This window comes from Pistacia vera, unplaced genomic scaffold (genome assembly GCF_008641045.1).
Source record: "Pistacia vera cultivar Batoury unplaced genomic scaffold, PisVer_v2 Contig249, whole genome shotgun sequence".
Taxonomy (NCBI): domain Eukaryota; kingdom Viridiplantae; phylum Streptophyta; class Magnoliopsida; order Sapindales; family Anacardiaceae; genus Pistacia; species Pistacia vera.
This window is the reverse complement of record NW_022196056.1, coordinates 695,267-767,355: the sequence shown is the minus strand read 5'-3', so window position 1 is coordinate 767,355 and position 72,089 is coordinate 695,267. Positions and strand designations below refer to the sequence as shown.

Below are 72,089 nucleotides of genomic sequence, written 5' to 3'. Positions count from 1 at the left end.
ACTAAAACTCATCATGGACCTACCATGTCAAGTAAGGTCCTATTCCTCCTTTCTGACACTCCATTGTGTTGGGGTGTATAAGGAGGGGTGAGTTGTGATACTATCCCACATTCCTTCAGGTACTCAGAAACCCCGAGCTTAAGTATTCACCTCCTCGATCCGACCAAGAGCTTTAATATTTTTGCCCAACATATTCTGTACTTCATTCCTGAATTCCTTGAATTTATCAAAGGCTTCAGATTTATGTCTCATAAGGTAGACATAACCATATCTACTGAAATCTCAGTAAATGTGATGAAGTATGAATATCCACCCTGGCTTCAACTGTTAGTGACCACATACATCACTAGGATGATGCCTAACAGTTCAGTAGCCCTTTCACTTTGTCCTGTGAAAGGAGACTTGGTCATCTTGCCTAAAAGGCATGACTCGCATACCTCAAATGACTGGAAGTCAAAAGGGGCCAAAACTCCATCCCTTTGAAGTTTTGCAATGCGAGTCTTATTAACATGACACAATCACAATGCCAGAGATATGTTTGGTTTTGATGGCTAGTTTAGCTTTCTTGGTTTCAATATTGAGAATATCTTTATTTGTTTAATCAAGAACATATAATCCATTATATACCTTGCAATTCCAATAGAATCCATTCAAACTAAAGGACAACAATCCATTAGATATCTCAAAATGATACCCCATATTATCCAACGGATACTGAAATAATATTTCTAGAAATAGAAGGTACGTGATAACAGTTATGTAGTTCCAACAATAAGCCCGTAGGCAAAGATAAACAATAAGTCCCTAACGCTAATGCAGCCACATGTGCTCCATTTCCAACTCGTGGTCCACTCTCCCTTGGCGAGCACTCTACTCTGCCTTAGTCCCTGCACATCAGTATAATGTGAGTACCACATCCTGTGTCCATGACCCAAGATGTTGAGGGAGAGAAGTTAATCTCAATCATGAAAGTACCTGAAGTCGTAGCCTCTGACTTCTTCTTGCTTGCGAGGAAAGCCTGCAGTGTTTCCTCCTGGCCAGGCTTGCCACAAAAGAAGCAGACTACCTTGCCCTTTCCTATGCCACTCTCAAGCCCAAGAGCAACCTTTCCTTTAGGCTTGGGCTTGGGTTTGGCTTGGCCTTACCCTTGCCGTTACCCTTTGCTTTACTGGCAGCAACCTAAAACAGGCTTGGACTTTTTCAAGTCCTGCTCTGCAGTCCTCAGCATGTTCAGAAGTTCTGACAGGTTTTCTCCATCGTCTTCAATTGAATTCATTATGACGGAGCATATGAGTCAGGCAAGGATTGCAGAATTAATCCATTTGTAATTCTACATCCAAGCCACATCCCAAAGTCTCAAGCCTCTCAATGTGCTCGATCATCTTGAGCACATGGGACCACTTGGGCACCCTCAGTCAGACGACTCCCAAACAGTGCTTTCGCACCTTGTACCTCTCATGTCGAGCATTTTGTTCATAAAGCTCCTGAGGTGTAGAATTATGGAAGAAGCATCCATATTCTCAGGCTGCTTTGCAGCATAGGTGTCATCGATGCTAACATCAAGCATTGTACGCTATCAGCATCATCAAGGAACTTTTGATAAGTTTCCTTAACTTCCTGAGTGGCATCAGGATCAGGCTCAGCCATGTATGGCTTTTCAAGGATATACAATTTCTTTTCTGACTAAGTATAATCCGAAATTACGATACCAGTCTGAGAAATTGGATCCATCCCACTGTTTTCTTTTTCGATTACGGTCGCAGGTTTCATGCTCATTTTCGGTGACTACAATTGCAGAAAGATAAAGTTATTATAAAGTTCATTGTTATTTAATAAGGTCTTTTATTAAACGATGCTCCCACTATTTTACTCAAGCATAGCCCCTCACTATTAACTCGGGAAAGCCCGTGGGCTTTCCTAGTGGACCGAGATCCCTCTTGCCCATTTCAAACCTTTGCTTTGGCGACAAGCCAAAATGGGTTGATTAGGTGGCCAACAAACTTAATCCACACCAATTGATAGCTCCCACATCAACCTCAAATGTGAAAAAGCCAACAAGCCATCACACAATTCAATGGCTCCAACCATTGTCCTCAAGTTGATTCTCAGTATCAGTAGAGTGGACACTACATCACCACGTACAACTAATATGTGTACTGCTCTACTATGCCTATGACGCGTTATCAACCTTCGCTTTGGCGAACAAGCAAAACCGTCATTTTAAGTCGACCCATCACCATTAAGAAAACTCCAATGAATTTTAACCTCCCACTGGCAGAAGTGTACCCTTCGCTTTGGCGAACAAGGTTTCGACGAATAGTGGTTTGATTAAAACCATGGTATGGAAGGCATTCGTGACTTAATATACTTAGTTGAGGGGTTTGTTATTTAATGTCTCATCAGATTATTATCTTTGTTAGAATGACATTGTTTGGCATGTTATTCAACATTCAACCTTAGCATGCATTCTAAACAAAATATTAAACGTGCCAGTACAATGGCCTAACTAAAAACCGATCTCCTCAGCCTAGAGGGATCGGTGGGTCACCTAGGGATCTTGGAACAATATCTTGAGTCTTCAAGTATGGTTGCCTCGTCCTTCGCTCCGCAGCCAGGTACATTACAAAACATCATTCTAAATTTACAATAAAATTAATATCAAACTAATTTTACATCAACAAATTTAGAAACCTCGATTTACTTCGAAGGGAATGGATGAGAAAAGAATGTACATTAAGAAGAAGAGAGAAGGCAGGACACGCAGGCCCTATTTAAAATATTACAGCCATACATACCCAAAATAATTTAAAACATTCACCCTTAGGTCTAAGGCTCTGTACCGCCACCATGCAATATACAAACAATACAAGCATACATTTCAAAACAATCAATTTTGAATTGGGTGGGTTAATTAATTAATTACCCTCTTAAATGTGCAGATGTACTTGGCTTTATAGGTTATTTAAAACTACAGATTGTCCCTTTGCAAAAAATACAGAATTGGAAAACTACAGCCTTCGCCGCGGCGAAGGTTTTATCTTCGCCGCGCGAGGACTTACAGTATACACTTCCTTGCTGCATACTTCGCCGCGGCGAAGGTTTAAATTGTCTAGCCGCCACAGACTTCGCCGCGGCGAAGGTTTATCTTCGCCGCGGCGAAACTGTCCAGAGGCTACTCGCCGCGGCGAAGCTAAAGCTTCGCCGCGGCGAAACCTGGAAATCCCCAATTCGTACAGTTCGCGTTTTTTGCAGTTTTTGTGTATAAACTAATCCAAATCAAATCAAACGCACATACGTTCAACCAGGATATTAACCAACCAATATAACATTCATCAACACATTTTAAACCAGTTAATCATTTGAATCAATCATTCAACAGTGGATTTATAGATTTTTCAGATTTTTCAAAAACTGGGTTTTTTATGGCAGATTCATCAAGGCAGCATGTTATCAACAAATACATGTATCAACCATTCAATACTGCAAATCTAGTACCCTAGGCTCTGATACCACTATTAGGAAACGACCCGTTGCGCAGCGGAAAACAAAAATTTTACAACCACGGATCGTTCCTTAGAACCCAAAATCAAGGCACAGATTTTACAGTTTATGCATAATAAGAATCTGCAGAAAAATATAAATCCAAAGGTTTAGATTCATACCCACGTTTGAGGCTCCACCAATGTTGTCTCTGAATGTGTTTGCTACCGATCCAAGTGTAGGATCGAACCGTAGAGGTCCACCGAAGACAATCAACAAGGACCAAGGAGGGATTTGCTAGATCCTCCTTGGCCTTAAGAAATCAAGAAGAAAATCAGTATTTGATTTTTCAATCAAAAGATGAAGTGGCGTGGGAGTGAGTGTAAAAGGGCTGTGTGTGTGTTGTTTTTTCAAAGGCAAAATCAATTAAAAAATCATAAAACAACAAACACTATTCCTTTATAGGCAACCAAGTTGCCCTATTCCCACTGGAATGGGCTTGGGCTCCAACCCAAACACCCCATGTTGCCAAACACTCCTTTTGATATTTTAATTTAATTCATCATTATCTAATTAAAATCAATTAATATTTAATTAACATTTAATCAATAATGATGATTTAATAAATAGTGCGAACACACATTTAACGTAATTTCACTTATTTAATTTTTTACACAATTAAATAAAAAAGGCTACGACCTCAGCAAATTTAATTGCACTATGAAATTACCAAAATACCCTTTCGCCTAAAAAGACGAAAACGCCCTTCTTTCTTCTTGGCTCTTAAATTATCTTCTATGTGTGTGACCCTAGGCTCCTCTCTACGGTAGTGTATAGTATCGTGATTACACCAATTAATCGTCTCACTAATACACAGACCAAGTTGGCCCCTAGCAAAGCATCATGGCCACCCGATAGATTCGGATTCAGCAAAGTAGCTACCTGTCAACGATATGGTTACTGTACAATACGATCCTTTCATCATACGTTATCTCGACGAGACGAAGGCATAGAAATAGTGTCAACCTCGGTTCATCTCGATATTATATATTCAGTTTCTGGACCAATGACTCGTATTATAATCTGGATAGAGCACAACTCAATCCCACTGTGGCCACAGTTTTAGTGTCATTGCCATATACTGAATTGCGCCGTGAGATAACTTCTCGTACCCGGAGTGAAATCCTTTATCAATCCCCTAGTCTTGATACACCTCCTGATATAGCCAATCACCACACGTATTGACAGCTCTGATAGAACTGCGTTGGCTAGTTGTCAAACTATACCAATCGGTGCACAAGGCACTCCGGTGATCTCAAGTCTAAGGATCACATGCACCACCATTCGTTAGAGATTTGTTCCATAGACACGGGGTTACCATCCATATGGAATCCTCTGGTGGGTCAGTCCAGTGAACTTGCTGCGGCGTATATCCGCCTACAACAAGCCATCATGTGTTGCACCAGGTTGTCACCAAACAACCTTGACAAGTGAGATCAGTCACTGCCTTTCGACAGGGTCGTTCACACTATGATAGCCTTACCGTATTATCTAGCCCTTACTTTGAATAATACTGGGGCTACGGACATTTCTAGAATGGCCACCATATGTGCTCAAGGGTTCTCTATCAAGATTTGAAACACTTGATACCCTCGTCACGGTTCTACTATCTAAGGACATATATCAATACATATTGCAATAATAATGATTTACGCGATATAGAATAAAATGCCTTTTATTATTGATTATGACATTTTACAAAGAGTCAATTCTACAATAATTGATTGGCTCTAGGGCATCTACTCTAACATTATACTCTTGAATGCACTGAATAGGCCGAAGAGGACTCGAATCCGAAGCATAGCCGCACCTCCTCTTCAAAAGCACCACCAACAACAACAACAACTAATATACTGTCCTCCATGAGTCGCAGAGTAATGAACTTCAACAATATTTGGCAACCCCCGAAATGTTTTCAACAGGTCACTTTGATATCTTAGGTATTGGAAAGCCAGAAAATGTTTTTCGGTATTATCAAGACTTGCCTTGGATGTTTTCGCTGTTCCTGTCTCAACCGTCTCATCCGAACAAACATTTAGTGCAAGTGGAAGGATTTTAAATGAAAGGAGGACTAAACTTGCTCAAAAAATGATTGAAGTCCTCACATGTCTTCGAGATTGGGAACGATTGCACCATCAAGATCAATACGAGGTTATCGACAATACTTTAGTAGAATCGTTTCAATTTTGTAATATAGATGATACAGATGAGGGAGGTCCTAGTGAACCACCCCCAAATTAGTTGTTTTGTAAAATGTAATTTGTAAATTAATTGTCAATTATGCACTCTTTTTTCTTTACCAAGTTTTTCCCCCATTGGGTTTTTCTTGTGAGGTTTTAACGAGGCAATAATTGTTGTAATTTCTTATTTATTTTTTGATAATGAATAATTTTTCTTATATTAAATTTTATTGTATCAAAATTGAATTAAATTTGAAATGTTAACAAACAAAATTGAATTGAATTATTGATATTTGAAAAGTTATTAAAACACATTATATTTAAATTATTATTTGAAAGTTAAATAAAAAACAAAAAACAAAAAAAAAAAAAAGGAAAATCGGCTAACCGGCCCAGCCCGCCACCTAACCCGGCAGGTTAGGGCTGGCTGGCCGGGCTGGGCCAACCATTTTGAAGAAAATGGCAGGCAAGAAAATGGCGGGCCTAACCCGGCCTGCCTTTGCTGGCGGGCGAGTTAGGCCCGACCCGCCAAACAAAGTAACCCGCTGCGAGCCGGGCCGGGTCAGGCCGGGCGGGTTACTTTTCCACCTCTACTGCCAGTCGAAGGGTCTTGAATAAGGCACATATTAGGGAAGAATTGCAATGTGCAATTATTATCGACACATAGTTTAGATACCGAAATGAGATTAAAGTTAAAGGTAGGGACTTGGAGGACATTTTTCAAGATTAATTTTTCTCCTAGGTGGATAGTACCACCATGTGTGGCTAAGGTATTATTAGCATTTGGCATGCGAACATATATTGGAAATTTAGGTTGTGTGTGTGTAGTGAAAAACATGTGGTAGTAGACAATGTGATCATTGGCACCAGAGTCAATTATCCAAACATCTTTTGAAAATGAATTATTAAGGACAAAAGATGTACCTGCGAAGTAGCAAAAGCATTCTTGGGTTGGGATTGATTCAGCATCTAGACTAGTTGGGTGATTCTTCGAGACTGATCATCAAAATCATCATGTCATTTCCCTGATTTGTTGTCACATTATTGGCTATTGAATTTCCAGATTTGTCCTTAGGGCGACGATGTAATTTCCAATAATTCTCACAGTTGTGATTACACCGCTTGCAATATTCACAGTATAGTGTGCTTTTACGTGATCTCGTTGATCCAGAGCCATTGGATGTGTTTTGAAACTGCCCATATTGAGAACCATTGAATGAGAATAACTGGTTGATCTGTTGTGAAATGTTGGATGTGTTAACTTGACTTGAGCCATTGATGGAATTATATAAATTTCCACTTTTCTCATTTCCAAATAACCCTAGCCTTCTCTCTCACCTTTCACATTCTCTACCTGATTTTCTTGACCAATCTGTTTGCTGCAAAGATTATGGAATCACCGAGGCGTGGTGGTTCCAATGTGGCCAATTGTTGATGCTCATCCTGAACGACAAGCTAGTAGGATGATGGAGCATCGGCGATGTCGATTTTCTAAGCATTTGTGTTCGAAATGGGATGAAACTCTCGTTTAGCCCTATCAAAAAATGGATAACCCTTGATTTTCTGAAATTGGAGTAAAGTTTCAAGTGGCCCATTTAATGGGTCCTCAACGGCGTCGAGTTTGTTCCATAGTGTTGATAATCGGTTGAAATAGCTTGTCACTGATTGATTGTGTTGCTTTACGTTGGCAAGATTCTTTAGAATAGTGAAGAGCTTGTCTAAATTGAGCTGGCCATACAACTCTTTGATGTTGGCCCACATTTTCTTAGCAATCTTTGTTGGTGGGAGTTCAGCGGCAACATCCTAGGTCAAAGAGTTGCTGAGCCATGACCGGACAAGAGTATTACACTTGATCCACTGCTTTTTGAGATGCCGCTCATTGGGCGGCAGCATAGTTCCGGCAATAAAGCCGTCTTTATCATTTGTGATGAGAGCTTGGCCGAGCGACGTAGTTTTCCAATCTGGTGAAGGGCTACTTGACTAGAACAAGTCCTGGTCCGTCTAACGACAGCATATACAAAACGTCACGGAGTTTCAGCCGCTGTTGAGGGGTTGGGATGAGTTGGAAGGGTTGACCTGATTCAAATTGTGGGTAGGTAAACCCAAAATGGGTGTGTGGTCTTGACCCATTATTTGGGTTTGGTTGACTATTTGGGCCTGGTTGAGTGGGTTGTGAACCTGGTGGTTGTGTATTTGGTTGAGAATTGGGTTGTGGGCCTATTTGAGTAGACTGATGTGGGCATGTTTTGGTTGATGCGGGCCTGCTTGAGTGGGCTGGTTTGGGTCTAGTTGAGTAGACTGATTTTGGGTATGGTTAAGTGTTTGATTAGTTTATTGTTGTGTTTAGCTGATTGGGAATCATTCTGTTGTTGTGGGAAAATATGGAATCGCACTAATCTAAGTGCCTTCTTTTTGCAGGTGAAGAACCTGGAGGCTTGAGAGGATGTAGGCATGAAGGAAAAGGCAAAAGCTTGATTAAGCAACTTGCTCTGATACCATGTCAGAAAGAGGCAAGAGAGGCAACTAAGCTGCCAAAGAATGTCGAGAAAGAAAGAAAACTTTGAGAATAAATGTATATTCAATTTATTTAGTTTGTACATAATTGTATCAATTTATACAGGAAAATAAAGTATGTAAGGAAAGTATTAATTACATGATTTCAATAGTAATGTAATAATCCTATCAATTAGGGAGTGAAATTAGTCCTATAATAGAGCTCAATCACTATAATTGAGCTCAATCATATCCTATGATAAATGCTAATAATCTTCACATGTCAACACACCCCAAAATTAAAATGTTGGCTTCGCCCTTGGTTCCTCTATAAATCATAATTTTAATTTTTCTTAAAAATTGAAAACTTTTATCCTATCTCAAATATCTTTATTTGATAAATATATATATACTAAAATAATGGAGAAAGCAATTGTGCAATAAGATGAATCTGATTAGGAAGAAAAAGTAAGTTTTAAATAATTTTGAAGGAATTTTTTTTTTCTAGAACCAACTAAACTATAGAATTTGAAAAGAAGACTGACCAAAGAATTTGAGATTAAAGATCTAGGAACTGTAAGATACTTTCTAGGGATGGAAGTGGCTCGATCAAAACAAGGCATATATGGTTGTCAAAGAAAGTATGTGCTTGATCTTTTAAAGGAAACCGATATGACATGGTACAACTATTAATCGAAATCACAAGCTTGAAGCTAAAACTGAGGAACTCCAATTGACAAAGGAAGATATTAGAGACTCGTTGAGAGCTTAATATATTTGTCTCATATTCACCAGACATAACCTATATAATGAGTGTTGGCCAATTAATGTTAGGGTTATGCTCTAAGATTACAATGATTCTCTGAAATAATGTAAATAATTGTTAAATAAATAAAAATGTTTTATTTGTATCGCTATCATAAATCTTCTTTATAATACATGTACATATGTATATACATTAGTGGTCAAAGGTTCCAGAGCTACAAAATAAGATAAAATCCACGTTTATATGAAACAATCATATATAGGAGATACGGGATTTTATCGTAGCTTGAAAGTATGTTCACAACCATGAAACAGGAGCTGGATACTCTGTTTTTATAAGGTTGATGTGTTGTCTACCTCCGTCAGGGTGATGAGTCTTGAATCATAAAAATGAGGATTTTAGGACTGTAACGCCCCGCTTGAGGTACGTAGTTAAGATTTGTTGTATTACTTAAATGTTCATTGATTCAGCTTTAATTGAGTTTGTTTAGTGGTAATAATATTTAGTTGGCCCTTGGTTGAATGGATATTGTGAGTTGGTTGAGTGGTTGCCCTGAAATTTGTAAAACTTGGTGAAGTTTTTATGTTACAGACTTCGCCGGGGCAAAGAAGAAGCTTCGCCGTGGCGATGAAGCCTTGCAACCTACGATGTAGGTTCTGTAATTTTTCGCCGGGGCGAAGAAAGATTCTTCGCCGCGGTGAAGGGCTTGACAAAAAGTGTATTGAGTTTCTAGAGAATTCTTCTTTTGGGGCACAATGACCATTCTACCCCTAATTAGCAGGAAAAGTGGGGAGTAAAATGTAAGGAAATTTCATGGAGAATAGGTTAGTATGGGGGTGTGAGTGAAATGAATCAAAGGATATAGATGGAATTTCCAAGGAAGAACAAGGGCAAAGTTGGGAAGTGATGGTATCTTATGAGCTAAAAAGGGTTAAGTGAAATAAACCCTTCATTTCATTCATTTCCACCGCCATAACCATTCTCTAATTCTCTCAAGTTTCCTTCCAATTTTCCCAAGATTTCTAAGGGGTTTAAGAGAGCTTTTGAGTAATTTTAAGTAGAGAGTTCATCTAAAGCATCCTAAGGTAAGGATTCTTGCTTTGGATGTGAGTTTGCTTATAGTTATATGGAAGTCTTATATGGTTTTTATTGTTCTTGTTGTTGTTTTGAGTTGTAGAGAGAAGACAAGACAACAAGGAAAAGGAAAAGTACTAGAGAAGTCACTTTTTCACAAATAAGTAAATCTAAACCAAGTGGACATTTAAGAACTCTTTTGAGTAGAGATTTATGTATGTATGTGTATATCTTATGTTCATTGAGAAATTGAGATGAGACGAGATGAGATTATAGTTATTAATGAGTATTGAATGTATTAGAATATGAGAAGTGTTGAGATTTTATGGAGTCGACTTTGATTGAAGTTGAAGGGAGTTTGAGTAAACCCTATAGAAGTGTTTGTTTCATTAACAGGAAATGAGAGTTTATGAGAGAGTTTTCTCCCATATTGGGAAGGTTCAAGAGAAGAGAAGAGTTATTGGTAACATAGAGTTTTATATGCACATGAGTTGTATGATGAAATGCTTAAGAGAAGCATGAGTAAGAGTAGAAAGCCTTAATTATTACTACATAGCATAATTGCATTTCATTAGTGTATTAATAAGCATGAGTCATCCATATGCATTCATTATGCATTAGAGAAAGAGTAGAAAAAGAATAGAGAATTTTGAGTGTGAGCTTTAATAAAGAGAAAGAGAGATTGAGCACTAGCGAATAAAAGAGAGAAAAGAGCTTAGATTAGGCTGTGCGATAGGGAACCCATGAGTAATGGGTAGAGTATTCCCGCATGTACGCCGCATTGAGAGAGCGGCATGAGTATGAGAGAGAGAAGTGGTTTAGCCCGTGAGAGTGCATGCGGATGAGGGCTATACCCAAGAGTACCAGAGAGAGAGTATATACACTCACATGGCCAAGGGTTCCGAATCCATGCATAATCGAGTCCGATCGGCTAGAATGAGTAGAAATCACGTAGAGCGGGAGTGAGTCCCGGCCGTGCCTCCGGTAAGATGAGGCCGTGACTTACTAAAGAGAGTTAGTAGAAAAGAGTTATGAGAAAGAGAAAACAGAGAGAAGTATAAGAGAAAGAGTAAATGAGAATTGTAAGGAAAGAATTAGAGAGAGTTACGGGGTTAGATAAGTAGAGGATTTACTTACTGAGCATTGTTTTAGTGCTCACCCCATTGTTTCCTATGTTTTGCAGGATCTAGGTGAGGACACGGTCGGATGGGCGTCTGCAAGCGAAGGGAAATGGCTACACTGTCCACCATGTTTTTGATCACTTTTGTACATGATACAATTTTTGTGTAAAGAATAGCTATATACATATTTATGTTTAATGAAAGAAAATTTTGGGCCCAACTATTTATGTTATTTTCCATGTGTTTTCATTATATATCTTTTATGAGTATATGAGTAGAAAGTGACTATTACAAGGACAGAGACACTTGTGCATTTGATATACATTGAACTAGACCAAGTGAAGTTTATAATTCTATGTAACTACCATAACGGAAAACATTAACTTCACACCTTAGCAACTTAGACATATGTACCTTAATCATAAGCATGTAGTATACCTTTGATTTTTAGACTGCAATCTTTGATTAGAATAGAAGGTGAGATTCTGTTGTTTAACGGTTCAATACCCTAGCTGATTGGGATAGTAGTTCTATGAGTCTGAGAACACTATTCATAGATATGGAATTCATAACTCCAAAAGTTTAAGGGATATCGTCTTATGGGGTTTTACAGGGTCTTAAGACTTGGCCAAGCATTTAATGAAGTGTTCATTAAACATTTATCATTCAGTGGATGTAAAACTGGATGCAAAGAAAAGATGTAACGAAAAGGGTATATTGGTATATAGACCGAGTTCCGTTTATAGGTGTTCCATGAGGGTATATGTGTAGCTGTCGCTAAATGGATAGGCTTTAGTGAAATAATTTAATCATTAAATTATTAAAGTTTCTGATAAACAAAATATTTAATTTCAGAATGCAACGTTGTCCCTATAGTATAATCAGACAACTTTAACGCATTCAGTACCTTATGTTTATGAGATAAAGGGGTACGAAATCGAATACATTAAAGCCTTTTATCAAACATTTTCATATGAGTCCCCTAGGTAGCCGATAAAAGTTATCCTGGACAATATTGTAAAATTAATTATTCTAATTTAATTTGAAATATTTAGAATAGTTTGAGAAATTAAATTAGACAAGTTATAGAAGACATTAAGAGACATGCATTAAATGTATTAAATTGTTTAATATATTTGTGAAGAAAGACTTACATGATTGTCATGTCAAGTATGAGGTAATGGTAGGCTAAAATATGATATAATTAGTGGAAGAATACATGCATGAATGTCATGAAAAGTTTTGGACTAAATGTTTTTGTCCACTGCAATTTGGCAAACGCGATCTCGACCTTGAACTCGATTATCACGAGCTCAAGCCCGAGCTCGAGCGCTTTTTTTTTTTTAGTGTTAACATGAGCTCAAGCAAGCCACTCAAGCTTAGTGCTCTAGCAGCCAAGCCGAACTCGAGTAGGTAGATACTTGGCTCAGCTCAGCTCATTCCCATCCACTAATTCCACTAACTATATAAAGAGGCCAAAATCACTATTACATTCAATCTTGGTTTTAGATCAAAAAATTTAATCTCAAATTCTCTCCTCCATAGCCAAACCTTTTTCCTTTAACTCCTTTTAATTTGTGTGTTTAAAATTAGTTTCAAACACAAATCAGCAAAGGATTCACACATATAACCTCAAAAAGTGTTCCGTAAGAGTCAATGATAATCCTACTTTCTACTATGATATTATACTAAGTTTCATTAGGATTTATATTAAATTCTCTTCACTTTGATTGTGATTTGTGAAATGCATTTAATTGGAAGTTTTGTTCTTTGTAGGGCTAAACGCCAATTTTGAGTAGAATTAGCATAACTTGAGTTCACAACATTGTTTTAAAAATCGGACCGTTTGTTGACCCGGTCAAAGGGCCAGTTCTTGGGTTGGTTTGACCAGTATACAACAAACACATCTCTAAATAATTCCATTAGTCCTTATAAGTTTGAAAACAAGCAAATACATCCTTAAAATTTACCCATAAGTCCCTGTAAGTTTAAAATAAAGCAAATGCACCCAGCAGCGTTTATTATTAATTATTTTTTTTCTCTCCTCCCATTACTCCCCGTCACTTTCGTCTTTCTTCTAACACATTCTCGTCTCTCTACCATAATTTTTCTCTCCTCTTCTCTTTCTTCTCCCTTTCTCTTTCTCTTCATCTCTTTTTTTTCTTTCTTCTAATCTTCTTCCTTCCTCTATTCTTCTTCCTTACTCTTTCTCTTTGTCTCCTCTTCTCTTTCTTCTTCCTTCCCCTCCCCCTTACTTCACTTGGCGGCCAAAAAGGTCTTGGCCATCGCAGTCTGGCCAAACAAGGTCCAAATCGGACCGGCCACTTCTTCCTTCCCCTCCCCTTACTTCTTCTTCTTTACACTATAGATTTTAGAGTAAGTGAAGAAGAATAGAAATGAAAATGGAAGATACAACTTGGTATTTTTATTGAAATGAAATGGAGAATACTTGCTAGCTCAATGAAATGGAGAATGAAACGGTGCCGCAAATTGGTTTAGGAATTAGGAATAGGATTTTTTTAGCGATCAGATTAACCCCAAAATAGTGAACCGTTTTAAGCCTCATACCGGTCGAACCAGCAGTTTTGTACTGTTTCATCGGTCGATCTCTAGTCCAAAGCAGGTTTTATATCATTCCCAATTTTTATGTTAATTTGGACCAGGGTCAAAGCCAACTCCTGGTCGAACCGGCCGGTCCAGTCTGGGTTTTAAAATAGAGTTCTATAATTGGAATTACCTGATTCTAAAAGCTATAGAAAGCTAAGAAGCGGGTCTACAACTTTCAATTTTTTGGTCTTAGCATAATTTTGAACGACCACTGCAACAAGACTTTTCTTCGCTGTGGCAAGCGTGATTTTTGTGAGCTGCTATATTTTTCAAGGAAATGAATGACCACCGCGACTAGAATTTTTACAGTCACGGCATGTGTGATTTTTCAATGAAAAAAATTAGTATAAAAAGAAAGAGATGACTTGGGAGAGAGAAGGCTAGGCTTCTTGAAACAAAACAATCAAGGGAGAAAAGGAGATCAAAATAGAGAGTCTAACACTATTCATTCGGGAGAAGTTGGCACCAAACCTTTCCAAAGATCAATTCTTCAAGGTCCTAGTTTTAATTTCCATTACTCTATTTTTATTTTCAGTTTGGAATTTTTGTAATGATGATTTTGTTTACTTTGAGTATGGAGTAGTTTTCTTTTGTAAAGGGGTAGATACTAATGTTAAGGTTAGTCAATTTATCTGTTTGTTTAGCATTCAATCCTCATTGGACTCAACACTTTATTCATCACTTTATTACTTGTCGACTAGTGTGTTAGGAATTAATTAAACAAATAGGCAGTGGAAAACAAATATTTTCCAATTAAAGCCTAAAGCCCTAAAATCCTCATAAGAGATATAATGTTGTTTACATGCTTAAGAACAATAAAACCCATTCAAGGTTTCAATTTCTCACCCACGTTGATGGCTCCTCCGATTGATTGTTGAAAACGCTCACACTTCAATGATAGAAGTGAACTAACAAAAATCCACACAACGGCAAGACTCAACACACAATCAATTTGCTAGAGTGATTTATGTAGTTTAAAGAAGAAGAGAGTTAAGAAATATTTTAGAGAAATTTTTCTCTCAACCTTTAGCTTGGGCAGCAATCGTGTCAACCCTAATCGTGTCAACCTTTAGCTTGGGCAGCAATGATAGAAGGGTTATGGGAGATTTGGGGAAAAGTGCTTTTTTATAGGCCAACCCTAATCTCCCGTTTTAGGATATATTACTAATATACCCCCCATCTAAATAAATAATTAGATATAATGATTTTCGGAGAAATTAATTAACCATGTATTAAGCAATTATTATTTTATTCATCCAATAATAATTATTCAATAGTAAAAACATATATACACCAATATATTGTTAGTGTATGCCCTAGGAACCAATCGTGTCATCAGTTCCAAGGCATTATGTTTTGTATATATATGTTAATGTATATATTTTGTATATACATTTCATCTTATCAATAGATAAAAGCGTTCTTATTTCACATGTGGTTTATTGGTTCATTTATAAATATGTATTACATGTGAAATGTCCAGATGATACAAATTTTTAGAAGATCAAAATCATCAAAGTGCTCCCTACATAGGTAATATTAATTGGGCAATAATATTACATAGTAGGCATGCTGAATGCCTCCGTAGAATATCATGTGATGGTATTAGTGTGGGTGATTATAAAAGTTATATCACTAGGGCATTAGCATGGATACGTGGTTAGTGAACTGTTTATCGAATATGGCCATTTATGATGAATCACATGGACATTTAAAATGTAGTCAATGATTTATCATAAGATCGTACTAGTGTATTATTAATCCTTAGACCTGAGATATCACGGTTGGATTCTACATAAATGCATATGGTTCATATGGTGTATAAACACAAGGCTAATCATGCCATATGTTAATAAGCCAATTTTGCCATGTGTTGTTTATGTGTGAGGACAAGTGATAGTCAAGATGGGATCCGTTGACTTGGTATAGATTGATATCAAGTTCCTAGACAAATGTCAAGATACATTGGAAAAGGGAAATCTCCGGCCGGGTTATATAAAATGTTACATGAAAGGTTGTTTCATGATGACACGTTCCATATTTTATTGAATTAAAATTAAGATAAGGATTTGTACATACCATGAATCCATTCTTAATTGGAATTAGACAACGGAAGGATTTGATTATACAATGTGTATGATTGTAAAAGGTTTGTTGGAGTATATCTTTATTGTGACTTAGGGGTTATGGAGCATTGCTAGATGTCTACCATAATCAGTGGGAGTTTTGTTCATAAAGAGTTATGTCAAAACATATCAAAATAGACTGTGATATTGGGCCCACAACTAGGCCACAGTGAACCTAAGAGGTCACACATAAAAACTAAGGAAAAATGGAGAAATAGCCAAAGAGAGTTGATTATCCAAGGTTGGCTAGTACCTATCAAGGGTAATAAAGTTATTTATATTAATCATTTTCTTTATATTAAATTGGATTTTATAAGGGGTTGTACTTGTAAACAATTAAGGTTAAATTGTTATATAAACAATTTAAGAGTTAAATTATTAATTGTGATTAAATGTAAATCCAATGTTATAATTTAAATAAGTTTAACAACTTCATAACAATTATGGAATTGTTTAAGAAAGTCCAAAACAATTATTGAATTGTTTACAAGGATTCCTATATAAAGAAAACGATATATCATTTTTTTGTGTAGAGAGAAAAAAATCTCTAAGAACCCTAAATCTCTCTCTTGGCCAAATTTCTTCTTCCCTTGGTATGGATACTCTTTTGCTTAATTTCTCTTGAAATTAAGAGTCTTCAAGGTTGCTAAGGGCTTAAGGTAACATGTTCTACCTTACTTATTTCAATTTGATTGAAATTTTTTTTTTAAACTATGACTATACTTGTTATAGTATGATATGCTTGATTCTCCATGCATCCATCTTTCAAATGGTATCAGAGCCAAGGATTTGATCCTTATTTGTCTAAACTTGGCCAAAAAGTTCATGTTCTTATGTTGAAAAATGTTGGGTAATTTTTCAAAATTGGATTTGTGAAGTTATATGGCAGCTTGCTTTGTAAGAGTTATAGATCCATGCATGTGTATTCTTTATATGCCATAAAAATCTGATTTTGACCATGTTGGTTGATGAGCAAAAATTCGGCCAAGAGAGACTTAACCTTTTTGAATTTTTTTTTTTTTATTTCAATTAATGTTCTTATGACTTTTGTTTGAAGAACATGAAGGTTATGGTTCAAACATCAAGATTTAATTGAAGTGTTTGATTGAAGTTGGCCAAATGAGTTTTGGGTCAAAATGTTGCTTGTTCAATATTTATGNCTGCCAAATATATCCTCAATCAATTATACTCCAAATTTATTACTACTACACCATATGAGTTATGGACAAATCGGAAACCCGATTTGAGTCTCCTAAAGCCATGGGGATGTGCTACCTATGTTCATGATCCTTTCCATAAATATGGAAAATTAGGTCCAAGGGGGAAGAAATGTATCTTCATAAGATACTAAAAACATTCAAAGGGATATGTCTTCATAGGAGAATAAGAAAGTGGTAGCATCATTGAGTTTGAATCACGAGATGTCACATTCTTAGAAACCGATTTTCCTAAGAAGGGCGTGATAGGTCAAGACTTGTTTCTATATGAAACACAAGACCAAGGCAATTCTATTGCCGAAAACCAGTTGGTTATACTACATCCCAGTGGGAGCGATATGGGAGTTGATGAATCAGTTTCAGATCCTCCATCATTCCCCACTGACGATCCAACTATGATAGTTGGTCCAAGTGGGAGTAACATCAATCAATCTCCAATACGTCGATCAAATAGGAAACAAGTTCCACATCGACGATTTGAGATTGAGGGGGAAATTTTTCTAGTTATTCCACAAGATGAAGAAGAGCCAAGGAATATAAATAAGGCTCTCAATTGCCCTTCTAAGGAAAAATGGACGAAAGCAATGGAAGAAGAATTGGAGTCTATGAAATCAAACCAAGTATGGGAATTAGTTTATTTACCGAAAGGACGCAAAGCCATTAGAAACAAGTGGGTTCTCAAAATCAAGCATAAAGCTGATGGCAATATTGAAAGATACAAAGCTCGCTTAGTCGCAAAGGGGTATACAAAACAAGAAGGAATAGATTATGAAGAAACTTTTTCGCCTGTTGTGCGGTTTACCTCAATCCGACTTATTCTAGCTATAGTTGCTAGCATGGATCTTGAATTGCATCAAATGGATGTAAAGACTGCTTTTCTCAATGGAGAATTACAAGAAGAAATCTATATGGAACAACCAATAGGTTTTATTAGAGAAGGTCAAGAACACAAAGTGTGTAGACTTTTAAAGTCAATTTATGGCCTCAAGCGGTCCTCAAGACAGTGGTATATTCGATTTCATAATGCGATAATGTCGTATGATTTCAAAATGATAGATGAAGATCACTGTGTATATACAAAAAGATCTAATAACAAATTTGTTATATTATCATTATATGTTGATGATATACTTATAGCTGGAAATGATAAAGGATTTGTCAATGAAATCAAAGGATGGTTATCATCTCATTTTGAGTTGAAAGATATTTGTGAACCTATATATATTCTTGGAGTCAAGATTTTAAGAGATCGTTGAAGAAAATTAGTATGTCTTTCACAAGAACCATACATTAAGAAAATTCTTGAATGATTTCATATGCAAGATTGTAAACCCATAGACAACCCTATCACAAAAGGTGAGACTTTAATCGTAAAATGTGTCCGAAGGCTCCACAAGAAAAGGAACAAATGAAGAATGTTCCTTATACAAGTGTTGTTGGAAGTCTCATGTACGCCATGATGTGCACTAGAGCCGACATCTGTTATATCGTTAGGTTGGTTAGCAGATATCAGTCCGACCCAGGATAAGCACATTGGAAAGCAGTGAAGAGAATTTTAAGATATCTAAAAGGAACAGTTGATTACTCATTATGTTATCAAGGAAATGATTTACACTTGAGAGGCTACACCGATGCTGATTGGGGAGGAGATTTAGATGAAAGGAAATCTACTTCCGGATATGTTTTCTTACTAAATGGTGGGGCCATATCTTGGAGTAGTAAGAAACAATTATGTATAGCCTTATCTACAATGAAGGCTGAGTTTGTAGTATTTTCAGCTGCAGTGCGAGAAGCTGTTTAGTTGAGACTGTTCATGAATCATCTAGGAATAATTAATATTGCTATTGAACAAGTAGGAGTAAACTGTGATATTCAAGCAGCAACAACATACACTAAGGATCCCAAATATCATGGTAAAATGAAACACATAGATATCAAATATAATTTTGTGTGAGACTTGGTGGCACAAAAGGAGGTGAACATGAAGAACACATCTACGCATGACATGGTTGTGGATCCATTTACAAAGCCTTTATCAAGAGATACTTTTAATAGACATGTTAGATCTCTAGGCTTATGTAGGTGTTGAATGTACTCATACTTTGAGATTTCCCAAAATTGTTCACATTTGTTTTATCAATATTAAATAACAATATTGTCAATGCTCNATGGGCACTGGAAGAGGAATTGTCCTCTTTATCTAGAAAGTCTTAAGAAGGCTAAAGCTCTTCGCATTGCAAATACTGGATCAGGTATGTCCCAATGATATGTCATTGAATTTGAATTAAATGTTAATTCAAATAATTCAACCTGGATATTAGATTCAGCTGCTACTTCACACATTTGTGTTTGTTTGCAGGATCTGCAAAATAGTTTTTTTCTAGCAAAAGATCAAGTCATGTTAAGAATGGCGAATGGAACAAATGTTGCTGCCGAAGCCATGGGAACATGCAGTTTGAGGCTTCCATCACACATTTTGTATTTGTACAATGTCCTGTATTTTGCTAAAGCCACTAGAAATATAATTTATGTTTCTGTATTATGTAAATATGGTTACAACATACAGTTTAATAGAAATGATTGTTTAGTTTATTTTGGAAATAAATTTGTTGGCAAAGCTATCAATACAAATGGTTTGTATGTGCTAGAATTAAATGGGCATAGCATAATGAATTCCATAACTAATAAACGAACTCGAAATGAAATTAATCCTAAATTACTTACTTTGGCATCATAGATTAGGTCATATAGGAGACAGAAGAATAATCCAGTTAGGAGAAAGTGGACTTTTAAACTCATTGGGTTCAGAACCCTATCCGACCTGTGAATATTGTCTTCAAGGAAAAATTACCTAGTCACCCTTTAAGAGTAAAGGGGAAAGGGCCAAAGAATTGCTGGAATTAATACATACAGATGTATGTGGACCATTTAATGAAATAGCTAGGGGAGGTTTTCACTACTTCATTACCTTTACTGATGATCATTCAAGGTATGGGTATTTGTATTTAATGAAATACAAATCAGAATCTTTTGAAAAGTAAAAATACCAAGTCCCTTTTACAAGTAACGGAAAAGCCCAAGCTTTGCTAGAATTCAGGTTGAAACTTAATTTTATGGCATGACATTTAGTTTTAGGTTTGTAGTTTGGGGGTTTATGTTTTATATTTAGTTGATACATATTGTGGATATGTATAGGGTAGATATTAAAACATTAACCTAAAAGTAAAAACCTAAACTTTAAATCTTCCCTAATTAAAATATTAAGTCTAAGCCTTCCATTATGAGTCAATTAATTCTTTGCCATAAAATTAGAGATCCCGAGATTTCTATTATGTGAAGGATGCTAATTTATGACTTATAATTTATTGTCTTAGTTCTTGGATAGAAATTCACATTGTACCCAAGATTTCTATTATGTGAGGGTATAATAGGAATTCTATTTTAAGAAAGCATAATAGGTCGAATTTAATTAGTGTAGGGTACCAAGGTTTCTATTATGTGAGGTATCTGAAACTAGAGACAAAGAAATGAATCATAGCTTTTATGGTGATATAAAAGGAAATAGTGTCCTATTTATTGAATTTAATGGACTAAGATTTCTATTATGTGAGGTTTATTAAATTTGATAAGAATTTGATTCCCCACTAGAATTTTTAATGCAGCAAAATTTTTGAATCTTTATCCAGGAAAGTATAGGATTTGAATAAAATAGTGGGAGCTAATTAGATTAGCTTAATAAAAGATATATATAACAAAACACTCATAATTTGTTTTTAATTTTCTTGTAGCATTTCTCATAAGATATAAAACAATACAAGAGTTGTATAGTTAGAATTCGAGGATAAGATAATATGAATTTAGTTCAACTTTATTCGGAATGAAGTTGAAAAAAGGCGTGTCACTAGAAGAACATATCATGAAAATGATTAACATTCTGGGGCAATTACATGCCATGAGAATTGAAATGTCGGATACCCTCAAGGTGGATTTGGTTCTCCAATCTCTATCTCCAAGTTTCACACCTTTCATCAATAATTATCATCTCAATAGGATTGAGAGAAAACTTCATGATTTGTTGAATGAGATTCAACAGTTTTATGATCAGGAAAGAAAAGGCAAAAGGCAAGAGGTTGTTAGTATACTTCTTCCAGTAAGACAAAAAAGAAAAAGCCAATAAAATCCCAAAAGAAATTGGGAACAAAACCCAAAGGAAAGGGATTTAAGAACAAGGCTGCTCCTCAAGCCAATAAATCTAAAGAAAAAGGCCAATGCTTTTGGTGTAAAGAAAGTGGGCACTGGAAGAGGAATTGTCCTCTTTATCTAAAAAGTCTTAAGAAGGCTAAAGCTCTTCTCATTGAGAAAACCAGATCAGGTATGTCCCAATGCTATGTCATTAAATTTGAATTAAATGTTAATTCAAATAATTCAACCTGGATATTGGATTCAGCTGCTACTTCACATATTTGTGTTTGTTTGCAGGATTTGCAGAATAGTTCTGCTCTAGCAAAAGATCAAGTCATGCTAAGAATGGCAAATGGAACAAATGTTGTTGCCGAAGCCATGGGAACAAGCAGTTTGATGCTCCCATCAGGACACCTTTTGTATTTGTATGATGTCCTATATTTTGCTAAAGCCACTAGAAATATAATTTATGTTTCTGTATTATGTAAATATGGTTACAATGTACAGTTCAATAGAAATGAATATTTAGTTTATTTTGGAAATAAACTTGTTGGCAAAACTATCAATACAAATGGTTTGTATGTGCTAGAATTAAATGGGCATAGCATAATGAATTCCATTACTAATAAACGAACTCGAAATGAAATTAATCATAAATTACTTTGGCATCATAGATTAGGTCATATAGGAGACAGAAGAATAATCCAGTTAGGAGAAAGTGGACTTTTAAGTTCATTGGGTTAGTAACCTTATCTGACCTGTGAATCTTTTCTTCAAGCAAAAATGACAAAGTCACCCTTTAAAAGAAAAGGGGAAAGGGCCAAAGAATTGTTGGAATTAATANAGACACATTTTGTATTTGTACAATGTCCTGTATTTTGCTAAAGCCACTAAAAATATAATTTCTGTTTCTGTATTATGTAAATATGGTTAAAGTGTACAGTTCAATAGAAATGAATGTTTAGTTTATTTTTGAAATAAACTTGTTGGCAAAGCTATCAATACAAATGGTTTGTATGTGTTGGAATTAAATGGGCATATCATAATGAATTCCATTACTAATAAACGAACTCGAAATGAAATTAATCCTAAATTACTTTGGCATCATAGATTAGGTCATATAGGAGACAGAAGAATAAACCAGTTAGGAGAAAGTGGATTTTTAAGTTCATTGGGTTCAGAACCTTATCCGACCTGTGAATCTTGTCTTCAAGGAAAAATTACCAAGTCACCCTTTAAGAGTGAAGGGGAAAGGGCCAAAGAATCGCTGGAACTAATACATACAGATGTATGTGGACCATTTAATGAAATGGCCAGAGGAGTTTTTCACTACTTCATTACCTTTATTGATGATTATTCAAGGTATGGGTATTTGTATTTGTATTTAATGAAATACAAATCAGAATCTTTTGAAAAGTTCAAGGAATTCAAGAATGAAGTAGAGAAACAAACTGGAAAGAGTATTAAAATTCTACGATCAGATCATGGAGGTGAATACTTGAGTACGGAATTTTGAGATTTTCTAAAAGAAAATGGGATTATATCACAATTAACTCCTCCATTTACACCACAACACAATGGTGTATCTGAAAGGAGAAATCGTACTTTATTGGATATGGTGCGATCAATGATGACTTTTACGGACTTACCGATTTACTTGTGGGGGTATGCCTTACAAACAGCAGTGCATATTTTAAATAGAGCACCATCTAAATTAGTCCAGAAAATACCATATGAAGTGTGGTAGGGCAAACCACCTAGTCTTAACTATTTAAAGGTCTGGGGTTGTCCAGCTTATTTCAAGATTATTAAAACAGACAAGTTGGACGTAAGATCTGAAAAAGGTCGATTTATAGGATATCCTAAAGAAAGTTTAGGGTATTATTTTTACTTCCCTACTGATCAAAGAATTTCAATCAATAGAAATGCACATTTCCTTGAGAAAGAATTCTTAGAAGAAGGAGGTGCAGGAAGAAAAATTGAACTCAAAGAATATTCTGAAGAGTCTCAAATCGATCATACTCAGATAAGTGAACCAGACCAAGAACCTTCAACGCATGACACAATTCCAGCCCGTAAATCTTCTAGAATATCTCGACCTCCAGAGAGATATTATGGCTTTCTACATGAAAAAGTTTTTGAATCTTTTTCAGTGGGAGAAGTTGATCATGGAGATGATCCTAAAACTTATGAATAGGCGATATTAGATATCGATTCTGGAAGATGGCTAGAAGCAATGAATTCTGAAATAGAATCCATGTACGCTAATCAAGTTTGGACACTTGTTGATCCTCCAGAAGGAATAGTTCCTATTGGTTGTAAATGGGTCTTCAAGAGAAAGGTTGGCGCAGATGGAAAGGTAGAGACCTATAAGGCTAGACTGGTAGCGAAAGGTTATACTCAGAAACAAGGGTTGGACTATGAGGAAACTTTCTCACCAGTTGTAATGCTTGAATCCATCATAATCATGCTAGCCATAGCAGTTATGAAATTTGGCAAATGAATGTCAAGACTGCGTTCCTCAATGGATTTATTGAGGAAAACATATATATGCAACAACCTAAAGGTTTTGTATCCAATGCTGAGAGACATAAAGTGTGCAAATTGCATAGATCTATTTATGGATTGAAGCAAGCTTCCAGAAGCTGGAATATCCGATTTGATGAAACAATCAAAACTTTTGGTTTCATAAAGAATCCGGATGAACCATGTGTATACAAGTGGGTAAAAGATCATGTCATGATTTTCCTCATATTATATGTAGATGACATATTATTAATGGGAAATGATATTGGCATGATGATTGAAGTTAAGATGTGGTTGTCAAAAGCTTTCTCAATGAAAGATTTGGGAGAAGCAAATTACATCCTAGGAATTCGCATCTATAGAAATAGAGCGAAAGGATTGATAGGATTATCTCAGAGCATGTATATAGAGAAAATGTTGAAAAAGTTCAACATGCAAGACTCCAAAAGAGGTTTTTTGCCTTGCGGTCATGGACTACATCTTTCTAAGGATATGAGTCCTAAGACTGATCAGGAGCGACAGCGGATGCGTAATATATCCTACACTTCATCTGTGGGTAGTCTTATGTACGCAATACTATGTACAAGGCCTGATATAGCTTATGCTGTAAGTATTGCGAGCAGATATCAATCAAATCCANAGCATATTAAATTCGTGGGGTCCCTTTATAAAATAAGATTTTATTGGGCTTGGAAGTGAAAAATAAATAATTGCAAAATAGCCCAAGTATATATAAGTGCAAAAGGTTGCATTTTTGTTCATTATTCACTTGTTCACTCAAACACAAACTAAAAGCTCTCTCTCCCTAGCCAAGGCCACTCTCTAATCCTCTCAAGGTGGTGTTAAAGTGTGGAGGTTTCATCCTTTTGAAGCTAATCTTCATCAATCCAAAGCAAAGGAGTAGGTATAATCTCATATCCAAGCTTTGTTTGAAAACCGGTTTTTTGAATCCAATTTTTTTTATGCTTTCTTCTCCATTTCCACCACTCTTCATGCATGCATGCTGTTCTTTCAGTAATGCTATATTGAAGCATGCAATATGCTTGTATGTTTTATGCATATTAATTATGCCATTGTATATTGTTAAGTTTTAATATTTATATGAAGTGTTGAAACTTAATTTTATGGCATGTCATTTAGTTTTAGGTTTGTAGTTTGGGGGTTTATGTTTTATAGTTAGTTGATACATATTGTGGATATGTATAGGGTAGATATTAAAACATTAACCTAAAAACAAAACCTAAACTTTAAATCTTCCCTAATTAAAATATTAAGTCTATGCCTTCCATTATGAGTAAATTAATTCTTTGCCATAAAATTAGAGATCCAAAGATTTCTATTATGTGAGGGATGCTAATTTATGACTTAGAATTGATTGTCTTAGTTCTTGGATAGAAATTCACATTGTACCCAAGATTTCTATTATGTGAGGGTATAATAGGAATTCTATTTTAAGAAAGCATAATGGGTCGGATTTAACTAGTGTAGGGTACCAAGATTTCTATTATGTGAGGTATCTGAAACTAGAGGCAAGAAAATGAATCATAGCTTATATGGTGATATAAAAGGAAATAGTTTCCTACTTATTGAATTTAATAGACCAAGATTTCTATTATGTGAGGTTTATGAAATTTGATAAGAATTTGATTCCCCACTAGAAATTTTAATCCAGCAAAATTTCCGAATCTTTATCCNGAAAAATCTCTAAGAACCCTAAATCTCCCTCTTGGTCAAATCTCTTCTTCCCTTGGTGTGGATACTCTTTTGCTTAATTTCTCTTGAAATTAAGAGTCTCCAAGGTTGCTAAGGACTTAAGGTAACATGTTCTACCTTACTTATTTCAATTTGATTGAATTTTTTTTTTTTAAACTATGACTATACTTGTTATAGCATGATATGCTTGATTCTCCATGCATCCATCTTTCAGTTTTATCAAGTAAACTTCAATTTCACTTTTGGACCAAAAATTGAGGAAGTTGGTTCAAACATTCACGATAATTTTCGGTCTTCACAAGTAACTGCATGACTAAGGACATTATAAATTCAGTCGGCTTCAAATTTCTCTCCGCCATTTTATGAAGGAGTTCAACAACTTTTGGTATCTCGTTATTTTTTAGGAAACCAAACATCAGCATACCAAAAGTGACCTCATCTGGAGCACAACTTTTTTCCTCCATATATGACAACAACTCATTTGCGTTTTCCAGTTGTCCACTGTTACATAGCCTATTGATCAAAGTGGTATATACAATCACATTAGGCCTAATTCCTTCTGAAATCATCTCTCGATAAAGACTACGAGCTTTATTGACTATTTTATTCTTGCAATACCATTTGATTAAAGTACTGTAGCATACAACACCAGCTCTATACCCCTCTCTAGTTATAGAGTCAAACAACTCCCTTGCATAACCAATTCTACCTGCCAAGAAATAACCATTCATTAAAATGCTGTAAATATAAGCGTCAGGTTCCACACCTTGTTGAATCATAAGTTGCAACAACCTATTTGCTTCGTCCAATTTCCCTTTCTTGCAACGAAAATCTATGACCACACTAAATGTCACCACACAAGGCCGCACACCTTGATCCATCATGGATATAAATAAACTTTTAACAATCTCCCAATCGCCCAGATGACAAAAACCATGAATTAGAATGGTATAAGTGACTACGTCTGGACTAATTCCCGAACTCTTCATTTCAAAAAACAATTGTCTAGCCTTCTCAATTAATCCAGCCTTACAAAGACCATCAATTATAGTATTATAGGTAACAACATCTGGCCTACAAATAACACCAGATTCTTCATTTCCCTTAGCCATTTCTTTATGCAACTTAATGGCAACACTTATCTTCCCTGTTTTAGAAAATCCATCCATCAAAGTCCCATAAATGATCACATCAAGCCTACAACCAACAACAACCATTTTCTTAAGCAACTCCGTCGACTCCATAATCTTTCTCTCTACGCACAGAGCTTTGATCAAACAATTAAAAGGCACCACATTTCGGCTAAAACCCTTCAAAATCACCCAAAAAAACCGCAAAACTATCCGATACCCTTTCAATATTACAGAAGCAATTCATCAAAATATTCAAAGAAATCAAATCTGGAGACAACCTAGTTGAATTAAATCACTTATAAAGCGAAATCATTTCATAATAATACTTCTTCTTAGCTAGTGCACCAAACAATATGTTGAATGATGACATTGGATAAATGGGCTGCGAATTAATCATGTAATAAAAAAAGTTCAATGCTTCATTCAGAGTAAAGTTACCCGATCGACAATTTTCTTTGAGGAATTTAGCAACTGAGGATCGTTCAAGGGGTTTTTTGAAAGAATATAAAACTTCATTTTTGGAGCTTGAATTTGTGAGATTGCGTAAGTGAGCTAACAAAGATGAAATATTACCTTTCAGAGATAGGTTTTGAGATATTGAAGGCAAACGAAATGGGGATCTCAAAGCCATGTACGAAGAGTGTTTTTGTTGGTAGGTTTTCCGAAGCATGGTCATTTGCAAATGCATTAAAGAAAAATGTTTTGACAAATTTCATAAACAACCTTAACGGTTTTGAAAATTACAAACTTATGTCAAGTATCGATCTTTCCTTTCCAAACCACCTCCACGATTTCGAAAGTTGTTCACTTAGCACCCTGAAAGTGAAGGTTAAAAATGTAAATCCACGTTCAAGTGCTTTCTACTTTTTAAAAGGTCATATGAATAATGGTTCGTTATCGTATTAACAAAATTATCATATTAACAAAGATTATTAGGCTAATTATATTGCTAAAATATCTATATTGCTAAAATAATATTACGTATATTTCATTATGATAACCTAATTTATATAAGTTCATGTGCCTTTATTTTAAAAGTTTATATGAATAATGGTTCGTTATCGTATTAACAAAATATCATATTAACAAAGATTATTAGGGTAATTATATTGCTAAAATTCTATATTGCTAAAATAATATTACGTATATTTCATTATGATAACTAATTTTATAACGTTCAGGTGCTTTCTACTTTTTAAAAGGTTATATGAATAATGGTTCGTTATCATGTTAACAAAATTATCATATTAACAAAGATTATTAGGCTAATATATTGCTAAAATAATATTACGTATATCATTATGATAACTAATTTTATATTTATATAATAGAGTTATATTGAAGGACTTGGGTTGATAAAATAAAAATAATCTATTTTCTTCAAAGAGTGGTCAGATACGCGTAAATAGGTCTAGACACCGTGGAAGAAATACAAAAAAAAAAATAAAATCTAATTTATGAAATAATGGAAATTTTTACAATCTGAATGATACCAAACTCTATTTTGATGTGTTGAATGAGCTAGTACTAGTAGTGGCCTACAGAGATGGGTGTGGAGGCTAATCCAAGAGGTGATCTTGAAAGCTGCTTGGAGATGGAGGTGATCTCTCTGAGTCTAAGAACAGGTCTCATCTCAGGCTGCTGTCCTCCTCCTCCTGGTGACTCTGAAGAACACTCCTCCTCTTTGATCTTTTTCACTTGGCTATGGACTGGAATTGGATTTCGATTCCCCGAAATCATTTGCCCTTTCTTCTTCAGCTCCATCTTCCTTTACTTCACAGCTTACCCTCTCTCCTTCCCTCCTCCTTTTTATCCTTGATGTTTTCCAAGTTAAGACAAGAGAGGGCAGCCATGAAAGGGTTTGGTGAAAAGAATAGACTTTGACCATTGTTTTGGACCACGTTGAAAACGTTTTAAATTATTTTGTTTCATTTTAAGATTGTCTGTACTTATCTCATGATAAGACACGGTGCGCATTATCATCTTCTAGAATATTACAGCAAGACGTATATGTATATATGTATATGTATATATATTCAATCAATCCGTAAACATTACATACGTATATCTGATCGATTAAATTGTATCACCGTCTTATTAATTCGTATGACATTACATTAATACGGTAACGTCACATGCAATCGTCCTATAATTAGACAAATACACATATTTTGATGCATTTGGCAGCCCTTGTGATATAGTCCAAGGGATTGTTTTCTTTATATATTTGTTGTTGAATGTGAACCATGAGGTGAATGAATGACTGAATGTGTTTTAAGTCAAAATATATAGGGCAGTTCCAACTGCTTCAACCAAGAAGTTTCTGCAAAATGCTTCCTTTCTAGGCCTAAAATTGTGTCATTTGAATGGAAGTCGTTAGATTAAAAATTCATGTGACATTGGCTCGTGGTATGGCTGACGTTAAACTATTATCATACTTTCCCATCTGAATTCAAAATGTGAAAATATATGGATCTATTCTTTTATGGATCTGAACAAGAAAAGGGAAAAAAAAAAAAAAAAGACATCATCTCTACTTTCGAATAGAAAATTATACATGTTTAAATACAAGGAAAATAATACAGTTACCGACGGTAGTGCACCGAATTCATGCATCGAATGACGTTACAAAATCCTAACCGTTGATTAATTTTAGTTGATTAATTTTAACTTAATATTAATCAACGGTCAGGATTTTGACACGTTATTCGGTGCATAAATTCAGTGTATTACTACGGTGACTATAGCATTACTCTAAATACAAAACTATCGATGAGCATGGAAGATAAATATTCTATCACTTCTGTCAATTTCCTCTCTCCCAATTTTCTGATATATGTATATAATCATCTGGGAAAGTTAAGATCTAGAGTACAAGAATCCTACCTGTGTCTTAATTTAAACTCGGCACGTCTTGGCAAGATAATCACATCCTTCGTAGACTTCCAGTCCTGGCTGATCCAGCTGATCTACTTCAAAACAAGCACATCGCTTACTCATCTTTCCTGTCAAAGCAATTTCTATAGGTCTCTGAACTAACCTCGGGACGCCGCTTTCACACCAGACCTGGCAAAATCAAACAGACAATTTCATTCAATTGACATTACAATTCCAATTTAAATGGTCAGGAATAGCTTCGCTATAGAATATAGATCATGCCAAGATGGAGACTAAAGAGTACAGGAGCTTTCTACAAATAAAAAATTGTGAAAACTGCAACTCAATGATGCTCCAAGTTCTTTTAAATTATACCTCTCCACCCTCGTCCTGACTCCATCTTGAATTGCAACCTGGTTGTTTGGCTTCTTCAGCCTTCTGTTTCTCCAAAAGTTGAGCACCTCTCTTAGCCTTAGCTTCAGCTCCTTTCAAATATTTTGTGGGATTTCCTTGACTATCATAGTAACGACCTACCAGCTTACCAGCAAATCTGACAACAGGAGTAAGGCTTGACTAAATACCAAAGACTGTTCATGTTCATGTTCATGTTCATGTTCATCGACATTTTAAATTTTGTAATTCTTTTTAAATTGTTCGCTTATAGCCGCTAGCAAAACAGAAAATATAGTATCCTGATTCATGTGCATCTAATGATTTTGATGACTATAACTTGAAATTTTGGACATCATTTAATAACCATCCATCTAATCCAATTCAATAGTTGGGAAAGGGAAGTTAAAAAGAAGCTATTGATGCTAACTAAGTAACTCTTTCAACCATTAGATTAAATTAGATTAATGGTCTCAAATTTTAAATCAAAAGATTAAGTAACAATATTCTGACATGTTAATAATCTATATTGGAGGTTGGTTTGACCCTTCTATTATATGTTCTAATTTATGGGCTTGACTCCTAAGTATGTTATCTGTTTTGGTGCGCATGAGAAGATCTATTAGACTTAAATGTTAAAGTTGAAGCCCTACTTGATAGCTTAAGTTTTTGGATAAAATGATTATTTTACAATTCTGAAAAATTCCAAATTTTTCTGACTGCGAATTAGCAACAAGTATCATTTCCCCATGCAGACTAGTAACTGTTAGACCCCCCATACGTAAGGTCTATGAGTTCAGGGGCAGGGGAAGGAAGAAGGGCAAGAGTACAATAAGCAAGGGTCCAGTAGAAGATGCTGACGTGGGTAAGGAGGGAGATTAGGTAGAGTAATTCTGTTATGGAAAGGGACACGTACAGGGGGAGTTTGTTATTGAAAAGGACACCTGGCTGACAGTTTGTTAAAGAATGGTCTATTTAAGAAGAGGAAAGTTAGGAGGGAGGTATCTGGAAAATACTAATCATTGGCTGGTTCTGGAGGTCCCCAGCTCCTCGAATTGCTGGGAATTTGTGATCTTTCTTTCTTTGTAGTGGTGCTGTTTTATTTTCTATCTGAGCTTCCATTAATATAAACTTTCTTTTTCTTCTTTTGTGCAAATCCTGTGTTGTGTGCTGTGTGTGCATTGTCGTGGTTCTCTTTTGCAGGGAGTTCCATCAAATTGGTATCAGAGCTGTGTTACCATCAGATTTAGCACTGGGGAATGGTAAAATCAAAAATGGATAATAGGATGGATAATATGGAAAAAGAGATGAAATCAGTTCAAGAAGATATGAGTTCAATCAAAACTGATGTGGGGAGTCTTAAGGAGTACTTTACCGAGATGAGAGAGTTATTGAGGTTGAGAGAGGAGAAGGAGGAGAAACGTGACCAGGAAAAAGAGAAGCACCAGTCATCTTCCGGAAATGCAGATTCAGGAGATGGTGGGGAGCATGGACAAGACACAGTAGGGGATAGTGGGAAAGGGGAAAGGAAATCCAGGAAGCTGGAGCTTCCAATTTTCAGTGGGGAGGACCCCTTTGGATGGACTTTTCGCGCCGACCGATACTTTGCTATCAACAAATATGGACCATCGGAGATGGTGGAGGCCGCGGCTGTTTGCATGGAGGGCAGGGCACTTAATTGGTACCAGTGGGTAGAAGGACGAGATCCTTTCAAGACCTGGGAAGAGCTCAAGGCGGCTCTAATCGCAAGATTCAGACCATCGTTTCAAGGGTCTGCACACGAGGCTTTAGTGGCACTGAAACAAAGCTCCACCGTGACTGAATATAGGGAAGATTTCGAAGCCCTTACAGCTCCGTTGAAGGATTTGGGAGAAGAATTGTTAATGGGGGTCTTCATAAATGGGCTTAGGGAAGACATTAGAGCTGAGTTGAGAGTGTTAGGGCCTAATTCACTTCAAGAGGTCATTGAACAGGCCCACAGGGTGGAAGAAAAAAATTGGGTGATGGACAAGTGGAGGCCCAAAACATTTAGGGCCCAAGGCACTAGGGAAACTTATTCAAGGGTATCCAACAGCCCAGACCCAACTCGTCAGACATGGTGGCCCAACCCAACCAAGCTGGTTTCTCAATCGGACTCAACCCGACCCGTCTGGTGGCCCAACGCGACAAAACCCACTGAAACAACCCAGATCGCGTCATCCCGCGATTCACGAGCACCCGATAGACGCGAAAGAGCACCAGAACTAGGCACGACGAGTTTCCGAGCAGGATCGAGTGGCGGTTTCCGGCGGCTGACTGAGGCTGAGCTCCAGAGTAAACGTGAAAAGGGCCTCTGCTTTAAATGTGACGAAAAATTCGGTCCGAATCACCGCTGTCGAAGTAAGTCCCTGCAGATTCTTTTAGCCTTGGAAGATGACAGTGATGAAAAGGCCGAAAAACCACTGGAGAACGATGATTTTCCTAGCCCAGAGGGTGACGATGTCGCGCTGTCTATGAACTCGATAGTGGGCCTCACGTCAGATCATACCTTGAAGGTCAAAGGACAGATTGGTAAGAGTGAGGTGGTGGTGCTGGTTGATAGTAGGGCATCCCACAACTTTATTTCACAGGATCTGGTTGAGAGGTTGGGGCTTACAGTGGAAAAAGGGAAGCGATTTGGGGTGATGATTGGGAATGGAGTAACAGTTAAAGGGGAAGGGGTGTGCCGACAGATTCAGCTGAACGTGCAAGGGGTACAGATTAAACAGGATTTCTTTCCCTTCCAATTGGGGGGGGCCGATGTGATTTTGGGGATCACGTGGCTGAGTTCCTTAGGGGACGTGTGCGCCAATTGGAAGAAATTGACTATGAGATTTGAATTGGAAGGGGTTAGGGTCAGTTTGCAAGGGGACCCATCTCTGGTTAAGTCCAGGGTATCCTTGAAATCAATGCTACGCTCCATCAACAGTTCAGGAGGAGGGATTCTGGTAGAGTGTTGTACAATCGAAGAAACGTCAAGCCACATAGACGAAGACATCAACCCGCAAGTTCAGGCCCTTTTGGATGAATATCGGCATCTCTTCGACCAGCCCTCTAAACTTCCTCCACACCGTTCCCAGGACCATGCCATAAACCTTAAGGAAGGAGCCCAAACACCCAACCTTAGACCATATAGGTACCCATATTTCCAAAAAAATGAAATTGAGAAGTTAGTTGAGGAAATGTTGGCAGCCCGTATCATCCAACCAAGCACCAGTCCGTTTGCCAGCCCGGTATTGTTAGTCAAAAAAAAAGATGGGAGCTGGAGGTTTTGTGTGGATTATAGGGCCCTCAATGAGATAACAGTTCCCGACAAGTTTCCCATTCCGACCATCGAGGAACTGTTGGACGAACTGGCCGGTGCAACAATCTTCTCTAAACTGGATCTCCAATCCGGATACCATCAAATTAGGATCAAGGACGAAGACATCCCCAAAACAGCCTTCCGAACGCATGAAGGCCATTACGAGTTCTTGGTAATGCCCTTCGGGTTGACCAACGCTCCCTCAACATTTCAGTCACTTATGAACAACATTTTCAGACAGGTTCTGCGTAAGTTTGTATTGGTTTTCTTTGACGATATCCTGATATACAGTAGTAACTTGGAGACTCACCTTCAACACCTTCGACAAGTTCTTCAAATCTTGGGTGACAATGGTCTGGTGGTAAATTGGAAAAAATGCTCATTTGGACAGCCTAGACTGGAATACCTGGGGCACCTAATTTCAGCACAAGGGGTGGAAGCCGACCCACAAAAAATAGCAGCCATGGTTTCCTGGCCTGCACCCACCAATGTTAAAAGTCTCCGCGGCTTCTTGGGTTTAACGGGATATTATCGCAGGTTTGTTAAAGGATATGGCAGCATAGCCCAACCCCTCACACGACTCTTGAAGAAAAATGGTTTTAATTGGGATCAAGAAGCTCAGCAGGCTTTTCACGCCTTAAAGAAAGCTATGACCTCAGTTCCAGTGTTGGCAGCCCCAGATTTCAGCCTTCCATTCGAGATCCAGACGGATGCTTCAGGCCAAGGTATGGGAGCTGTTCTGGTACAACATAAGCGACCCATAGCCTACCTAAGTAAAGCATTCTCCCCTCAAGCTAAACAAAAATCAGTTTATGAAAGAGAACTTATGGCGGTGGTTTTCGCTGTGCACAAATGGAGTCCGTATCTATTGGGCAGGAAGTTTATCATCCGAACAGACCAGCGAAGCCTTCAATTCCTCAAGGATCAGCGGATTAAAACACCGGAACAGCAGAAATGGTTGTCCAAGTTAATGGGGTATTCCTTTGACATTCATTATTTACCCGGCGCCACAAATAAGGTAGCGGATGCACTATCTAGGCGAGACAAGAACCAAGAATTATCGTCCTTATCAAAAATTCAGTTTTTGGAGTATGAGGACTTAGCCAACGAAGCCCACCAGGACCCCAAGCTGCGGCAGTTGATTCAAGCCTTGGTTTTGGACTCTAACAGCCGACCAAATTATAAACTCCACCATGGGTGTCTCATGTACAAAGACAGGTTAGTATTACCTAGAGGTTCTCGTTTTGTTCAGAAGCTACTGACTGAATTTCATTCCAGTCCATCAGGAGGCCATTCGGGGTTTTTCCGAACATACAAAAGGGTGTCCAATGTGGTCTACTGGGCAGGTATGAAGACAGATGTCCAGGACTTCGTCAAAAAATGCACCATCTGCCAAGTTAATAAACATTCAGCCTTGAAACCCGCAGGGCTACTTCAACCACTTCCGATTCCAGCTCAGGCATTTGATGATTTGATAATGGATTTCATAGGAGGCCTCCCAAGAACGAAAGGGTTTGACACCATATTGGTTGTAGTGGACCGTCTGACTAAATACAGCCATTTCATACTGCTGTCACATCCTTACATAGCCAAAGAGGTAGCCTTAGTCTTCATCAAGGAAATAGTTAAGCTTCATGGGTTCCCTCTAACCATCATCTCAGACAGGGACAGATTGTTTATGAGTCAATTTTGGCAGGAAATTTTCAAAATCTCAGGTACAACTCTGAAATTCAGTTCGGCTTACCATCCCCAAACGTATGGCCAAAGCGAAGTGGTGAACTGGTGTCTGGAGACTTACCTCCGCTGTTTCTGCAGCTCACAGCCCCGTCAATGGCCCAATTGGTTATCATGGGCTGAGTTTTGGTACAATACGACTTATCATCGCTCTACTAAGATGACACCCTTTAAAGCACTATACGGTCGAGACCCTCCGACTCTCCTTAAATTCTCCGATTACCCATCTGCGGTCGAGGAAGTAAACCAGCAGATCAAAGAACGCAATGCCCTTCTTCAAGACCTTAAACATAACCTGGAAGTCGCACAAGCTCATATGAAAAACCAAGCTGACAGCCACCGAAGAGACATCCAGTTTTCCCCAGGAGATTTTGTTTATCTCAAGCTTCAGCCATACAAATTTAAATCTCTAGCCACTCGATTGAATGAAAAATTGAGCCCCCGGTTCTATGGACCCTTCCAAGTGATCGAAAAGATTGGACAGGTGGCATACAAGTTAGAGTTACCCACATCAGCACGTATTCATCCCGTTTTTCACGTATCCCAATTGAAGCTCTGCCTCCATAGTTCAGTCCCTGTACAGCCCCTACCATCTGGTCTCACAGAAGACCTGGAACTTCAGGTTCAACCCGAGGCTGTGTTGGATGTACAGAAGCTGTTAGGTGGCTCCACTGAGGTACTCATCAAATGGAAAGACCTGCCTACTTTTGACGCCACATGGGAATCTTTTGAGGTTATCAATACTCAGTTTCCTCAATTCCACCTTGGGGACAAGGTGGCACTTCAAGGGAGGGGTATTGTTAGACCCCCCATACGTAAGGTCTATGAGTCCAGGGGCAAGGGAAGGAAGAAGGGCAAGAGTACAATAAGCAAGGGTCCAGTAGAAGATGTTGACGTGGGTAAGGAGGGAGATTAGGTAAAGTAATTCTGTTGTGGAAAGGGACACGTACAGGGGGGAGTTTGTTATTGAAAAGGACACCTGGCTGACAGTTTGTTAAAGAATGGTCTATTTAAGAAGAGGAAAGTCAGGAGGGAGGTATCTGGAAAATATTAATCATTGGCTGGTTTTGGAGGTCCCCAGCTCCTCGAATTGCTGGGAGTTTGTGATCTTTCTTTCTTTGTAGTGGTGCTGTTTTATTTGCTATCTGAGCTTACATTAATATAAACTGTTTCTTTTCTTCATTGTGCAAATCCTGTGTTGTGTGCTGTGTGTGCATTGCTGTGGTTCTGTTACAGAGAGTTCCATCAGACATCAAACTAATAACTGAACCTACTTACTCAAGCCATTCTTGCTGCAAGGTAAACAAATTTTAAAATCGGGATAATAAAATAAAGTAGAAGTAGACACCGATGTTTTACACTAGAATTTAATTAAGAGATCATCTATGTAACGCTATGTTAAAAAAAAAAAATCCATCTCTTTCAGACATTTTATCAAACGACTCTGCAACATCACTTAACATGATCAATCAGAAATTTCAAACATAAAATTGAAACTTCAGTTAAAAAATAATTATCAAAGTCAATATTACCAAACGAAATCTTCAACTCTAAGACACAAATATTCTTCAGTTATACAAAGCATTCACCCTTAAAATATAATTTAAAAGTCGAGCAAAAGGATTTTGATTACCTACCGCTTTTGATGGTGCGTGCTAACATCAGTGCCGCTGCTGCTGGAAAAGAAATGAAAATTGTTTGTAAATTGGTTGCTTGTTTTCATCTCACAACTCAATCTATCTCCACTCATGTATCTAAATTGCTTGTTACGAAATAATTATAATTATTTATTATAAATTTGTTTTTATAATCTTTTGCTACAGTAATTTCAATGTAATTAATTAATTATATTTTTATGACACTTAATAAATCCAAGTTAAATATAAAAATTATTTGTCAAAAGTTAATTCAATAGCAACACGTAAAAACCCTAATACCAAAAAAATCGAATTTGTTTCATACAGATTTATTATTCTTAAATTATAAACTAATAACATAATAATATTACTGATGGTCATATATATATATATATATAGAGGGAGAGAGAGAGAGAGAGAGAGAGAGAGAGAGTTGTGATGCGAAAGTAAAATAAATTAATACATGTAAAAACCCTCTACCATATTCGTAAACATCTAATAGATAGTAGAATTAAGGTCATTATTCCACAAATATTGTTCATCGATCTTCTTTGTTCATGGTACTTTGTTTAATTTTAGTGTGCTTGAATCTCTTTGAGAAAAGATCTTCAAATTGGGACATTGACTTACAATTCCTTGTTCTAAGAATGAAAATTCGATTGCATAATTGGCCGACCTGAAGCTTGTGAGGCTTGTTAACCAATGAAGCTCCAGAATTTTCAATTGGCTAAAAACAATCTCTTTCCTACTTCCCTACCTCTTTTGCTATTATCTCTGTCATTGACTTGCATTCTCTTATGCTGATTGATGTGAGATGGACAAGAGTTTTTGCTACTAAATATGTCAATATCTTTGTAAATCCATTACAACAGTGTACTTCCAAATTCTTAAGATATTTTAGAGAAATTGCTAAGGATAGCATCAAATATGTCAAATGGTGACATCTCTATACTCTCGAAGTTTGAAGATTTTGGACAAATGTTTCCACTTGGGAATCTTGTTTCCTTGTATATCCTTTATATATGAGAATACTTCTTGGAAAGTACAATCATTTAGACCAAGAGTTTCCAGATAGTATGACCTTTGAAGGAAATCACACCCAAATGCAATTGAATTGTCATCTAAGTTAAATACCCAAAGAGATTTAAGCTTCCAAAAGTGCCTAGCTGAAATATGATCAAGGCATATGGAGGTAATGTTAGTGGTGCCTAAACCTAATCCTAATCCTTGGCAACAACTTCCTCGAACCCACAAGAGTATATCCTAAACTCTTTAAGTTGTAAAAGACCAGTAGCTATGGAAACCGAAACAATTTTAAGAAGTGATGTGCTCCCCTTATTGCTCATATATAGATGTTGCTCACTTGCTAGTAGCGCAGGGGAAAATTTATGATGAGGATCTATCAGTTTGTCATTGCTTGTAAACCTATTCCTAAGAAGTGTCTTTTCCATACAGGTTTGCAGTGCTAAATGCATCCAAGTTATGAGGTGGACTTTGAGACTATGTTCTTCATTCAGCAAGAGAAATTAGTGTTGCCGAGGTCAGTTTGTTTTGATTTTGTTTAATCTTTATACTAGCTAGCTGTTAAAACAATGAAAAATACTTTGGATTCTACAAACAAAGAGGGCTGGAAGTACACATGAACATGAGATGGCTTATGACTGTTAAATTAATTGTTTGTCTCATCTAATATTGTGGTTGTGCTTAAGTAGGCTGATGTAGTCTTTGATTGTATGAATAGTATATAAGCTGAATGATTTGCATTTGAACTACTGTTTATACCTGTACAAGTGACATAAGCTGCTCTGTTTCTCCTCTTATTTCTCCCCTGTTTCATGCAAAATTTTGTTGATAGACTTCTAATTTTACCGATCAAGAGCTATGGTTGTTGAAGGGTTTTCTGGCTATGATGGTTGTTTTCATGCATTTTCCACAACTCAAAGTGATGGCACTCCATTTATAAATCTAGTAGCGAACAAGCACCCAATAAAACATCCAGAAAATTGGATAGAGTAGCAATTCAGATAAATACTGAAAAACAGAAATTACCTTAAAGTGAATTGTAAATTAATCAATCAAATTTAGAGTTTTTATTCATTGACATACTGAAGAAACATTAATAGACAAATTAATTAATGTTCAATCTATATCGGCTCCAGTGAGTAGACCCTCTACAGAGTTGAATGAGTTAGTGAGTTGACCTGATCGGCCAATGACTATTGCCTCTTGCATCACTTCTAATCTCATTCATATTTCATAGTCTTCATATTACATAGTTTGTTATCTTAAAAGAATTGGAGTACTATACCTGTAATTTACTTCTTTTATTTATTATAAATATGGAATCCCTATGCTTCTTCAACTCATATTAACATATGACCTTATTTTATGCATAGTCTCGCTCCAAAGAGAAAAAAAGGGAATGAATTTAGCTTAGTTTTGTGTATGAAGTAGGAACCGTTCATAATTCAAGTCATTTTCACATGGCAATTGATAATCGTCATTAAAATGTGACCTTATAATTAAACAAAGTCATTGGAAATATACCTGCAATATAAGGAAGAATTGTTGAATGAAGATTCAGAAGATAATCACTCCAAAAATATTATAAACACAGTTTGCTAAAAACAGGGGAGGAAACAGAGGAATACCATAAACCAATTTGCATCTAATTTGATCAATTCTAGCACAATCCTCTAAGTCTACCTCAGCACTTAGATTCCATTTCAAAGCAAAACTGCAAACCTGTGAAAAAAACAGATGAGCATAAAGTACATTAGAATTATAATTAATCAGAGGAATGAAAGATGGAGAGTTTTGAATTGAATGTCTAATTGGATGATAAGAATACGGCATTTGCAAGAGACCCACTTGTAAAAGTAATAAAAAAATTACCTGAACTTCTCCTTGTGCCCCAAGTTGAACTCCAAATCCAGCAGTACCAAAATCTTCTACCTTATCTTCAATGCCATTCTCTTTAGCAAAATGAAATACATCAGCAACCATTCATAAAATTAGTTCTCAGTGAATTACCCAATGCACTATCCCAATCCCAACCTTAACCCTAACCCGCATCCCAATTCCCAACTCCACTGTTCTTTAACTCTTTCTCCCGACGACAGCGGCAATGACAGCTTTGAAAGGTAGAGTCGACGGCAATGAAAGCTTTGAAAGGTAGCGTCGACCTAAAACTTGAAGCTGTCTTGGCCTCGTGCTTAAGGTTGTTTTCTCCTCAATTGAGGTTGTCGCTTCCCTAACTTAGGTCACCGCCTCTTAGATTGATTCACCTAGGTCACCTTGGACTCGCACTTGAGGCCACCTTGGCCTTTAGAGGTGGTGTCGTCGTTTTATTTATGTATGAGAATGCGTTAGATGCAGGTAAGGAGCTTGTGTTTGTGCGATGGCTAGGTGAGTTGATAGGGAAGGTGGGGATGGGAGTGAAAGTTGCGGGTTTACGAAAGTTGCTAGGAAAGGTGAGGATAAAAATTTACGAAAATTTTAGTTAAGGGTTTGACTTGAATTAAGTTAAGTTTTATCTCAGTAAAAATACTAGATGACATTTTACCCTTTAAAAGCTAACAGAAGTCTATCCAAGTTGGCATTTGGCGGTCTGAGAAATGTATTTTCAAATAATTTTAGGGGGAGTTTGATTAAAATGGCAATATTTGTCATTTAGGAATAATTTCCAATAATGTTTGGGAGGTTACTGATTTTTGCCCAATTTAGTAGTCACTATTTATAATTTTGGATAATGTTAACCATATTGAATTATAAAATGTTGAAATGGAGCAAATAAATTAATTTATATGACTAAATATTTTATATCTCTCAGGAAAATTTTATTACTATTATATATCGTCAATAATAATAAAAAAATAATATTTGTATAATTAACAAGAAATTATTATTATATATAATGTCAATAAATATCTATATTAATTGAAAGAATTATTTTATTTTCGATGTAAAAACTTAATAACTTTAAAAAAAAAAAAAAAAATTCGACTTTTCATTTCGATAATTCTTTATTATCTTAGTTTATTTCTTACTTGAGTTAAATTTTTATTTCTATTAAACATATATAATAGTGTTTCTTTAATACATAGAATTTTAAGTGTGAAAAATAAAAATGAATTATTTTTGTTTAAATAATAAATTTATTAAAAATTAAAGTTTTTCTATTTATGATTCTAAATACTTAAAAGAGATATTAAAATATATTGAAATGTTATAAAGGAAAGCATAAAGGGTAAAATACTAAGTTCTAAAATAAGTTAAATTATAAAAGAAAATTTATATGATTAATAAAATAGATAAAACGTATTTTTTTTATAATAAATTATTGTCAATAATTGAATATAATGAGTGTATGATTATGCAACAGTGTTCCAAAGCACTTTTTTTTTTTTTTTTTGTATTGAATCATGAGTTTAAAGTAAAATTACTTTTTCCCCTTCATGGAAGATTTCTACGCATCTAGCTGAAGAGTTTCATAAACATTTGTTCTGAAATTAAGTTCTTTATCCTGCATTACTTCATGGAGATCTAAAAGCTCTTTTGTAGTTAGGATGGTGTTTAGTTTGAAAAAACCATCTAGCTGTAGCTTTTTTTACCTTAAAAAAATAATTTGATCGTAAGGGTTTATAAAATATATCTACTTTTATGATGTTGCAAACGATAAATAGGGTTTATGGTTTCTACAAAATTCAAACGATGTTGCAAACGATATATAGCGTTTTTTAAGAGTTTCTAGAAAATTCAATGAAATTTACACAAATGATTTATTAGTTAAATTAGAGAGGAAAAAAATATAATTAAATTAAATAGATTTGCTCCTAGAATTCTAGGATGTTTACAAATGTTAAACATCCAATTTTGATCAATTTCGGTAATTTTCATTAGATCTCCATTTTGAGAATCCAATTGAATTGAATTGGTATTCAAAACCAATCCAATCCAATTATGTCTTTCAATTTATAAATTTTAGTCTATTTTATTAATTATTATTATTTTCTTAAATTTGATATGATTGAATCGGATTGGATTTTAATTTTTTCTAAACTGACGAACACCTCTATTTAAAAACAATTTAAGTGATGCTTAAATAATACTCCCTCCATTTTCTTTTAATTGACGTTTTAGGTGTGGACACAAGTTTTAATAAAAAAAAAAAATTCTCTCTCCCACCATTTTTTTCCCTGATTTTGCAGGTGGGAGAGACTTTGATAGTGGGAAACATTCCCGCCTATTTAAATAACATTTTTAACAATTTTGTCTTATTCATTTGTTTCTCCCACCAACTTCATCTGTTTCTTTTCTTTTAAGCTGCTCCAGTTCTTTAATTTTTTTCGTCCGTCACTCGTTTCTGTTCTCTTTGATTATGTTCGGTCAGTCACCATGGCTGTAACTCATTCAAGGACTTTCCTTTCCCATCATCTGTATCGTCACTCTCTTCTCAACTCGCTCAAGAAACTTTAGCTTTTGTTAACACTCGTGTGGACTGGAAGGAAACCCCAAAAGCTCACAAGTTCAAGGCTGATCTTCTAGGGCTCAAGAAAGAGGAAGTGAAGGTGGAGATTGAAGACGAAAGGGTGCTTCAGATAAGTGGAGAGAGGAACATATAGAAGGAAGACAAGAAAAAGAGAGAAAAGATGGAAGCAGAGACAGATTAGAGAAAGAAGAGGTGGTGATGGAAAATAAGGAAGAGATGAGAAAAGGGGAAGAGATAAGATAAAGATAAAAATTAAAGAGGACAGAGGCAAAAAGTAAAGAAATGACAAGATGGAATGGAAAGAGAGAGGTATGATAAAAAGTGGAGAAGGCATGATGAAAGGTGCAGACAAGACAAAGGGATAACGACTTTAATTTTGAAAATTTTAGAAAGTCTTAAAATGACAATTAAAAGAAAACGGAGGGAGTATCATTATTTGTCTAAATATAGAGTGAAACTACCCACTAATAGTAGACTAAAGAAGCTTCATTTCTTAAGATATCTTATTTAAAAGTTTCAATTTTTTTTTTTCTTATGACACCTCATAAATTCCATAAATACCCTTCATTCAATTTTTTATACTTTAAAAGAGTTAACATTTATCCCCCACCACCGTTATTCCTAAAAAGGCTAAAATGAAATTTTAGATAATTAAATTATAAGTTTAGAAAAATTAAAGTTAAAAAAATCCTTATAAATAATCCGAAGAATATAATACGGTTAAACAACAAATATATAGATTAAAATAACTATAAATTCTTTGAAGAAAAAAAAAAAACAACAATATTTTCTAGTGTTTGTAAATGTAATGTCCTATCCTTCAATCCCACTAAAACAAGCCCGCACACATGTAATGTCCTATCCAAACCACTGACCCTTCAAGCCTAACAACACACTGGTTAAAAAAACTTGAAACACCCCCAAGTCCAACCTAAAATGAAAGTCCACCTCTTGCTTCCCAAGATACAACGCCAAATTCAGGAGATTGTATAACAAGTGACAAATTGGGTTCATAATTTAAGTTTTTGCATCAGATTATGTGATAATTGAGAGATCTTAGTTAAGTTGTACTGGAGAAGCAACTATCACTAGTGAAAATGACCACTTGAGCAGTAAAAAGTGTAGGCTCATTGAGAGTTTTTAACTTCCTAACTAGCTTTATTGCTTTGAAATTGAAGAAGACCTTCCATTCCTTCAATAATGCCAGGAGAATTCATGTCATCCAAAAACTTAAAAATTCATGTCAAAGATATATTTCATTTAATAAATACTCTAACCTAAACTTGAAGTTTCTTGGTAATACAACAGAAGGAACTTTCAACATTGCATCATGGAGGATTTTCTGTGCGTCTTACAGAAGAATTTCATAAACATCCGTCCTCAAATTCAGTTACTTCTTGGAGACCTGAAAACTCTTTTGCAGTTGTGATGGAGTTCAGTTTAAAAAATCCATCTGGCCATTGTTTTTTTGATCTGAAAAATATATTGATCATAACGGTTCAAAACGAAAAACAAGCAAACTAATGGGAATTATTTAAATTTGGTTTGTTGCTGGGTGTGAGAATCCTAGGATCGAATGCAGAAAAAAATCCAAAAAGTTATAACACTTTCCCGAGAAACAAACAAAGAAACTTGAGAGAAAACAGAAATTTCTACAGCTGAATTTTTATGAACTTCTGCAATCATAAAGACTGATTCTTGAATTGTGTTTTATACTAAAAATTAGTCCACGTTGGCAATCCGTATGACTCTTACACAAATTGACAACATTTTAGCCGTTAATCTCTTCTGTAGCTTGATGAACTTCAGTTGAAATAAAAATGAAAACCCAACAACTCTGATATGAAAAATGGCAACATTCTACTAAACTTTTGACAGATTTGATAACTCCATTTTCATGTCAACAGAATTTTAGCAAACTTTGTTAACCACCGTTAATCTAACCGTTGGGTTCAAAAAGCTTTTATCTCTACTCTATAGTCTTGCTGAGCTACAGTTGATATAAACCCAAAATTCTTGGGTCCTTTGGTTCATCATTATTACCCTATCATATTCCATTATCCTACCTTAAAAAACCAAAGAATGCAATTGTTTCAATATTCTCAAAATCCAATTCTACTTTATTTAACTCTCAAAACCTTATAGATAATTAAATTATAAGTTTAGAAAAAAATTAAAATTAAAAAAATCCTTATAAATAATCCGAAGAATATAATACGGTTAAACAACAAACATACAGATTAAAATAACTATAAATTCTTTGAAAAAAAAAAAAAACAACAATATTTTCTAGTGTTTGTAAATGTAATGTCCTATCCTTCAGGCCCACTAAAACGAGCCCCCACGCATGTAATGTCCTATCCAAACCACTGACCCTTCAAGCCTAACAACACACTCGTTATAAAAACTTGAAACATCCCCAAGTCCAACCTAAAATCAAAGTCCACCTTTTGCTTCCCAAGATACAACACCAAATTCAGGAGATTGTATAACAAGTGATAAAATGAGTTCATAATTTAAATTTTTGTATCAGATTATGTGATAATTGAAAGATCTTAGTTAAGTTGTACAGGAGAAGCAACTATCACAAGTGAAAATGAACACTTGAGCAGTGAAAAGTGAAGGCTCATTGAGAGTTTGTGACTTTGAAAAATTGCTCCTCAATTGGCTGGAGCTAGTAAATTTTAACTTCCTAACTGTTGGAGTTGTCGACTACTTCAGCAATAATGGGTAACGGAGACGCACTCGGGGGTCCCGCTGGCGAAGGTCGCGGGGGCAGCGCCCCCGAGCCCGTAGGCGGTTTTGGGCTTTTCCATGTATAACCGCTGTAGGATTCCTTTTAAGTTATTAATTCCTTTTTGGGTTGGGCTCAGGAATAGGAATTCTTGTAAAACTAGGTTTAATCTCTTAAACCTAGTATATAAACATACATTTCTCTTGTTATGGGTGTGAGAACAATTCATTCATTGTAAACGAGAGAAGTGAGGCATATTGCAATAATATTGACTCAGCTGGACGTAGCCTACATTGGGTGAACCAGGGTAAATCGCGCGTATTACATTCTTTGTTTACTGTTTGTTTTGTTTAACTATTATTATTTTGTTCCTGTTGCTTCTCTATTTCGTTCACTAACTAGCTTTATTGCTTTGAAATTGAAGAAGACCTTGCATTTCTTCAATAATGCCAAGAGAATTCATGTCATCCAAAACTTAAAATTTCTATCAAAGATATATTTCATTTAACTAATACTCTAATTTGAACCTGAAGTTTCTCCGAAATACAGCAGAAGGAACTTCTAACATTGCATCAAGGAGGATTTTCTATTCGTCTTGCAAAATAATTTCATGAGGATTTTCTCTGTGTCTTGCAAAATAATTTCATAAACATCCGTCCTCAAATTTAGTTACTTCTTGGAGACCTGAATACTCTTCTGCAGTTGTGATGGAGTTCAGTTTAAAAAAACCATCTCGCCATTGCTTTTTTGATCCGAAAAATATATTGATCATAACGGTTCAATACGAAGAACAAGCAAACTGATAAGAATTATTTAAATCTAGTATGTTGCTGGGGTAGCAGCCAAATCTGAAATTGAAGGTGGATGTGTTGTTTAATAGAATTTTCATTCATGTAATACGAACTACAACATGAACATGAGCATGAAAGGGAGGCGTCAGTTAGTTTTCCTCTGCTCCATTCTTATCTTCAGGGTTTGAGACAGAGAGAGAATGTTCCTACTGTAGAAGGAGATTGTCATATGAAAGAATGTAATGGAAATTGGAAGTGCTGAAGCATGCGATTTTAACAAGCAGCACAAAATCAAATTTTTCACAAAAATCAAAGTGATGCTTAAGTATTCTGCTGTGGCTGCAAGGTTGTATTTTTATCAGCATTTTTACCTGTTGAAACTGATTCATTGATAGATAATATCAAACCTGTGATAGCATTGCAAAGCAATGTGTATAGATTTAGTAAATGGTCTTTCCTTTTGCCAATATTATTTCCTCTACCCCTACCATAACTCTAACGTTGATTCGACAGAAACATAACACCTCCAGGTGGCTGATTTTGCACGATATCTTTTCTGGAGAATGGATGGCAAGGCAAGTTTATGCTTGAAAGAAACTCTTCAGTAGGAGTAGGATTTATTTCATTAAGAGAATATGAAGCGGTAGGATGAGTTTGATTAAGCAACTGTGAACTAAATCATTGTTCTTTCACAAGTCTATATTTTGTTGTCTCGCTAACTTTCAATTTCAATGACAAAATTGGTTACTATTTTCATTTCAGTTGCTGGCCAACAACAGTTGTTCAGCTGAATTCTGAGCTTCTGCTTTCTGCATATTTAATTACTAGGTAAATTTCGAAGTCAAAGTGCAGGCCAGCATAAAAGGCATTAGACTTACAATTCATCAAAGAAATGAAATTTGAAGAGTTATAAATTGAATGTCTAAAATGATTATAATAGACCTACTTGTATCAGCAAAAGCATATTTGAGTACAAAACAAACTAGTTTCTATCATTTCATGTTCATGATTAATCAATAAATTCTTAGAAATATCTATAAAATTAATTTATTATCCCGATAATTATGCAGTCTTACCTGAGAATAAACATCCATGAATGCGTGAAGAAAAAGAATCCTGAAATCATAGAGAAGCAAAACCCTCCAATCTGGCTCATCATCTGAGATCGTTTTAGCGGTGAAAAAACATGTTAGCGTCTATGTATTAGATTTACAGTGTATCACAAATATTACTTGGGAAGTGTCTTTATGGCAGGGACAAACTTATGAATCCTAATAGAACTTCTATTGAACCATGTACTCATATTTCCATATGAGACTACTTGCATAAGATAGATTTAAATTACAATAAAGTAATTCATAGAAACCAGAGCCTCAACCAAATGACCCTTCCAAAAACATAAAACGAATTCACATTTAGTTATACCTAATTCATAAGCTCCAAAAAAATGACTCAAGTGAACTTCTCCTTTAGCTCCAATTTGAACTCCAAATCTCGCAGTAGCAGATCATCTACCTCATCTTCAAAGGCATACCCTTTAGCCAAAAGGAAAACATCTAAAATTAGTATTCACTATTTTGTTTAGTAACCTAATTATAAAAAGTCTCTAGTTCTATTATTATCAAGGAAAAGAAAATAAGCAAAGTCTTAAAAGTTAACAAGAATTAATTTATTAATATGAAATTCAATTGCATTATTGGAACCTAAATTTCAGTAAATCATAAAATTTCTTAAACAGTAATTATTTCTGACAAATTCAGTCAATGTAGTTACATTAAGCTTAGTTTTGAATTGAAAAACTAAGCTTAAGAGAAGAGCTGTAGCTTTTACGAATGAAAACCCACGGCTTTGATCTTTCTATCTTTAAGCCTTTGTAACATTAAGATATGCGTGCTATTAAAATGTAGCGTTGAGGCAAAACACACAATTTTGATAGTAAAAACTAACAGCAGCTAACGAAAATAGCCCGGTGCTGTTAGTAATAACAGCAATTAACTAACTTCGGTAACGTTTTCTGTTTAAGACGAACTTTACCTAACTTAACTGACTTTTGAATAACCCAACGAATAAAAATAAGTTGACAAACACTTCTCACAACTTTCTTTCACAAACACTGACATGACAACTTGCAATTGGTTAGACGGAACCCATTGTGAGCTGACAATTACAAGCTGACACATCGCATTTGTGAAAGAAAGTTAATAAGAAGAGTTTATGAGTGTAACCCAAACACACTCTTCTTTACTTGAAAATCATGTTATAGCAGCTTCTACTCTTCCGGTCTTGGCTTGAGCTTTTGCCATAACTTAATTGATAGGTTTTTTTTTTTTTTTTTTTTTTTTTTGGTATCTTCTGAGTCTATAGCAACAATCCCCACATGTTATACAATAATTGAATATTGTTCAAAAAAATAAAGATAATAAAGCAGTTCAATTAAGAAGCACGACATTTTTAATCCTTTGTAATAAATGCCTATCGTTGAGTGTTGATTAATGACGGTCAACCAATGTTGACTGATGGTCAACGCTAGTCAATGGTGGCATGTTGACACCACCGCTGGTTCTATCAGGACTAGAATGTCTCGATCCACAGAACCTGGTTGAAAAAATAAAATTTCGAAGCTGATTAGAGTTGCAGAAGGCAGTGAAAGATTCTTTCGTCTTCTTTAGACGAATTTAGCCTTACAATTTGGTTATTTCATTAGATTTCGATAGATCATCTAATTTCGGTCCAATAGGCTTTTTCACCTATCAAATCAGTCTTTTGAATTAAACTGTCGTTTGGGCTTGAGTTCTAACATTATTAAGTTATTTAATTAAATTAATTTTATTTTAATAAAATTATAAAAATAATTTTAATATTTATTAATGAAAATAAAGTTAATAATGTATTATCCTCTTTCAACAAAAGACACAAGAAATATTGTAAAATACAAGTCTTCTCAATCATTGGTGGAATGGTGTAACCAACCATAATCAATCAAAACTTGAATAAAACTCATTTTATCCTGTGAAAATGAAAAGGTGGACCAGAAATTGAATTTCTGTCTCAACCATTTTTATTTTTAACTTAAAAAACCAGCTCAAGCACACATCAAAATCAATGAATAAGCAAGTAGTTTTTAATGTCCACTCATCAACAAGTTCCATATGGTTATAAATAGTTCCAATAAACTTTCGATCATCTTTGCATTATAACCTTTGGAGCCAATCAAAATCAATGAATAGGTGCTGGTCGTGCCTAAGGGTTGTTCGATATAGCAACAATGCCTACATGTTATACAATAGCTGAATATTGTTAGAAAAAATAAAGATAATAAAGTAGTTAAATTATGAAGCACGATATTTTTAAGCCTTTGTAATAAATGCCTATCATTGAGTGCCGATTAATGACAGTCAACCACTGTTGACTGATGGTCAACGCTAGTCAATGGTGGAATGTTGGCACCACCATTGGTTCTACTAGGACTAGAATGTCCCGTTCCACAGGAACCCGATTGAGTAACTAGATTCTAAAGTTGATTGGAGCTGCAAAAGGTGGTAAAAGATTCTACCATCTTCTCTAGCTGAATTTAGCGTATTCCTATAGATCAACTACTTTCAATCCTATGGGACTGGATGTGGTGCTAATTTGCCACCATTGATTGACGTTGATCGTCAGTTGATTGCCGGTCAACGGTGGTGCCAAAAACCATTGACATTTCAATTTTTTTTAATTTATAATTAATTTATGAATTAAATGTTTATTTAAATTAATTTTGTAATTTGAGGTATTATATATAATGTAAAATCAGCTTTAGAAATAATCAGATTTTTAAAAGCTACCCATCCTAGCTTTTGGAATCTTTTTATAAATTTGATTATTGTATAATCAGTTTCAAACTTAATCGGTTTTAACTTTTAAAAGAAGCTTTACGAACATTAGATTCTTGTGACACTACCTATTTTTTTTTTTTTTTTAATTTCTTAAAGATAGATAATTATGTCTTTTAATCAATTTGTAAAAGATAGTATTTTCTGTGTTTTTTCAATCTTGTGTGTCACTTTATCAGATTGGCATAATCTATATCATCTATTATTAGTAAGAACCAAAAATTAAAGCACAGTTGGTCTATGAACTACATTTAAGTTCAGGCCCTTGCCCATAGTATATGCATGACGTTTAGAGTTTATACTAAAGAGTGAAGGTTTCAATTATTCAGATTAATAATGTTTTTAAGTAATATTTGCTACTATTTAATGAATAAAAATGCTATATCCACCGAAAATTTGGTACCGAACAATTGCACCAAAATACGTGGACGTTGCCACATTGGACCATAGAACACTGACGTAAATGGATGGCCATCCAACAGTTTCGGACGGCCATCCATACTTCCTGAATGGTTGTTCATAGTGGAATGGACGAGAGTCCATAAAAGTATTTAAAAAAAAAATAAAAAACAATGGACTCCCATCCAAATTCTATGAACTGACGTCTAGTTAATATGGACAGCCATCCAAATTATATGGACGGCCTTCCAAAAAGCACATCGTCTTCTTTCTTTCTTTTTTAAGTTTTAACACACAACAAACGATTGTTTGTTATCAGTTAAAGAGAGAGCATTTAACTGGCTAAAAATCACATAGGTTCTAAAAACGCATACCGGTGTACTGTTGTTATTTTCTCTAAACCTCTCTTCCCATTCTCTTTGAGCCTTGTCCATTTCTTCATATTTTCCAATCAGTTACACTTCTTGCTTTGCAGCTTCTCTCAATTCTTCTACAATACTTTCTGCTTTTGTTAGCTTCTCTTCAACCTCCTTCCTTTTATGTTCCTCTTCCTCCAATATCTTATCCTTCGACGCCACCAAAATCTCAGTTTCCTTCAATCTTTCATTCAAACTCCGAAACAGCTTCATCTTTCTTTTTCTCAAACACCCTCAATTCATTAATAAGAGCTCCAATATGTTGCTGGAGCTTCTTCCTCTCATTAAACCATGTCTGCTCTAGCGTTGCAAAGATGCTACAACCTTCTCATTAGCTTTGGCATCCTCGCTTCTCAACTTCCTCAACTCTGCAATCTCTTTCTCAGCCGTCTCAAGCTTATGCAGAACCTCACATTTGTCCCCAACAACCCCCTCTCTCTAGACTCTCCACACAAGAAAACCCAACAGTTGAGCACTTCCTTGAAGCATTTTATCATGCAACTCAGACCATTTGTCATCTTCCTTATCAGAACTTGACAAAAGCCTTAAAGCAAAGAAAGCAAAAGAAACACCAAAATACATTAATAATGGACGGGCGTCCATTAACATATGAACGCCCGTCCATTAATTTTGTTTATAAAATTTTTATTATTTAAAGATTGGACGGGAGTCCATTATATGTGGACGCCTGTCCTTTATTTAGGGACGGTCGCCATAACCTATGAACGGTCGCCCATTATTTTTTTTATATTGTTTTTTCCATTTACTGATGAACGGGCGTCTTTTAAATATGGATTCCTGTCTATAGTAAATAGACCCATGTCCATGTAATATGGACAGGAGTCCATCGTAAGTGAACGGCCGTCCATAGTTGATGAATGGTCATTCACTAGCAAAATATTTGTGAACGATGCAACGTGGCTGGTGTGAGTCACAAGACAAGTAATTCGGTGTAAGAATTTGGTGTGGAGTCCCAGTGTCTATAGCATTATTGTTTAATGAAATATAATCAAAAGATTGAGGATGATGCAAATATGATTAGTTCTATTGGCCAATTTTTTATCGGAGAAAAAATTTAGTAATTAAACAATAGATAATTGTTTGGCTAATTACTAGAGAAAAAGATAGAATAAAACGAAATTGGCTAATTATTATAGAATTAGATGTAATTAGACATCATTTTCGTATTAATTGACAAATTTAAATTAATCCAAATTAGATCGTAATTAGACATCATTTTCTTCTAATGTATTAATTGAATTACTCAATTTTAAATTATATAAAAAATCATTATAAACAAAATGAAAGAATTTTTTATTAATCCATATTAGACCCTAATTGGACATCGTTTTCTTCGCCATGTATTAATTGAATTACTTAAATCTAAATTATTTGTGAAAACATTATATAAAACATGAAATATAATCATCTAAGTTGTTTTAAAGTAACTTAAAGATGATTAAGATTTAAAATGTATTACAATACCACGCAACAATCTCTAATGTTGAATTTACGATTGATATGTAATGCATATTCACATTTAACGTAAAATAGATCCAATTTAACGGAACCCATAGGCCCCAGTGAACTTGTGTTATAATTGGGAATTGAATTTTGAATGCTATACCTTATATAGTTTATGTATTGATCATTTAGTTGTATACCTTATAATTGGGATAATTGTTTATTTTGATAGCATTAATAAACAAATAACTATATTATATGCAATGTTATTTAAATATTAAAATTGTTACTGTATCTTCTCAGCATAAATTTTTGGGTTCATCACTGTTATTGGTATTATGAAATTGTAAAATCTTAACCCAGTTAACTGTATAATATTAAAAAAAAAAAATGATTATTAATACATAAGAATTTCACTTGTCTCCCACGATATTTATCCTAAAATTAACCAACAATAATTAACATTATAAAATACATAACTTGAAAAAAATATGCTTCATTTTTTTTTATTTCTTGTGCTGTACGTTCTAAAATTTAAATACATGTTACCCAATTCCTTTAAAAAAAAAAAAAAAAATTGTAAAGGCAGAACTTGATGGTTTATGAAAGACAAAGAATTGATTTTTGCGAAGAGGTTTTATCTCACCCCCTAAGAGATAATGAAGTCTCATTCGGCCCCAATGTCTTACCCAGAATTGGGTTTCAGGGGGTTTTTCCTATACTTTCTCAAAACTTGGGGGTGAATGAACTTTCTCATCTCTCAAGGGGCAACGAAAAAAAACCCATATGATAAAATGTCCAAACGTAAAAACTCTTAAAAGGTTTACACCAATAGTATAATAATAACAACAATATAAAAAAGACAAATTTATGAAGTGTTTCGACGGATCTGTATGCATCAAGATGAATGAAAAGTTACATTTTTATGTCCAATGAGGCGGGCTTTGTCATTAGCCAGTGTTTTCACAAGAAGTTTAGGGATGATTAATAACTTACAATTGCAATATAAACATAATAGTAATACAGACAACTCTTCAAGAGAGGTGAGATTTTGATAAACCCTAATGAGATAGATGTTTCAGGTTCTGAAATCTAAAAATTATTGGTTTAATTAAAGAGGCAGGCAGCTTCATTCTCCTCTTATCCTAAATACGCATAAAATTTTAACAATTTTCTATCAAGAGGGTCTTAGAGATGAAGGAAATTCGCCTCTGACAATGAACATCAGAGAAGGACAACCATAGATTTTAAGTACTAATTGCATGAAATTTTGTGTTTCAACACCTCATGTAAGGATGTTAGGCATTACATTCGCTACTTTCAACTTTGTCGAGGATGGAGAGAAAACCATCTGAAAAAGAAATAAGATTTGGAAGCTCTGCCATTTATAGCTCTTTAAGGGAGGTGAAGCCATGGAAATCCTGTTGTGGCCTCATGACAATTCTGTAAGGGAGAAGAAGAGCAACAATCAACCAAACACAACCAACCGGATTATAAGAATACTTTGATAGTTGCTCAGTGGCTAAAGAATTTAGGCTATTGTTAGAATTGAAAACAGTTAAAAAATTCTAACGTAGAAAATGAAAAATTCGCTGCAGAAAAAGGCCTAGAAGAAACAAGACTTTCAAAGAAAAAAACATACCTCTGTAATCACAGCTTCCTTACAATCTCCCCAGCAGTAGCATGAACTGATTATGAGTAACATCAGTAATAAGAAATATTGCAGCTCATTTTCTGCATAAAACTACAAACAATGCTAATAGGTTAGCAAATCATAACCTTTGAAAGGCTTCAACAGAATTTTACAACATTCCCATAACTCTGCAGCAGCCAAAATGTCAACATTTGAAATTTTCGATAACCACTCAAAAAGTTTCCAAAAGCAATAGCAGAAACCTTCAATATATTGCAACTGTAGGAGGCCAACAATAAATCACAACAACATTTGGTGAGATAAATCCAACAAATCTTCAATAACAACACAACAATTATATATGCTGATTACTCTTACCAAAAATAACTTCTAAAGTCCAACCTGCAAAATAACTCCAGGAATTCATCATTCAAATCGTGATCTATTTCAGATTAGAAGAACAGCCACCTGTCCAACAAACACAAACAAACCAACGTAAATATTTAATAAAAAGAGTGCTAAAATAACATGTTGATAAATCAGCACTGAGAAAATTGCAATATTGGTGGAGTTTGAAGAAATACTGTATAGCCCATGAGATTGCAGTGAGGTACTTGACTAATTGAGGATCAGTGTTTGGCGAGGGAGGATTGGAGCTAAAGAAACTACAGAATCATTATCAGAAGAATATTAAGTAAATCAATCATCCTAGGAGTAGAACTCTCCAACCTAAACTCATACTACTACCGTAAAACTAAGAGAGGCAATTGATTCTAGAGTTGAGATTCACTACCATTAACAACTCTTCATTACTGATTTTTTGGCCTCTAGATGATGGACCCTCAGCTTTATCTTTCATCTTAAACATGTAATCGCTAATAATGAATCATGCCTAGTTGTTTTCGATTTAGAAACAAAAAATCTCTCTAAATTTGCGCAGATTTCCAATGAGAGCCGACATTGAGATACATGACTGAACATAGATTCTGAGACCAAAGCTAGCAAACAACTTACAAGCAATTTTTAAATCTTTACGAGCAACCATACTCAGGATTTGGCTTCTTCTTGAATTCAGCAGATTTATCTTTCTTGATAGAAATAAAAGTGTGAAAGTCAACAAAATAAAGCTGGGAGATCAGAAAGATGAAGCAGAAAGATTAGTTAACTTCAAAGCTCTAATACCATGAGAAAAATAGAGAAAACTGAAAAATATATTGAAGAAACAGTTCTGAAAAGTGTGACTGAGTTTGTTATTACCGAAGCTCAGTTCTTATAATTAGAAGCAACTACCAGAAGCAAAAATGGACATTTGATCGGTGAAAAGTCTAAGCTCGTTGAGAGTTTTCAAGATATAAAATTCGTCTAGCCACACACACATTACATACAATGTAAACCTCATATGCAAAAATACTGACGCCATAGTACAAAGGTACACTACACTTTCTCATCTACCATTGCCCTTTCAAACGATCCACGGATTTATAAAAGAGAAATGATTGATCGTGGTGCTCGTTGGAGGTTTAAAGCTCTAAGCATACAAGATATAATTTGAGATGAATTTGATTGATTATTTATAAGGATGTTATGGCTTTACATTTGCTAATTTCAGCTTTGCTCGGGATGGAAAGAAAACCATCTGGATATATATACTGTTGTGGATTCTCAAGACAATTCAATCTTTAAGGGAGTGTATCATTGCCTTTGGAATCAAAATGGAGCTCCATGGATAATGAATTTATGCCATTGTTAGAAGAGCACCTGTCCACCAAACACAACCAACTGGATTTTTAGAAAACATTAATAACTGCTCAATGGATAATGAATTTATGCTTGTTAGAAGTGAAAACAGTTAAATTTTAACATAGAAAGTGAAAATTAGCTGCAGAAACAAGACTTTCAAAGAAAAAAATATACGTCTGAAATCAAAACTTCCTTCTAGCCTCCACATCAGTAACATGAAATATTAGCTAAAAACTACAAACAATTCCTACAGGCTTGCAAATCATAGCCTTTGAAAAAGGCTTCAGCACCAACACCACTTGAAAAATTTCATGAAGTTGTGCAGAAACCTTTTGCAACTGTAGGAGTCCAGCTAAAATCTTCAACCACATAACTTTTGAAATCCAATTCTGCAACGTAACTCCAGAATTTCATCATTCCAGATCAAAGCATAGTCTTTGTGGCATTTACCAGTGTTGGTCTAAATCTTCTAATTAACGCTTCCCCAGGCAGAAAGTATCATTCCCTTCCACATCCAAATCTTGCTCCATTTCTGATTAGAACAGAAGCTAACCATCCGGCAAACACATAACACCAACTGGAATTTTTTAACAAAAAGCAGATGTCTGCTCAGTGTCCAAAGAATTTAACTTAATAACATGGAAATACATTTTTCTACAGTATGGCAAGCTCTATTATGATAACAGAGGCAATAACAAAGTAACTTTAAAACTACAATATGCAAATCCATAAGATATTATAATAGCTAATATACAAAATAAATGTTTAGTACAAGGAGTGTTCAACAACATTTTGACATATCAAAACTGACAATTGAAATCGCAAACATAGTTTAGATTGTTGAGTTGGCTCAGCCCAAGTTATTAACAATTTAACACTTAATTTATTTTGTAAATATCTGAATAGCCCATTAGAATGAAGTGAGGTACTAGACTAATTCAACCTCTATATTCATTTCTAAGATCTAATAGAATGCATTCTTCCTCCTCTATATTCTTCATAATAGACTATTATATTTCATCCTAAACATATAATCAATAATACTCAAGGAACTTACATTTATAGTTTGCTAAAATATATATCACACTATGATCTTAATAGATAATATCACAAAATAAAAATATTTTTGCCAAAAGTGAAACTCAATGACATGCTCTTGCCAAAAAACAAGAAAAAAAAATAAAAAAATTGTCAACTCCTATAAGCATTAGAAGGAAAACTCAAGAGCAGAATACTCTTGCGAACCCCATAATCTCCAATCAGTAAAATTAACCATCATTTCTGACTGCCTTGTGATTTTATAGGTGATAGGGTAAAATTAACCATTCATTGCTCTTATTATTATTATTATTATTATTATTATTATTATTATTATTATTATTATTATCCTAATTAGATTAATGACCATTAAAATAACATGTACATAACTGATGATCATATATGTTAAGACTTTGAATCTCTTTAGGAAGCAACACGGCACTAATGGATACTTCAATATCAACTAAAGGGTAAATCATCCCGAACTTAGATTATAGCCTGCTAATGCAAATATACCAAGGGGCTCAGTTCTGCTTAAGTAACTTTAACGCGTCTCTTGTGTTGGACCGCTGCTCCTGATGTATCCTCTGCTGCTTAAACAAATACAACACAGTGATAGAAGATTAATTATAAAGCAAGTAATAATGCCTCTAATTTAGATAGTAAGAACTTATAAAATAAATAAATTACAACAGAAATACCTGAAAATGATTTGCCTCTCTCCTTTGGCAATACAACAATGGGCCACTGTAGTTCCACTTGGATTATTTTTTTGGCTGTAGAGAATCCCTTCAATATAATTTCAAGAGACCAAACTTATTTAGTGTACATAATTAAAGCTTTTCACTAAAGCACATGGAAAGGAGGAAAAAAAAGAAACACACACACACACACACATATATATATATAGCATTGTACAAAGGGCCGGCTTTCGATACAAAGAAAACATTTTGATATGGTGTATCATGTGTCACCACCCTAAACCAAATCTTATTCTAATGTCAATATTTGTGTCCTAGAATTTTAAGCTGGCATTTCGTGCAACATAGGTTCAGAGCAACCGAATAATAATTCTGTCCCAAGTTTACATGATGCTTTCCATAGGGTCAAAAATTGAAGGCGGCATATAGGTCAAAAAGTTTTATGTATGTCCATACAACTATATATGCATCTACATGAGCAAATTTACAGAGCCCATTCACAAATAAAGATAAACAAAATATGGAAGAACCTGAAAGACTAATTCCTTTTGAATAATAATCTAAAGATTGCATTATTTGAACAAGTAGCATGTGAGAATTTTTAGGTGGTTTTACTCAATATTCCAGAATAATTATAAGCTAAACAATATATCTAAGAATTCAGATCAACTTTGGAAAAAGCAAGCAGAATATGTCAAAATTTAATTTTCAGGTAACTTGAGAAAAAACTATATAGTATATATTGAACAGTATAATAGATAATTTTTTATAACTGAACAAAGAAGGAAAAAATAACTAAATCATAAATTCATATATACAACCTATTGGTATAAAAAAAAGAGAAGAAAATATAACTACAGTTACAATCAAGATTACCTGTCCCCTTCACATGTAACTTTCTTAAGAGAAAAAGCATTAATTAGTAAACCACTCAAAAATTTTGTACCTCAGAAATGGCATGACGTGGTCAAGAGATAGTTTTTCCCGAATTCTCACCGTCACTCCTTCCAGTTTCTTGGTCCAAGGCCCCTGGTAAGTCTTTGTAAGAAACTGTTGCTCAATATCTAATTGACCAGTAACCTTCCAACTAGGACTAGTTGTACCCTCGTCATCCTCAGCAATATCAAAACTACTCTGCATCATTAAAGGGAAAAGATAATTACAGGTTCTTCTCATTTGCAAATTTATTTCACGAATGCATAACAATAGTAATGATTAGAAAATAACAAAAATGAAAAGGGGAATAAAAGTTTCTTGATTCAGCATTTGTTTTAACATTCCAGTCAATTCACAAACAATTTCAAACTCAAAACTTCTGGAAAATACATTCCACTACCCTGGAAGACAGTTAATGATATTGATGAAGTCGTTAGCAACTGAAGATGAGAGAAAAATAATTAATCATTACTTCAGTTCTTGCAATGGTTTGATAGGAATGAAGCAAGTGAACTCTCCAAACCATGAAGCTTGTTGAAGCCATCCTGAAATGAACAGAAGGAAAATGAGGAAATCTGAAGAAACTTAAGGCAAAAAAAAAAATCTAAAAAATACTTCAGCTCATATTTCCTAATTTGGAGCAGCACTAGAATGGTTAGGCAGCTAGCCCTCTCTGGAATTGAAAAATAAAGTAAAAGTAGGCGCCCATGTCTTACACTATAATTGAAAAGTAAAATAAAAGCCGTATTCCTCACCTGTGATAGCTGCTATTACACAACCAAAACCATGGCCAAACTTTTAATTAATATTTAAGGGTAAACATTAACCAAACAATTGAATTCATTTAATAGGAAATAGATTAGAAAATTTTTTAAATTCAATTTACATGTAGATAGAAATAGAATGCTGTCATTGATTGTATGGGTTAAAAATTGTGGGAATGTTACAGAGTGTATGGGTGTGCTTCTCACTGGGGAATTTTGTCAAACACATGATAGCCATTCACAAGCAAATTAACAGACCCAAGAAATCTTGAACCTAAACATTATACAACAACATATGAAAGCAATACATGTGATATTGAAGTTGATATAAGTAAATTAAGATGATTAAAACACACCTTCGATGAAGATGAAATCGTCAGCTTGCTCGGAGCCGGAGGTGGAGAATGGCTCATTTCAGAGGGGAAACTGAAAGAGGGTTATTGAATTGAGGCGTATAAGGAAATTATGTATATAAATTACTACTTCATACATTATGTTAATAGCAGAATGAATGAAAAGTTACATTTTTTATGTGCATGTGGTGAGTTCTGTCATTCATCAGCCTCCGTTTTGATTGAAATAAAAAACAGTATATTGGTGAACTCAGTATATTTTTAGTTCTATAGCTTTACAGGCTGTGTGGCTTGTCTAAATGCAACACCCCGTCCTGCAAGCCCACCTAAGACAAACCCACTAACACCCCATCAAGCCAGGCCACTGATGACCCACCAAGCCCACATAATTTTAGAGAAGAAGGAAGTTGGCCTCTTACAATGATTACTTGAGAAGGAAACAACCATCGAATTTTAAGAGCTGAATGTGTGCATTGTTGTGCTTCAACTCCTCATCTCATATTAGGATGTTATGGCTTTACGTTAAGATCTGGAAGCTCTGTCATATAAAGCTCTTTAAGGAGGTGAAGCAATGGATCCTTCTTGTGGCTTCATAAGACAGTTCTTTAATAAGGGAGTGTATCTATCATTGGCTTCCAAATCAAAATGGAGCTCCATGTCTAGTTCAACGGATGAAGAATTTATGCCAGTGTTAGAAATGAAAACAGTTACAAATTTTAACATAGAAAATGAAAATTTGTTGCAGAAACAAGACTTTTAAAGAAAAAAATATACCTCTGAAATCACAGCTTCCTTCTAGTCTCCACAAACCATGCCTATAGGCAATAGGCTTGAAAATCTTAAGCTTTGTAAAGCGTTCAACAGAATTTCACAAACATCCCCATAACTCTCCAGCTGCCAAAATTTCAACAATTGGTCACAAACACCTCTCAAAAAATTTCACAAAAGCAGTAGCAGAAACCTTCACTGAAATGCAAATGTGGGGATCTTCAACTACAATGCAATCATTATGCTCACTTGTCTTACCATAAATAACTTTTGAAGCCAAACTTAGAAAAATAACCCAAGAAATTCATTGTTCAAGATTAAGCATAGTGTTTGTGGCATCTACCTGTTTTGGTCTAAATCTTTTAATTAAGGACCCCAGGCAGAGTGTATCATTGCCTTGTACATCCATATCATGCCCTATTTCTAATTAGAAGAAGAGCTATCTGTAAAATAACCACGAAAAACCTACTGGAAGTTTTAATAAGTAGATATCTGCTCAGTCTCTAAAGAGTTTAACTTATTAAAGAGCTATAATAAATGTTATAGTCCTCACTATTCTTTTTAAACATGTCAAAAGTGATGAAAAGAAAGGATCTCTTTTTATGTATCCAGGAAATTTGTCAACTTGTTCGGAAATGATACAAAAAAGGACGTCCTTTTTTACAATGGAAAAAGGCTCCTCTGATGACTTCTTTAAGCATTGGAGTTACACCAGTGAACAAAAAAGAACAACTTCAAAAAGAACAAGTTTGATAGATACATGACTGAACATAAATTTTGAGATCAAATCAAGCAACCAACTTACAAGCAATTTAAAAATTCTTTACCGGCAAATATACTCAGGATTTAAATTCTTCTTGCATTCGGCAGAATCATCTTTCTTAATAGAAATGAAAGCTAAAGGATAAGAAAAATAAACCTGTCAGATCTTCAAGTTCATGAGTACCTACAGCAAACAACACTTGTGATTTCCAGTGGTGAGTTGCAGAATTTGAGCTCAATTTTTTCAGGTTAAGGTTTTGGAAGATCAGAAAATGATGAAGCACAAAAGTTTTCTATTTGACATTAGTCAATTTAAAAGCTCTAATACCATGACAGAAACAGAGAAAATATAGTAATTTATCACAAAATCATGGAAATAGATTAGAAATTCAATGTTGATAGAGCCAATAATGCATTAAAACAGAAATTCACAAACAGCGTATTGAAAAATTGTTGGACAACTGGAGAATTCCGAATGACTAAAACAAATCCAAGCAGTAAAGCAACAGGATGAATGTGCCAAGAGAGCACTACTTTATTCTACCATATTTCAAGACAACATCAATGTAGATAGCAGAATGAAAAATCCTCTTCCTCTTCAGGAAAATGGAGCTATAGTCTATCTGAAGCAATAATTCCAGCTTCCACATGAAGAATGCCCTTAATCTTCCTTAGAACTCTGCACATTCTGTAATCATAAACAAAGCATATTGAATTCACAAAATAAAAGAAAGATGTTAAAACAATTGATTAATACATCAATCGTAATAGTATGCCAAAGAAGATAAAATTTTCAGTTTATAACAATATTTTTAATTCATCTAATTAATAAGTAAATATATTAGCATATGACGATCAGCAAATTAGAAAGTGCAGAGGAAATGGATGTGATATTTTTGTCAATCAATACATACCCTTTTATTGAATAGTTTCTGTATGGCAGAATTAAGTTCAGGGTTGCCTTCCCCACATTCTTCAACTTCACCCTCTCCTTCTATCAATTGTAATGTTTGTAGCTTTGGGGTGCTTAAAACTCCAAGAGAAAAAGTCTCCATCTTCAAGCATTGTTTGACAATTACTTTTCTCAATGATGGAAAATCAAGACTAATATCTCCACCACAAAAGCTTGTAAGGCTTGGTAAACAATGAATTTCCAAATTATTCAAATAGTTGAAAGCGATTGAATCCTCCACCATTTCACCTTCCAGATTGGATATAATTTGATCCATCATTTTGCACTCAGATATATTCATACTTGTAAGCCACTTCAAAGTTTTAGCTTTTGAGAGGCTTAGTAAATATCTCAATCCATCACACTTTGATACTTGCAAACTCTCCAAATTTTGGAAAGATACCGATGATGACCATGAATTATCTAAACTGCCACATTCTGATAGTTTTAGAGTCTTCAGATTTGGAAAAGCACTGTTAGGTTGAGGATTTCCTCTCCATAGATGCAACAATCTGGGCATTTCACATAACTCAAGCTCTTCCAATCTAGGGAATGCATCCTAGAATATCACAAGAAAGGAGGGTAAAAACCACACATTGCTATATTTTACAAGTATAATAGAGAATCAAAATTCTTTAGTTGCATATACCTGAGCGGACGTTTAAGCTGAATTATTATTTTTTCAATGAATATTTAGTTACAATGCCTTCTACATACCTTGTAAACCAAGAACAGTGGTTTTTTATTTGGGTTCCCATTTTGACTCTGTCCATGAGTCCCTCTGATGCTCAGAAATTCTGAAGCCAAAGTCTCCACATTGTTACATCCATGTACCTTCAACTTGTCTAAAACCGGCCATTCTGAAATATGTTTTTTTGGGTAAAGACTTTTGAGACTTGGAAGGCATCTTAGATACAAGTTTGTTAATTTGGAGAACACAAATCTTTGACCTGCTTCTTCATTGGCAACAGTTTCCTCCATGCCAGATCTTTTCTCAAGCACTTCAAATATCTCTTCAACTGAATCACAATTTTGTACATCCAGGCACTCTAGTTCTTGGCGTCTCCCAAGCATGTTAGGTGGAAAAACATTTACAAGTTTTTTACAAAACCGTACAAACACACGATTTAAACTGCTGAAGCAATCCAAAGAGACCTGATCGTCCCATATTTTTACCAATTCATCAGCATAACTGATTTGCAATCTCTCCAAACAAGGGAGCCTTACCTGAAGAATCCAATTACAATTACAATAACAAGATACCGATTATCAATTACTTATAAACATTGACATGAGATATGATGAAAAAAAATGAGAAAATAGATTAACTTGAATCTCCAGAAAATGTGAACAAAGAAGGGAATAAATGTGAAAGAAAAAAGAGATAAATCACCTTTTTATCAAAAAGAGATTGCATGTGAGGGTGGAGGTTCTCATTGGAGTTCGTCGATTCAAGTTTCTTGGTTGATGTCATGTCACTCCATATAGAAATGGAGACAAATGATTTCATACCAGGACAATTGTCAATCCACAATCTGAATAAGGAGGACAATTCAACAAAATTTCCAGTGGAGCTGCAGAATGTTGTGAGTTTTGGAAGATCTCTAAGCTTCAGCTGGTATAATTTAGGAAACAGCACTGTATTCGTCCTCTCTTCATCTTCAACTATAATTCCTTCTATCAACTTACAATTGGATATCTCAAGCTCCTTCAATTCGAAAAGGCTTTTGACCATTGAAGAAGAGAAAAAATAATTTAAATGATCAAAGCCATCGATGACCAAGATTTTTAACTTTTCAAAGCAAGAAGATGTTGCTGGCAGTTGGCTCTGCCATATCCACTCAGTGATGGTTGAGGATAAAGTTAAGTCGTCCATGGTAGGAAACACAACCTGCAGATATTATGATTGTTTTGTGAATAACATTATCTATGATACTTCAATTACTTTACACTATGTAAATTTCTTTAATAAACCTAATCTTGGAGATAAAACTCAAACAAACTTACATTTTCACTGAAAAGGGATGGAAAATGGAGGCTGAAGTCCTTCAAATGTATATTCTGACAGCCTTTTATGATGATGGTTTTCAGGGGAGGACATTCCAAAATATTACTTCCTGAATAGAAGCTTGTCAAGCTTGGTAAAGACTCAAGATTAATGGACTTCAATAGAGGGATTTCAATTTTATCAATGACCACATTCTTTTCCCCTTTTTTGGTAATGATTTCTTCAACCAAAGCACAACGTTTTATTTCTATCTGTTCGAGTTGCACAAGGCTCGAGACAAAAGATGCAGTAAATATATATCTCAAGTTGTTGCAGTTATCAACTTTCAATGATTTCAGATTTTTGAGGCCCAAAATTTCATGATGACTTCCCTTCGTTGTATGTCCATCAACATAATCTAGTTGCTCTTCCATATCAAACACCTTTTTCAGGGAATCACAACCTTTTACCTCTATCGTTTCCACATTTTTGAAGTAGCTTAACACATTGGATGGAATAGTAGTTGCAACATCAGAAAGCCCATCTAGCACTAGCGACTTCAAATTGTAGAATAAATCAATTGGAACTTTGCCATTCCAAATATTTTCTTTTAAAGTGGGAAATTCACCAAGCTTCAAATGTCCAAATTCACGAAAACCAACCTGCAAAATCCAAAATATTTGAGTTAGTTAAAACATTGCACAATGAGGATTTTTATTTTTAAGAGGGCAAATCATTGAAAAAATAATAAAAAAAAAAAAAAAAAATTATGCTTAAGCATGAGAATTCATATTATCATAGACGAAATTTAATATCAAAGGCTGACAAGGATGTAATAACTCCTAATTAACAAGTTTTAAATTCCCGTACCAAAATTGTCTCCCACTAACTACTCATATAAAACCTTTAATGTGAGTGGTTTTACATGTATTTGAAGACACATTTTAAGGTCATAAAAAGAAAAAATATATTATGATTATAATTATATATATATACACGTAGACATGAAATACCGTGGTACGATTTGAAAATCATGTACTAGTACTTACAAGACAAAGAAGACATGAAAATAGCCAATAGTTGTATACATGATAACGATGAAATACCAGAAGAAGAAGATGCAGAAAATTATAAATCAAAATTACTTTGCAATATTGCAAAACCCGAAAGATGCATGATTTTGATCTTAAATTTATTTTTCTGATTTGGTTTGTTCTATGTATAGTCTACTTCGAAATTGAGAAAATTAATTACATTGTTTACTTATGAGAAGTTTCAATGAACGTTAAACCAAGGTAAACAACCCATGGACCGCATTAAATAACACTAGATCTCAACCTAGGCAAAAAACAGAAGGTACAACAGAAAAGAAAAAAAAAAAAAATATTCTCAAGTTGCTTTGATTAACAAAACAAAAAATCATTTAATTCTGTTTCCAAAAATAGTTTATAAAACCAACGTAGTGAATACATAGCACAACTATGTTGCTTTCAAAATTTGCTTAGCAAATGGTTTGCTTAGGTCATATTTAGATTGGAGGCATGTTTCATAAACAATTAAGATATGGGACCTGGAACTAAACGTTTTTTAATTGAAATATTTGTGAATGATAATGGATTCTTGCAAATTTGTATCCTTATGTATGATTTTGTGGTCACGCGTTTGGCATTACAACAATTTTCTCACAGATTCTTCATATATAAAGATAGTATAATATATTAATGTTGCAAAAGAAAATAAAAGAATATGTGAATGAGTAAGTACCATATTCGTAAACATCTGATAGATAGTGGAATTAGGTCATCATTCCACAAATATTCTTCATCAATCTTCTTGTTAGTTGCACTCTCTTTAATTTTGGTGCTTGTAGCCTCCTCGGAAAAGATCTTCAAATTGGGGCATTGACTAACAATTACTTGTTCTAAGCATGGGAATTCAAAAGCACAATTGCCGAGCTGAAGCTTGTGAGCTTTTTTAACAATGAAGCTCCAAAATTTTCAATTGGCTGAAAAAATATCTTCTTCCGTTGTCTCAACCTCAGTCACTATTACCTCGGTCACTAACTGCATCAGTTATTCTGATTGTTGTGAGATGGACAAGAGCTCTCGCTGTTGAGCATGCTAGTATATTTGCCAATCCATTCACACATGGACTTCCAAATTCTGAATGTTTTTGAAGGAAATGTGGAGGATGACATTAATATGTCAAACGATGACATCTCCATATTTTCAGAGTTTGAAGATTTTGAAGAAGTGTCCACTTGGGATTTTTTTCCAAATATCCTTCACATGGGAATAGTTCTTCTAAAGTACAATCATATAGACAGAGTGAATCCAGATGGTACAATTTTTGAAGAACACCAAACCAAGATGCTACGGACTTCTTATCAAGGCAAGCCAAATTAAGAATTTAAGTTTCGAAAAGCTTCTAGCTGGAATACGATCAAGGCACCTGGATGTAATGTAATCACCATTTAAACCCAAGGTTTCCAAATTGGGTGTCACCTGAAATCAATGATAGCAAAATATTCATTCATCAATTAATTCAGTCAGGTTTTTAAATTTAGAAGAAAGTTGCAATTGTTTTAAACATTTAACTTTCCAATTAATTATAGAATTATATGTTTAAAATATATAATTCGAACATTCTATATAAACTATTTAAAGTACAAAATTATATAAATTAACAAAATAGATATGTACTAAATCAATCATTATGTTCACCTGAACATGACTAGTGTTCCTATAAATTCATTCTTGTTTAAAGAGAAAAAAAATAATACAAAAAGAAAGAATTTCATAATTACCTTAATGATTATGTTGCATTTTTGTTGCAATAGACGAGTCATACCTTTTCAAAGAAAACAGGGCAGGTTGGCTCTCCCATCTGAAGCATATAATTTGTCTTTCCACAGTTACACACCAAACTTTTTAGCATTGCCACTCTATTGTATGCAACCCAAGTAAAAATGTTAGTTTGTAAATTTTAAGTTTGAAGAGGGTTAATTGGAAACAAAATTAGGCGTCCATTACTTCCTCCTTGGCAACAATTCCTCCAACCCACAAGAGGAAATCCAAAGCTTTTAAGTTGCAAAGACCTATGCATGGAAACTGGAACACTTTTCATACCCAACACTCTCAACATTTGTTTCTAGATTGTGAAAGTAAGAAGTCTTGAGTAGAATTAGAACGATAGTCACAATTTTCACAATTTCGACTCCACTTCTTTTAGTTGGAAAAGGAATCTTTATGAGTTGGTTGTGCCATATCAATTGCAAGTTATCCAATGAAGAGCATCATCTTCTCCAGTGGAAAAGCCTCAAAAAAAATCTCCTCATGTTAATGTTTTGGTAATGATAATGATACTAAAATAATAATAAAATAAAAACATATCAAACAAATTTTGTCTTCTCTTAAAAGAAAAAGAGAAAACAAAAGATTTATAGTGATTCTACTAATTATTTGCAGATAATGGTGACATTAATACTATAAAGAATTTTAAAAATTGAGGCCAATAGCAACATAAAATTTCAATTATGAAATAACTTTACCTTTTCGTTGAAGGGGATTTATATCAGTAATATGTTTTTCCAAGCTCTTCTCAGGTTTCTTTCTTAGCTGTCTACACCAAAAGAGTTGTGGAAGAATGTCTTCAAATTAGAGCAACTCTCAATGTGAAGTTCATTCAAGTGGGAATTCAATTGAATTTCCGTGCCAAATCTTGAGTTTTGGAACCCACAAGCTTTAGGTAGAATAGTTTTGGAAAACTCAAATCAATTATCTTATCTTCTCCTTCTAAGCCTTGTGAGTCAAAAATTACTGCTTCCATCAACTTACGGTCGCATATCACAAGCCTTTGGAGTTGCACGAGACTTTTGACTATAGAATGAAAACATAAACTTCAACCATTACACTTCTCCACAGTTAAGCTTTTAAGCATTGAATACAGAAGACATTGGTTGAGGTTGATCAACCCATAAGTTCTCAATTAATTGACGATAGTTCAATTCCCAACCTTGGGAAAACCTGCAAAAGCAAATCTCTCCATAAATAACTTAGAAACAAATTCAACACATTTTTATACATGAAAGAAAATAAAAGAAGAAAATGAGAAAATATACCTTCACGCCAAAACTTATGATCGTGGTAGGCATTGTAGTACTAGGGAACGTAATTGAGTGAACTCAAACTTCTATTCTTTTGCTTTCACCAAAAATCTCTTTAGATTTTCATCAATGACTTTATTTCTTGAAGCGGTGAAAACTTTTTATTATCAGAGACGAAGAGATGCACCAGCATATCACATTTTTCAACTTTCAAAATTCTTAGTTTGCTAAAAGACTCCGCAAAGAGTTGCCACCACAACTTCTCTATTTAATCAAATTATGAAGACAAATGACTCTAACTTTGGGAAGACATTTTGCTAGGAGCAAAGTTCAAAATATACAAGAGCTCTGACCATTTCGCACAGAAGATGCTTTAATTGTGCAAACCTCCTCATCAAGTTCATCATCATTTTTTAACACCATCAATTCAAATGGAGTTCTTCAGTTCTCTCACAAAATTTTAACGTGAATCAAGAAATGCTATTGTTGAGCTTGATTTTCAACATTCTCGACGTTTCACCATAAGTAGCATACCATCTCCAATCCCACAAATCTCCATAAGTATTCTATATCTTTTCAACCTCTCTGAAAACAAGTCTGCGGTATCATCTGAGATCGCGAAACTGTCTCTAGAGTGGTAGGCAAGACAATTGCTTCAACTCAAGAAACTGGCATTCTTTCGTTCTTGATTGTTCATTAGTCCTTCATCTCCCAATGAGAAGCTATTGCCCATATATATTTCTTCTAATCGAGAAAGCTGAAATATTCGGTGGATTACTTTCAGTTTGGAGCCTCCTCAAATCTAGCATCTTCAACCGAGTCAATTGTCCAATTTCCAGGCAACTTTTCTATGTCAGATCCTACGGCTAAGAATTTTTAATTTCTTAAGCTCTCCAACTATTCTATATCTTCTAGTTGGTGTAAACCAGAGTGTTTAGGTTTTTTAGGCACGGAGTGAGGAAGGTAGTGAGGAGACTAATTCCAGTCAAATCCAAACTTCAAGTTCTTTCACCCTTGGAATAAGAGGTCTGGGATTTGTAGAGAGCGATTTTGGCTGTCTAGAAGAAAGACCTTGAGTTTCGGATATTCCAAACTCTGAGGAAGCACATCACCAATATCTCTGTGGGGCAAGGTTATAGCAGTTGCAGTTTTGGGTATTTTTTCCTCTAGCACTTCTTTCAAATCACCAAAGTTTTTAATATTAAACATAAACTCTTCTGAGGATGCAATTGATATAACAACAGCATGAATGAGGTCATGCATTTTAACGGAATAATTGGTGATACTATCCAACAACAAAGACGAAGCTTTGAGATTATGGATCAACGTAAGCAATCTATTTCTTCCATCTTCAAGGGCATAAACATCTCGAAACAAATGCAAACCCATACTATATTTTAGTAAGTCACTAATGACTATACCACTACTTGCATTCAACAAACCACAAAGAAGAAACAGTGATTTTTCCTCGATTTTCAAAAAATTGTAGCTCAATTCTATAATAGAACACACACTTTCAGCCATTCCTTCAATTTGTCTGGGATTAGACCTTGTTAGTTGACCCAAGGCATCCTCCCAAACTGGAAGACTCTTACTTTTTAGAGCCGTTGCTACTGTTTCAATCGCAATCGGCAAACGTGCACATTTCCGGACCACCTCTACTGCTATAGGTCGAAAATCAGAGTTTTCAACAGAATCACCCACAACCTTTCGAAACAAACACCGTGCTTCTTCATCCGATAAAAGATCAACCAAGAAGTTTTTTTGAATGTTCATATGATTGCGTAATACATATCGATCTCTAGAAGTAAGCAATATCTTGTATCGCCTCTCATCATCTTTTCTGTCTTTCCGAACTTCTTTTTCCTGGCAAATTCCCTCGTGCATATCTCCATAAGGAATTCCCACCGCATCTAAATCAAGTTTAGCCCATATATCATCTAATATTACTAGAATCCTCTTCTCCCTCTTTAACCTGTCACGTAATCGAGCAGATCTTCCTGATACACTCTGCTCAAGGAATGTTAGGCCTAACTGATCAGCAATTTCTTCTTGGATTTTCTTAAAGTCTGGTGTCTGTGTTACTGCAGTCATGACCACCTCATCAAATAGCTTATCTTCCTTGGCTTGCGAAGCTACATTTTTTGCCAATGTAGTTTTGCCCACACCAGCCATCCCATACACCCCAACCATGTTATCGTTAGCATCCTTCAACGCTTCCATAATTTCTTGGAAAACTGGCATTCTAGAATCAAAGGCCTCAAAGCCTCTAATGTAAACGGATTCCGTCCTCTGTATTGCAGGACGGTAGGAAACACTACTGAAGTTCCCCTCTCCCGACAGATCGGCACCACCTGCTAACGCTTTCACTGCCTTCTTGCCGAGCATGTAACGCTGAATCAAATTAGGACACAACCCTATGAAACAACGCTTCTTTGCTTTATCTTCATCACCAGTTATGGGTTTTACAACCCCTTCAGCGAAGTCATTTACTCTTTTTAGCCATCGCTCCACATCCTTTTCGACCACTTCCCCTCGTCTTCTAGCTTCATCAACTTGATGTTCCACCCTCTCTCTTGCATTTCCCAGATCCTCAACTTGATTCTTAAGATCATTGATGTAGCTCTGGTACTTGAACAAATAAGATATATGCTGTCCAATGGAATCAAACGCTGACTCCGCAGCTTTTGATGCAACGCCAGAAACTGCAGCGCTACCTAGTTCAGCAGCCATTGCTTTTTTCTTTTTTTTTTTTTTCTTTTTTTTTCGGTTGCGACGAAGCGAACCGGAACCCGAGTGACCAAACACAACAAAATTTAAGGGAGGAAAAGCAGAGAACAATCAACAATGCCTTGTTGAATAAGCAGTGTTAATTTTTAAAAAGACGAGTTCAGTCCTGGCCGGTCTTTAATTTTGAATATTATGGAAATAATTATAAACTCAGATAAATTCCGTTTTCAACACAATAAATCAAATAATTTTTTTTTTTTTTTTTTTGGTGGGATTCTGAAAAAAAAAAAACTAGATTTATTTTCGAAGAGCTATAAAATATTGGCAGTAAAACGGCGACGAACAAAGCAAATAAAATAAGCAGAAGTAAAAACTAATAAGATAATTAACAAACTTAACAATAACAAAAACTTGGGAAAAAGAAATTTCAACAAGACTTAAAATTGCAAAGGAATGCTAACAAAATGACAAAGCAGGGGAAAAAACAAAAAGCCTTAAGAAAGAAAAATGACACCAGGAAATTAGGATGGCCGTGTTGAGGTTGAGAAGCAAGGTAAAGCTGCTGAAGGAGAGAAGGAGCCAAACGCAAAAGCTCTTTGATAGCTGTGAATGATGATGTGATGTAAGTTATGAGAAGCTGTTGTAGACTTGAAAATGTTACATGTAAATCACAGCCGTCGATTAGTTTTCATAATCCAGTAGTATCATATCATTTGCTCGGATTGTTTCAGTCAATTGCTAGGTTTTCTTTTCAGTTCCTTTGTTGAAGTGTGGGCCTTGATACCTGTCTTGTCAATGTCATATATTTCCATCCACTGTTTCAGTTTGGTTTCTATTTTACTAGTTTTTTAAAACAAATTATTTGTTTCCTGTCAAAAGATTATCTCTTGCCGCCTCACTTAGAAAAGGGTTTTTCAAATGGCATTATAAATGCACTTGTTATCTTCATAAATTATATATTAACCGTTAGCAGATCGTTTTATTTAGTGTTTTGTGAGGGATATGGGTGTTCAGTTTTGGGTACCTATATTTTTTTAAAGAATCAGAATGGAAACTTGAATTGACGATTCCTTGGAATTTGAAATTGGAATCAATATCGACGGTTTCAGTCTTTGGGTACCCAGTAACAACTATTCTGATTCCAAGTGCCTTGTAAAATTCAATTACCCCTAAAAGTTTTTAAAATGGAAAAAAAACTCTTAAAAACTTACTAATACCCCCCACTTAACACTTGTTAACAAACCTTGTTAACAAAAAGATAATAAACTCATTGAAATTATCTAAAGTTTCTAATTTTATTTAACTCTAATTGAAATAAATTTGGAGAAATAAACCTTTAGAAGCAAAGCAAAGTTGCTGGAGGAAGGAAAGAAGGAACCAAACGCAAAAGATCTTGGATAGCTGTGAATGATGATATGATGAAAGTTATGAGTAGCTGTTGTAGACTTGAACAATGTTACATGTAAATCACAGCCGTCGATTAGTTTTCATAATCCAGGGGTATCATCCGCTCGGATTGTATCAGTCAATTCCCAAGTCTTCCTTGACGTCTGTCTTGTCAATGTCATATTTCCATCCATTATTGTAACATTAAATTCCAATTTCAACATACTGAATCAATACATGAAATAACTTTTTTTTTTTTTAATTTGCTGGAGTAAAATGTACCGAAAGAAAACAGCGCTAAACAAAGGAAATATATAAAATATACTGAAGTAAACTAATTAATAAGATAACGAACTTAACAATAACAAAATCTCGGGAAAAAGAAAATTTTGACAAAAGGTAAAACTGACTGTAAGACAACAATTAATA

At 35.1% G+C, this 72,089-nt stretch overlaps 4 protein-coding genes and 2 long non-coding RNA genes across 7 annotated transcripts; all 6 read right to left on the bottom strand.

Moving 5' to 3' along the window:
• Positions 1-25,781: 25,781 nt before the first annotated feature.
• LOC116132139 (pentatricopeptide repeat-containing protein At1g62910-like) lies at positions 25,782-26,789 on the bottom strand. The gene has a single exon (XM_031417801.1). The coding sequence runs from the start codon at positions 26,787-26,789 to the stop codon at positions 25,782-25,784; it is 1,008 nt and encodes a 335-aa protein (XP_031273661.1).
• A 2,662-nt stretch (positions 26,790-29,451) lies between these two features.
• On the bottom strand, positions 29,452-30,724 carry LOC116132138 (membrane-associated progesterone-binding protein 4-like). Its single transcript, XM_031417800.1, has 3 exons — positions 30,666-30,724; positions 29,931-30,105; positions 29,452-29,744 (listed from the first exon to the last, which is right to left on the bottom strand). Exons 1-3 carry the CDS (start codon positions 30,722-30,724, stop codon positions 29,577-29,579), a joined length of 402 nt encoding a protein of 133 aa, XP_031273660.1. The 3' UTR covers positions 29,452-29,576.
• Positions 30,725-46,434: 15,710 nt separating this feature from the next.
• Positions 46,435-47,184, bottom strand: LOC116132090. The gene is made up of 3 exons (XR_004128373.1): positions 47,080-47,184; positions 46,731-46,813; positions 46,435-46,463 (listed from the first exon to the last, which is right to left on the bottom strand). It is a non-coding gene; the product is annotated as an uncharacterized LOC116132090 (long non-coding RNA).
• Positions 47,185-56,739: 9,555 nt separating this feature from the next.
• Positions 56,740-58,401, bottom strand: LOC116132085. Of its 2 annotated transcripts, none has more exons than XR_004128369.1 (4): positions 58,326-58,401; positions 57,864-58,051; positions 56,918-57,005; positions 56,740-56,806 (listed from the first exon to the last, which is right to left on the bottom strand). It is a non-coding gene; the product is annotated as an uncharacterized LOC116132085 (long non-coding RNA). The 2 variants fall into 2 exon arrangements; XR_004128370.1 differs by lacking the exon at positions 58,326-58,401 and adding an exon at positions 58,254-58,321.
• Positions 58,402-61,161: 2,760 nt separating this feature from the next.
• LOC116132137 lies at positions 61,162-65,223 on the bottom strand. Its single transcript, XM_031417799.1, has 6 exons — positions 65,204-65,223; positions 63,460-64,101; positions 62,846-63,343; positions 62,170-62,679; positions 61,415-62,011; positions 61,162-61,188 (listed from the first exon to the last, which is right to left on the bottom strand). The coding sequence occupies exons 1-6, from the start codon at positions 65,216-65,218 to the stop codon at positions 61,162-61,164; spliced, it is 2,289 nt and encodes a 762-aa protein (XP_031273659.1). The 5' UTR covers positions 65,219-65,223.
• Positions 65,224-68,552: 3,329 nt separating this feature from the next.
• On the bottom strand, positions 68,553-70,277 carry LOC116132135 (disease resistance protein At4g27190-like). Its single transcript, XM_031417798.1, has one exon. It carries the CDS (start codon positions 70,275-70,277, stop codon positions 68,553-68,555), a length of 1,725 nt encoding a protein of 574 aa, XP_031273658.1.
• Positions 70,278-72,089: the final 1,812 nt, after the last annotated feature.

What these genes read in the sequence shown, in the direction of transcription:
- LOC116132137 (XM_031417799.1), bottom strand. An exon ending in AATCTCTTTTTGATAAAAAG is followed by an intron (nt 62,680 to 62,845) that starts GTGATTTATCTC and finishes TGGATTCTTCAG; the next exon opens with GTAAGGCTCCCTTGTTTGGA. An exon ending in AGAAACTATTCAATAAAAGG is followed by an intron (nt 61,189 to 61,414) that starts GTATGTATTGAT and finishes TTATGATTACAG; the next exon opens with AATGTGCAGAGTTCTAAGGA.
- LOC116132139 (XM_031417801.1), bottom strand. Translation starts at nt 26,789, where the DNA reads ATGGAGTCGACGGAGTTGCTTAAGAAAATGGTTGTTGTTGGTTGTAGG.
- LOC116132135 (XM_031417798.1), bottom strand. Translation starts at nt 70,277, where the DNA reads ATGGCTGCTGAACTAGGTAGCGCTGCAGTTTCTGGCGTTGCATCAAAA.
- LOC116132138 (XM_031417800.1), bottom strand. Translation starts at nt 30,724, where the DNA reads ATGGGGGGTCTAACAGTTACTAGTCTGCATGGGGAAATGATACTTGTT. An exon ending in ATACTTGTTGCTAATTCGCA is followed by an intron (nt 30,106 to 30,665) that starts GTCAGAAAAATT and finishes TCCTGTTGTCAG; the next exon opens with ATTTGCTGGTAAGCTGGTAG. An exon ending in GTCAGGACGAGGGTGGAGAG is followed by an intron (nt 29,745 to 29,930) that starts GTATAATTTAAA and finishes TGATTTTGCCAG; the next exon opens with GTCTGGTGTGAAAGCGGCGT.